General features: G+C 35.5%; 1 protein-coding gene across 1 annotated transcript; it reads left to right on the plus strand.

Annotated features, from left to right (window-relative positions):
* The first annotated feature begins 27,632 nt into the window (after nucleotides 1-27,632).
* Nucleotides 27,633-59,497, plus strand: LOC111043274. Its single transcript, XM_039434878.1, has 5 exons — nucleotides 27,633-27,774; nucleotides 33,403-33,549; nucleotides 35,387-35,504; nucleotides 53,714-53,909; nucleotides 57,454-59,497. Exons 2-5 carry the CDS (start codon nucleotides 33,406-33,408, stop codon nucleotides 57,563-57,565), a joined length of 570 nt encoding a protein of 189 aa, XP_039290812.1. The 5' UTR covers nucleotides 27,633-27,774; nucleotides 33,403-33,405; the 3' UTR covers nucleotides 57,566-59,497.
* Nucleotides 59,498-60,948: the final 1,451 nt, after the last annotated feature.

Below are 60,948 nucleotides of genomic sequence, written 5' to 3' on the forward strand. Positions count from 1 at the left end.
ATGTATCCTATAGGTACATTGACTCCATCAACTCAAAGAAATGAAACCGAATTAGGTATTAGGAAAGCTCACTGTCATTAATCTAGCCTACACTAGAAAACCAACGCTCCAAAAAGCGTTGAAGGTATTTTATCAAGAGTTATACGAGGCAGCTGATTTATTGTGAGCGCTTTGAACCTAATTAGTGAGCTATTTTCTCAAATCCCTTTAGCAGGGTGAGCTCACGTTATTCAAATCGTTAATTCCAAGGGATTTGTGTCATTGTTGCTCTCAAAATTCCTAGCAAAGTGGTATGAGCTGTTGTGAATTTCAAATCAATGGGGAATGTTGTTTATCCAACGAGAATGTCAATGCAGATGTATGGCCTTATTAATGTCGGATACTCGTGATCAATCACAGTGGTAAATAGCAAATTCGCTGATTGGAATTCTGAATTGAAACAGTTTTCAAGGGAAAACTTTGGCAGGAGATACGGTTTTCCAGCAGATATATTTTTTCATCGGAAAGAAAGTATTCTTCAAAGTTTTTTCCATCTTAGTAAAGTGAATAAAGAAGAAAAATCCGCATAAGTGCCATTCTCTGATTCAAACCAACTCTCCTCATTGAGGAAACTTATTTAATTAAACCAGAACATAAGATTTTTTTCTAAAATAGGAGATTTGTGTCGGTAGTAATGATTGTTCAGATTTTCCGAGTATCAGGTATTATCCCAACTGGAACCTTCTCCAAAGTCGATTTGATTGAAATCTATTTCCAAGAAACAATTCGAATGATGGATATGCAGTTCTTTAACAATAAATTCATGCATGAATTCATTTTTACTGAGTGAATGCAGATTAGAATTTATCCAATCCTCTTATCCCCTCGATGTTCCACAGAATAAATTCGGTTCAGAAGGATTCATGAACACGGATTTTTCAATAAAATAGTTGTTGTTCACAAATTAATTGGATACTTCTTGATGAAGAAATGGATTTTGCAATATTAAAAATGTAATTAAATGTCAATTTGTAAAGGTTCCACTTCAGCTCTATTGTTAATTTGATCACTTTCAGATTTAAAATTCAATATGATATGGGCATTGTTAGGCTGCAGGTTATTTCACATCAATTATTAAAACATGTAAAATAAGAAACTAAAGGCTTCCACGAATTTTGATTCTACACATTACCATTCACGAAGGTGATTCAATAATAATTATTGGCTCATGCTGGAAGGTGTTATTGAATGATATATATTTATTTTTTATTGAATTACAAGAGTTATAGGAGAAGCCCATACCTAGGCCTATCAAGATTTTTTAAGACTGAATACTATTAGAAAACCACGACCTAATTATATAATTATATCAAATCTCATGCTTTACCGACTGATGCCAAGCAGGAGGCTAATCGTTATTTAAATATAAAGAATAACGTGACAATGTTCACACAAACTAATATCTATAATAACTACATCAGAGGTAGCCATCACATTACAGGCTCATTCTAAGAAATGAATTCATATTAAAAACATCCTTTCCATTGATAGAATATCAGGAGAAGAGAAATCCAGGATTTAGTATATGCTAATTTTTTTCCACTGAGAATGATGCTCACATGAGGCTCATGTGTGGATGATGATGTTAGACTTTTTTGGTAAAGTGATTCAGCTGTATGGTTTTGAATTAATTATTGTTCAATCATTGAGCTCCAATAAAAAGACTCCATCTAATTTACCTAGAATACAATGTATCCTATAGGTACATTGACTCCATCAACTCAAAGAAATGAAACCGAATTAGGTATTAGGAAAGCTCACTGTCATTAATCTAGCCTACACTAGAAAACCAACGCTCCAAAAAGCGTTGAAGGTATTTTATCAAGAGTTATACGAGGCAGCTGATTTATTGTGAGCACTTTGAACCTAATTAGTGAGCTATTTTCTCAAATCCGTTTAGCAGGGTGAGCTCACGTTATTCAAATCGTTGTTTCCAAGGGATTTGTGTCATTGTTGCTCTCAAAATTCCTAGCAAAGTTGTATGAGCTGTTGTGAATTTCAAATCAATGGGGAATGTTGTTTATCCAACGAGAATGTCAATGCAGATGTATGGCCTTATTAATGTCGGATACTCGTGATCAATCACAGTGGTAAATAGCAAATTCGCTGATTGGAATTCTGAATTGAAACCGTTTTAAGGAAAACATTGGCAGGAGATACGGTTTTCCAGCAGATATATTTTTTCATCGGAAAGAAAGTATTCTTCAGATTTTTTCCATCTTAGTAAAGTGAATAAAGAAGAAGAAAAATCCGCATAAGTGCCATTCTCTGATTCAACCAACTCTCCTCATTGAGGAAACTTATTTAATTAAACCAGAACATAAGATTTAAATCTCTCAGATTTAAGATTTAAAATTAAGATTTTATTTAATCTCCTAAAATAGGAGATTTGTGTCTGTTAGATTTCGTCTCATACTTTAGCCAGTCTTATGGTCGTCCATCTTGTTTTTGTAGCATTTGAATCTACCGCTGCTACAGTCCGCAGACATTTTTCTCACGTGTCATGCGATCTCTGACGTCACGGTTTCATTGATCGCTTGATCGATAGTAGCGCTAGTTGTCGTCTGCTTCTTTCAATGTTTTCTAGTTTAATATTCGTCTATAAGTATTTTGAATTGTATTTTCATTGTTTTTGAACCTCCTTTGGTATACTTCAACAGTCACTTCAACCTCAACACCTTCAGTTCGCTTAATATCGATTTTATATTTTCACTTCATTCGTTGAGTTTGTGCTCATGACTGCCGTGGACGTCATGTTTCCGCTATTGGGCAGTTCCTGTCTCTTCAACCAGTTTTTGGCAAGAAGACTCACTCTCTTTGTACAGTCATACGATGTAACATCTCAGTTTTTAACGCGTCCATCTTTGGAAAACTTTATCCATTTTCATCATTCATTATGTCCTAGTTTGTGTGCTTATTCAAGAACCATTCAACGCATTTTTCATCAGTGAACGTTTTTCAACCATATTTTCTATGAATTTAACTTACCTTTCGGGACTTTTCTACTAAGCGTCCTTTTTGCAAATCACGCCATGCTTTCTGCGTACAACGTTTTTCAATTATTCATCATATTATTATTATGAACTGTAAGTAATTTCAACATGAATTCCACATGAGCTTTCAACAATCCTCAATATGAACTTTTGATTTATTATTTATCACTTCAATTTTACTGAGCATCAGTACACATTTTTTAGCGGTCACATTCATTCTTCATGTATGCTCATAGGAGATACATTTTTCAACTTGGGAAGTCTTGTGCAAGTGCAGCTTACCTTATTCAACATTTCAACTCAGGAAATTTGCGCAAGTGCAGTTTGCCTTTCATTGTCAACCGCTACTCATTTTTAGCTACTCAGTCTTAGCTACTCATCAGTTATTTAGTCGAACTTTGTCAATCTCAATTCTTACTGATGCCAGTGATTTCAGTCGTCAAGAACATTTTATCTCTTTTTTCAAATATTTATTCACTGCAATTACATCAACGTTAGGACATAACCTCAAACATTTATTCTACTTAACTCATGGTGGAACCTTTTCCAATTAACATTCAACCAGTGAAACTCATTCAATTGTGAAGTGCCCATTCGTCGTTATACTCATTATCAATTTAATATTGGAACAGTCTCAACTTTCAATATCTCAACGTATTCAAGTCAAGTTCTCTTCCGCATCGGTCACCGTTTATCAGGATATAATCAAGATATCTTCATCGTTCAACTTCTATTAGCCCAGCAGCTGTCTGCAACTACAATGTACTTGACAGGAGTCAAGTTTCATCCTCGGAATTTGAGTCACCGTAGGCCTATCACTTTGGCAACACATCATTAATTATTCAGGGAAGTCTTATTCTATTATTCACATTTTTGTACTTACCCTCTCAGAGGCACTGTGTTTACTGGTAGTCTTCATCCCATTCAATTTTGTTCCTGATTAACTTTTTATTCCTAAATAATAACTATTTAAATACTATCAATCATTCAATTTCTTTATCTTCTATTATTATTACTTATGTGTTCTACATATAGTAATATTCCCCATGTAACTTGACATGCGTTAAGCTGTCATTTCCCAGCCCGCTTATGTAATACAATATGCTGAGCTTCGTCTCCTTTCAATATTGTATTTGGTATTTTTCAACCTTTTCTATTTTTAATTATTAATCGAACCTTCAGTTCTGGACAGACTTTCTGCTCCTTCTGCTTACATTATAGCCAAGTTGCTATATTTGTCCTCTTTCAGTGTTACATAGTCAACAGCTTGAAAGCTTCAGGTACGATTGGATTCTACCTAAACTGAATTCCTAGTTTTCATTTTTTGTGAAATTAGGTTATTGTTCATATTCATATAATTTCTGTATTTTCATACCTTTAAGATTACTAAGAATTTTGCAGGACTTTTATCTAGGATTTTTGTCTCTCGATTGATTTATTATTCAGGTTAAGATTCTCATATTTACTATCATTTTTCAAGTATTCTAAATTTTATTCATTTTAAACATTGCTAAATTTTGTACGTTCAATTCAATCTTTACTCATTGTCATTATTATTCTATTATTAGTTTCAGCATCAATATACTCTGTGTATTTCAACATTAACATTGTTATCCCAACTTTATCTTTGTATTACTCAATCTTTTGCGCTCACAGAGGTAACATCATTTTGAAACATTGTATCAGTATTCTTAAACGTACTAGCAAAAGTCTAGGTACAATAAACAACTTGAGTGCATTCCTAATTCTTTTTATTTTAATTACAACTACATTAATTTTAAGCATTCCAATAGTTACATTCAAATATCAGCCTTACATTCGGATAATAAGAAACTTATTATCTATCATTCTTCAATTATTAGTCATCATTATTGCACTACCTTTGTGCATTCTACTTGTGCTCAGACGCACAGTAAACCAGAGGTATTTTTTCGGATCTACACATTCAAGGTTTGTAAATCCGCTCATAGCAAATAATGAAAAGCTGTCAGTGCCTAGATCAGATATAGATCTCATCTACACACTTCCACACAGTCCACTACTTTGCAGATCGGCCTTACAACCCGATCTACTGACAGTCAACATTATTTCTTGGTAACTCCGGGCCGAATTATTTCTTGGTCCTCGTACGGGCACGGATCGTCTGGCATCCTGTGGTGATTCGTAACTATTTATTGGATTGCTATTTTCAAGTTTCTCTTTGGGTACCTTAATTTTTTTCAAGTCCTCTGTAGTTAGTTGAATATACCCAATACAGGTAGAGCAGTCAGCGTCCATGTTTATCAACTGCATTCTAGCATACATTAGTCTTACATCATTCTAATAATACTCGTATATATTTCAGTTATCGAAGGGTGAACCAGCACTGCGACCAGAAAGGTACACTACGTTGTATCGGCGCAGTGAACCAGCCAACCTGTAAACTGTTCGTGGACCCAGACCTGAGCGAGAGCCGATTCCAAGCACAGAAGCATTCAGAACACTGCTGCACCTCGCATCTTGCCAAGTCTAAAGGCAACTCATCTGGGGACCGAATCAGTCGCTGGCTATTCAATTTGTAAGACCGAACCATTTATCAATTCTGTAAATTCATTTTACCGACATACCTTTTGTAATATCTTTTCTCTGTGAGCGTCATAAATTTTTTAGGATTACTAATCAATTCTTGCTATTTCAAGAGACTTATCTATTCATCAATTTACTTAATATTTTTAAATGCATTGAATTCATGCAAATATTAATACTTACCACGCATTTGGTGCTATCTTGACATTGTGCAATTATCATTAATTTTTACGCAATTAGTCAACAAACCATTGACGACATTCATATATGTCAAACAATCAACCGATTAGTTCATTGACAATTTCTATAATCAACCATTGTGTACTTATTGCGCTCATTATTGTGTTACATTGTTTTATTACGTCCATTCAACATTATATTCATATATCTATCTTATATTACTCAAATATTAATTAATTTTTTTTCAAGTCTATATATTTTGTACAATTCAGTATGGAGAATCCAAACGACTCGCTCGTCACCCTTGAAGGTGAAGTTTCTCAAGGTGAGGTCAGACAATGTCCGTCTCCCACCATTCCTAACAACCTTGACACTATCAATCAGCATTGATTCGATTAATTCAAGATGGTGTTATCAAAGAAATTCAAAATCGTAATGACTATTTTTTTGCTGAAGATCTCAAACAAGAGATGTTAATGCTTAAGAAAAATTTTCATAGTACTACTGAAAATTTTTCCAACAAAGGTTTGCCTGTTGACATTGAATTGTGTCACCAAATTCGCCAGAATTTTGGTACTGTTAATTCTGTACTCTCCAATGCCATATATGAATATGAATTGAAAACTAAAAGAGTAAGTGAAGTCAGCTCCCCATCTCACTCAAGTCACGTTGATTCTCCTCACATGGTGAGCGCTCGTCTACCGGACATTCCATTGCCAAAATTTGACGGTAGTCTCAGCGCTTGGCTCAATTTCAAATCGACCTTTACAAGTCTTGTTATCAATAACCGTAACCTTGATAATACATTGAAATTTCATTACCTGCGTCAAGTCCTTTCTGGAGAAGCACTTAATAGAATTTCTAATTCTCCTTCTGGAGATTTTGAGTTAGCTTGGGAACTCTTGACTCAACGTTACGATAATTCATTATTGATTGCCGAAACTCATATTTCAGCCATACTCAACCCTCCTAAACTTGACTGTAGATCATCCCAATCGTGGAGATTATTTATTGACAATCAAAAGACAAATATCTCTGCTCTTGAAGCCCTTGCGCTCAATATCAGTGTGAAAGATCTCATTTTTATTTTTCTCACTGTGTCACGATTTGACAATGCTACTATTAGAGATTGGGAGAGATTTTGTTCTACCAAATCTCAACTTACCATTGATTGCCTTTGGGACTTTTTAGAGTCGCAACATAAAATCGCACAAGCAATGTCGAGCTCATTCAACAACACATCAGTGCAACGCAATACGCGGCTAATAACCAGCCTAGCACCAGTCGACAACCATCACAGCCCAAAGCCAATATCATGAATTTCAACACTTCAAATTCACCAAATGTTTTCAACAGAGCATCAACTTCTGAGTGTTATTTTTGTCGCAATGGCTCTCACAACATTTTCAATTGTAGTCAACTTCTCAAAATTCCAACTTCAGAACGAACCTCTGCTGTATTGAAAAAATCCTTGTGTGTCAACTGTATTCGGCCATGGGATCGAGCTCACCAATGTCAAGGTTCCTGCAAGACGTGCAATTTACGACATCACACGCTACTTCATGGGTCAAGTCCTGTCCCTAAGAGGTCCAACTATGTCACAACATCGAACCATGCGCGCAATCCAGTGAAAAATCTGTCGCAGAGCATGCCGTACTGTGAGTATAACATACCTCATCAGTCACAACAACAATTAAGGTATGATAATCAATACAACCAGCCATCGCAAATGTCATCAGTGCATCCAGCATCAATGAACTCCAATTCAGCAGTGCCAATGACACACATGGTTTCACCTGCGCCGCAAATATCAACTAGCCTTGTCCAGCAGTTGCCGACTTCTAGTGTTGTTGTCAATTCAATTCCCTCTAGACCTCAGTCATCAAATTCTGAGGGAAGTCGTCAATTTGATTCATCTCAATCCAGTTTGCAGCCTGCCACAAATGTTGTTGAATCTCACAATCAGACAGTCAGCTATGCCCACAGCACACCACAAATCAAATCCATTGATAGCAGACGCACTTGCATCATGCCTACAGCCCAGTTGATTGTCTTTGACAAGAGTGGTCAAGCTGTTATTTGCCGCGCACTCCTCGACAGTGGCTCTGATAGCTGTTTTATTTCACGTCAATTAGCTACTCAACTTCAATTACCCACTATTTGTACTGGCAGCACAGTTCATACTGTGTCTGGCAGTAATGCTACCTTATTGAATTTGTCATCTTTGAGTATTCACTCACCTGACCGAACTTGGTCAACTCACATTGATTGCATTGTTACAGAGAAAATTGTTCCTAGTGTTCCACCATCTGGACTCAATTTTTCAGATTTCAATATTCCCCCCAATGTTGTTTTAGCCGATCCTACCTTCTTCAGAATTTCAGGAGTGGATATACTCTTAAACGTTGATGTCTACGCCATGCTTCATTTACCTGGTCAAATTCGCCTGTCCGAAAGCTGTATTCTTCAGAATACCAAGCTAGGTTGGATAGTCTGGGGCTCCATTCCTGCTTATAAACCATCTGTCACCCATCAACACATTTCCAATTTCGTTTCTAGCATTGAACATGTGTCCAACGCAGACATCTCTAAGCAATTGGAAAAATTTTGGCGAATTGAAGAAATTGATACTGAATCCAGCACGCCAGCAGAACATGCACAAATTGAGCAGCACTACATTGAGAATGTTCAACGTCAAGATGATGGCAGATTTTCTGTAGCCTTGCCGAAAAAGGATTCATTTCATTCGTTAGGTCAATCCTTCAGACAAGCATTGACTCGCTTTCACTCGCTGGAGAAACGTCTTGATACTCATCCTGAACTCAAGAAACAATATATACAATTCATGGATGAATATATTGATTTAGGTCACATGTCTCTTGCACCACCTTCATCTCCATATGATCCATATTATCACATTCCTCATCATCCAGTTTTCAAGCCAGATTCCACGACTACCAAACTTCGAGTTGTGTTTGATGCTTCAGCGAAGTCCACTTCAGGATTATCACTCAATGATGTTCTTCACATTGGTCCAACAGTGCAGCCTGAGTTGTTTGACACAGTGCTCAGATTTCGTATGCATCGTATCGCATTCATTGCTGATATAGCGAAAATGTACCGCCAGATTCTTGTTCATCCAAATGACAGAAATTTTCAACGCATCTTTTGGAGATCTGATCAGAATCAACCTATTCAAGAGTATCACTTGAATACTGTCACTTACGGCACATCCTCAGCTCCATACCTTGCTACACGCACGCTCAATCACTTAGCAGATGTTGAATGTTCACTGCAATCAGCAGTTCATCAAGCCATTAAGGAAGATTTTTACGTGGATGATCTTATCAGTGGTTCATCTTCACTCTCATCAGCCATAGAGTTGGCTCATCAATTGCTTACTACACTTAATAAAGGAAATTTTGAACTCAGGAAGTGGTTGTCTAATTCGTCAGAATTACTTTCAACGATCCCAGCTCATCTCATCGAGACAGCTACATCACGACCATTATCTGATTCAAACGACAGTGTTGTTAAGGCACTTGGTCTCATTTGGAATTCTACGGCTGATCAACTCACTATTTCATCCAACATTTCAAAAGTTGTTCATCAAACATCTTTCACTAAATGTCAATTATTGTCATGCATTTCTAGCATATTTGATCCGCTTGGACTCATCTCACCCATTGTCATTCGTCCCAAATTGTTATTTCAAAAGCTTTGGCTCCATAAACTTGATTGGGACCAAAAGCTACCATCTGAGCTTCTCACAGAATGGTTATCCATACTTCATGATTACCAAACATTGCGAATGTTTCTATTCCACGTTGTGTTTTGCCACCCTCTTCAGAGGTCGATTTGGAACTGCATGCATTTTCTGATGCCAGCGCAACAGCATTGGTGCTTGTCTTTATGTTCGCAGCTCATCATCGGACGGGGTTCAAGTTAGATTGCTTACGTCAAAGTCCAAGGTAGCGTCCATGAAACCATTGCTCACAATTCCTCGTTTGGAACTCCAAGCAGCATATTTGTCATCGAAATTAGTTGTGAAAACAATTCGTGCTTCCAAGCTCAAATTTTCCAGGGTAATCTTGTGGACTGATTCCAAGGTTGTGTGCGATTGGCTCAAGGCTTTGCCAAACAGAGCAGATATCTTTGTTTCGGTTCGCGTCTCTACGATTCAGAATCTTACAGCAGATTTTACATGGAAACATGTCACTACGAAACATAATCCTGCTGACCTAATTTCGAGAGGCTGCACTCCAACAACACTCATCAACAGTTCACTTGGTGGAACGGCCCGTCTTGGTTGTCCAAGCAAGAAGCTACATGGAATGACATCTCCTGTAATGTTGCAATCATCCGTCCTATCTCATCACATGCCACTAGAGTCACAACTTCAGTGTTGAACAATATCATTCATAAATTGTCTGATTATCATCGCATCACCCGTTCAACAGCATACGTTCGTCGTTTCATCCATAACATCACTCGACGTCATCATCCTGATCAGCGCAGATGTGGTCTACTCACAGTAGAAGAAATTCAAGAGAGCCATCTCTAGTCTCGCTCCGCTTCCAGCATTTGAAGATGATTAATTTGGTAGTCTTTCACTACTTGTCCTTTTTGTATTAGCATTTATTCATCATGTTATCCACCTATTATTCGTATTGCTCGTATATTTCTATTCGACTCATCTAACATATATGTATTTTTTCGTACTCATCATTTTTTTTGCACTCGCTACGTCTTGTTGACAAGACTTGTTCCTGCATCGAGGGGGGAGCTTTATGTTAGATTTCGTCTCATACTTTAGCCAGTCTTATGGTCGTCCATCTTGTTTTTGTAGCATTTGAATCTACCGCTGCTACAGTCCGCAGACATTTTTCTCACGTGTCATGCGATCTCTGACGTCACGGTTTCATTGATCGCTTGATCGATAGTAGCGCTAGTTGTCGTCTGCTTCTTTCAATGTTTTCTAGTTTAATATTCGTCTATAAGTATTTTGAATTGTATTTTCATTGTTTTTGAACCTCCTTTGGTATACTTCAACAGTCACTTCAACCTCAACACCTTCAGTTCGCTTAATATCGATTTTATATTTTCACTTCATTCGTTGAGTTTGTGCTCATGACTGCCGTGGACGTCATGTTTCCGCTTTTGGGCAGTTCCTGTCTCTTCAACCAGTTTTTTGGCAAGAAGACTCACTCTCTTTGTACAGTCATACGATGTAACATCTCAGTTTTTAACGCGTCCATCTTTGGAAAACTTTATCCATTTTCATCATTCATTATGTCCTAGTTTGTGTGCTTATTCAAGAACCATTCAACGCATTTTTCATCAGTGAACGTTTTTCAACCATATTTTCTATGAATTTAACTTACCTTTCGGGACTTTTCTACTAAGCGTCCTTTTTTGCAAATCACGCCATGCTTTCTGCGTACAACGTTTTTCAATTATTCATCATATTATTATTATGAACTGTAAGTAATTTCAACATGAATTCCACATGAGCTTTCAACAATCCTCAATATGAACTTTTGATTTATTATTTATCACTTCAATTTTACTGAGCATCAGTACACATTTTTTAGCGGTCACATTCATTCTTCATGTATGCTCATAGGAGATACATTTTTCAACTTGGGAAGTCTTGTGCAAGTGCAGCTTACCTTATTCAACATTTCAACTCAGGAAATTTGCGCAAGTGCAGTTTGCCTTTCATTGTCAACCGCTACTCATTTTTAGCTACTCAGTCTTAGCTACTGTGATGAATCTTTCAAATAGATCTCATGAAAAGAGAGAAAAATTGTGATTACCTTTTAAAATGAAAGAATTTGCTAAAGGAATAGTTAGCGACCGAGCGATAAAGCTTACTTATCAATAACTGTATATTTGATAAGAGTACCGTTCTGTACTGAATATTTTTCTAGGAAAATTATTCAATAAAATTATAATTATTTTGCAAATAAAGCACAAATTATTTACGAATTGCTCATTGATTTTGAGGTTACACTTTGTTTACTATCGATCAGATGTTTTTAAAACAGTTCGAACGCAGCTGACTGATTCAAAGTATTGTCAAATGTCACGCTGGCTTCACGTAAGATATAATACCATCTCTAAAAATTATAAAACTATCAATAAAGGATCAAGAATTTCAAATAAAAAAATAAAATGTATGTGTTATCGTTGAAATTATTTATTATTTAAGAAATTATATTATATGTCAGGTCTTATTGTAACTAAATAGGTCATAGCATGAAATTATATTATTGATAAAATGGCAGAAATTAATTATAACAGTCTCAAACCTAATAAAAATTGTATAAGAATATTAATTTATTAATGATTTAATTCAACTGAACCACATGGTAATTAAATCTCTTTGGCAGGTCTAAGCCAATCACAGTGCATAGAAATAGCACCAAGAAGGTGATCGTTTGAAAGCAACACATGGTAATCTATTATCAGACACAACCCTGCCTTATCATTTACGCTAGCACATGTACATTGTATGAGAGGAACTATGTCTATAAGATTAAGCAGTTTTAAGAATTACACAAATTGAATTATTATTGTAATTAAAGAATTATATTCTACTGCCTGCCATTGACGTCACGTCTACGTCACAAGCGTTCTACCAATGGCAAATTTTTATGCAAATTATTACATCGAGATTCTGAGAAGAAGGTCTAGCCAAGAAGCTGAGAGAAAAGACAGCACTTCCCTTTTGAAATCCTCACCGTGCAGATCTCTTTTATAGTTACCAAGACCTATTGTGAAAATTTCTTGTTCGATTTTAAATGTTCTATTTGTGAGCCGATATTTTAGGCCAATTTATTTGTTATTCGTAAATTTCTGTTTTCATCAATCGATAAATTAAAAGTTTAAAGTAAATTATCCCTTAATTAATTCGGTGAAGGAGATATTTAAATTAAAATTCCCCACGTGCTGAAACCGAAGCCTGGATTGCCGCCGGTCAAACGATTTTTGATCTAAAGAAGAAAACCACGACCGCCAAGGAAATTCACGTGAGTTATAAGTTTTAAAAGGGGCCCCGATCTACACTTCGAAAAATATTTCAGTGCAGAAACATAAATTTTTTCTTCGTTAATTATTGGCCACGCCGACAAGCGCTTTAGCATTTAAGAGTCTAGAATTTATTCATATTAAATTTATAAGAATTTGTAGTTGATTAACTATCCTCCGCTGCCTGAACCACGACCCCGAGCAATTTTAAAATATTTTTTATAATTCATTTTTTTCACTATTTTTTCAAAACTGTTCAACTTTGTCAATTGTAAAATTCTGTCGAATCACGCATGGTATCATGCAAGTACAAGAACATTTTTAACTCCTTTTGTTAATGCTAAATTATTATCAACCTGTAAATCAAATTCTGAACCTGCACTGTATGATTACATATTTTATTGTAATATATTTCAGTTTTGTTAATTCGCTTTCTGAGTTCGATTATTTCTTAAGCCTGTCAATTATTGTGTCTGATACGTTCTATATCATCAAGAACCGATCGAATATGATCATTGGAATAATTGAATTAAGCTGGATATTGGAACAGGTCTAAGTGGATGTAGCGAGTGGGGTCAGATCGAGATATTTATTCTTTGTCCTTACCTGCTCATATATCGGCTTTTATCTGTTACCTACCTCGACTTGGGAGCGAACGCATCAATTGTACAGCAGTGGCAGCCATAGATCATATAAATTCCTACATTAGAGCTTAAAACCCACAAGACTCTGTTCTCGAAGTATATTCTGAACGATATTTGGTTCAAATACCGTATTTTAATCCTTCAGAACTTATTAGAGACACAGTCCCGTAAATTATCTACATCGGATTTTTGCTCGACCTGTATGATTTTGTATGCTCATTCTTCACAGGTAATAATTTTAAGGTATCCGTATTCAGTGTTTAGCGATCGCTACACTGCTTATAAAAATTTCATCATTATACAATTTGTCATTAGAGAATCAAGGGTGAGCGAGCGTTTAGGCCTCCCGCGATTCCGACAATTGTATTGAGTCTTGTAGTGAGTCAATCAGTCTGGTGTTCACTCAGCGTCCACACACGCAATTACAAAATTTATAGCCGCTACACCATTGACTCAGTACAAGATTCACTCTACATGTGTGAAGCCGTTAAAAAACGCACCACATGATTTGCCGGCCCAACATGAGGCATTTAGATTCAGCACTACATGATTTGGCAAATCTCTCTACATATGTGAGGCGAGTAAAATACCGCTTACATGATTTGGCGCCCAACAGTGATAGGCATTGAAGAGGTGGATAATCGACTACGAGGATTATTTAGTTGCTCAGTATACTATAGCGCTGACAATGGGAAAATTTTTTGAAAAATTTATGGTTGTGAATTTTTTCGAATTTAATATTGACTGTTCACTGTTATATAAAATAACAAGAAGTGCCATACCCAATTTTTGAACAGAAAAGAAATTTATCGATTGATGAATTTTTAGAGAAAAAATCGAACTCAGAATTTTATTATCGTGTTATTCGAAAATTGGTCATACTATAAGTCATAGGTATAAGAGATATCATAAGAAAAGTCATACTATTTAAGAGTATTAGGTCTATATTGAAACAATTTATAAAAAATTTACAGAAAAGAGGATTGAAGTTATTTATATTTTTAAATTTTTAAAACATAAAGAGGGAAGTAAAATTAAATCACGGATATATTGCGGAATAATTCAAACAGAACACTGCTGCTTTTATATAAAATTTTGCAAAGAATACTAGCCCTATATATAGAATTGTGGCAAGAAATTATAAAAGTAAAATATTTATAATAATAGTAATAATAAATTATAAGAGGCATACCTGTATTACCGCATAAGTGTTCACTGTGTATCCTGTATGTTCTTGTCATTTTTATGTTAACGATATTGCTGATTTGATTCACTTCATCACTGAGCACATTATCAAACCACTTTTTCTGTATTTCACTCACTACGAAGCTATAGCAATTTCTATTGGATTTCTTATTAATTATTTTGTATATCACAACACTTTCACGTTTTTTATTCACCGCACACGTTCGTCGCGTTATTCTCTCACAAACCATGGCAGGAAACGACCAGGTCAATCCAAGTCTGTCGGACAACGAGGACATCTCACCCGATTGTTCGCCGCCATCCGCATCCATCACCGCAGCCGCCGATTTCTATCCCAATGTACTGGATGATTTATCTTCGACACAGGTGGAGGAGAGCTGCATCCTAGTGGAAGATCCGTCGGCAGCCCAAGAGCCGGAGGACGAAACATTGGGAGAGCATACGGACGACGAAGCCCCCGAGACAGGAACTCCCATTTCTCGTACCGTTGCTCGGATGAAGAACCACCAGATGACCGTTAGATGTACACCCGATCCCGCCATGGATATGGACACCCTCCTGAAAGCAATAACCAAGATGAATGAGAAAACAAATGAAGCAATAAACAACTTAAAAGAAGACAACAAACGAACAAAGGAAGAATTAAAGGAAGACAACAAACAAATAAAAGAAGCATCGAAGAAAACAAATGAAGCTATAAACAATCTAAATGAAAAAAGCGACCAAACAAAGGAAGAATTAAAAAAGGAAGTTCAAGAAGCAAAGAAGGTAAATGAACAGGGTTTAGAGAAGTTGAGTCAACGGATGGATGAAGCATTCCATGATACCGATAATACCATCAAAAAATTAGCTGAGTGTCTGGATAAATCAATTTTAGAAACAAATAACCGATTGGATAGGATATCCGAAGATATGCATATGGGAAAAATCAACGTCGAAGTCAGCATTAAGAAACATATACATGTGGAGAAGGATACAATAAAGGTGGTTAAAGTCAAACAAGCAAGCGAACATGACACATGTATGAAAAACCAACCCACCGAGAATGTCAAGACTGGAGTCGCACCACCCGCAGAATGCCGAGAGGGACCGGACGACATCGCCCGCCAAGCTGAGGATGACATCCGTCAGGTAGAGGGACAGCCCGTACCATCGCGCGCAGACTACCAGGAGTCCAAGGACGTTGCCGACCACGTTGAAGAGCAGCCCGGACCGCCGACTGCCCACATCACCGTCCATCCACCGAGAACAGCACCTGCAACATATAAACCCAGCACTCCTGAGAATAATTCGCTAAACAATAGAAGACAAATAGAAACCCACAACAAATCGAAGTCACAACTGAAAGTAAAAACCTACAAATCAAAACAACATCCAAGTGAAATAGCAGCTCCACGGAAAAGAAAAATAATGTCAAGAAGAACCTATCTACACCGCCGTCATGTTAGGCTGAAATCCTACATCAAATCTTTTACAAGCATGCAAGATAGGAGAAAAATATTATTAAGAAAGACCTACAACCACCGCAGTCATGTCCGGTTAAAATCAAACAGACTGTACACCGGCATGCAAAAAAGAAAAAGATCATTTGAAAAAACCCACAGACACCACCGGCATGTAAGGTTTAAGAATAGCAAACTACATGTCACCGGCCGACCAAGAGGAAATGAATTTGTAGGAAATGATCTACACCACAGGCACATTCGTTTTAAGCCAAGTTTGATAAAACGGATAGTTGCAAATGGGAATGGAAACTTGAAACAAATACCGAAATCAAATTTAGATGGGGGCTCAAGGAATAATTTTGAATCAAATGAAAGCTATGTTGTGAATTACACAAATTATCAAACACTTCATAATCACAGCCTACACATCAAATCATATCTTTGCAGACTAGCATCTTTCTACTGCAGCCTAATCAATCAACATAACCTAAACTTCGCCGCATCTCAGATAATAAGGAAATATTATTAATTCACTTCAAATGAAGAAACCGAAATCAACTTTAATAACAGAAGAAAATAAAACTACAAAACAACTCTAAAAATTTACCAACCTGATCAAGCCATCCACCTCGTGTCAGAGTCATCACCGAAACAATCGCCTGGTATCATCTGCACAACTGAAAAATAGAAACAAGAATTATAGTATCTACGGAAAATAATTATAAATTAGAAATAACATGAAATTAGCAGTGAATAGGAGGAAAGAAAATAAACAAAGTTTATTTGAAAAAATGTGTAAATCTAACCTCGAAATACAGAATCAATAGAAAAATCTATTCAGAACCAAAGCCTGTTCGATAATTTTCTTCGTCCCACCAACCAATGTGTGCGAAGTCATAGAGTCAATGTATAGAATCAAAGCAATATCGTTAGTTAATTATTGTAACCTATTATTTAATGTGGAATTATAAGTAAAAAACGCAACCAAAAATATATATTTATGTTAATTTGCACGAAATGCGCATGTTCTGTGTTATATGAATGTATCTCTAAAAAAAACTCCAAAGAAAATGAAATTCTTACCTTCAAATGTGAAATTTATTACTGCTGCATTAAAAGATCATGAATTGAAATTCAAATTGATAAATGTAAGACTTAATATTTGTAACCAACATTGATAAAAATCAAGAAAGCCATTTCAAGTGTAACCCTGTTTGTACGCAACGTACTAAGCGCAGATAAGAAATTGCTCGAGTCAAACGGTAGACGATTGTCAAGTCACCGAAGTAAAGTCACACTCTCACCCAATTTATGTAAAAGCCAGAATAAAGAGTCGAAACCTGTAATAACCATGAAAAAATGATGAAAATCTATATTTGTTGCAAATACTGTTCAAATCTTAAGAAGTAATATGTGAAATCTTGTATATTTGTTATAGTTATGGGTCTGCTCATAAGCCACCCGTGAATGGAAGTTGTGGAGTTGTTTTAATGAAGGATCCAAAGAGACCTCATTAATTATTGTATTTCGATTGTATCCAATGGAAGGAACAATCAATTATTTATTTTCTCGTAGCCAAAAGTGCACGATATATTGTTTTTAGTGTTAAGTGTTGAGTTTTCGTAGAAGTAAGGAGATGAAATAGTGTATTCATCACAATATCGGATTTTTCAAATAGTCATTGTTTCGACTCGTCTCCCAATTACCTATTTAAAATATCCTGGGGGCTTTTGTGTGATGAATCTTTCAAATAGATCTCATGAAAAGAGAGAAAAATTGTGATTACCTTTTAAAATGAAAGAATTTGCTAAAGGAATAGTTAGCGACCGAGCGATAAAGCTTACTTATCAATAACTGTATATTTGATAAGAGTACCGTTCTGTACTGAATATTTTCTAGGAAAATTATTCAATAAAATTATAATTATTTTGCAAATAAAGCACAAATTATTTACGAATTGCTCATTGATTTTGAGGTTACACTTTGTTTACTATCGATCAGATGTTTTTAAAACAGTTCGAACGCAGCTGACTGATTCAAAGTATTGTCAAATGTCACGCTGGCTTCACGTAAGATATAATACCATCTCTAAAAATTATAAAACTATCAATAAAGGATCAAGAATTTCAAATAAAAAAATAAAATGTATGTGTTATCGTTGAAATTATTTATTATTTAAGAAATTATATTATATGTCAGGTCTTATTGTAACTAAATAGGTCATAGCATGAAATTATATTATTGATAAAATGGCAGAAATTAATTATAACAGTCTCAAACCTAATAAAAATTGTATAAGAATATTAATTTATTAATGATTTAATTCAACTGAACCACATGGAAATTAAATCTCTTTGGCAGGTCTAAGCCAATCACAGTGCATCGAAATAGCACCAAGAAGGTGATCGTTTGAAAGCAACACATGTTAATCTATTATCAGACACCAACCCTGCCTTATCATTTACGCTAGCACATGTACATTGTATGAGAGGAACTATGTCTATAAGATTAAGCAGTTTTAAGAATTACACAAATTGAATTATTATTGTAATTAAAGAATTATATTCTACTGCTTGCCACTGACGTCATGTCTACGTCACAAGCGTTCTACCAATGGCAAATTTTTATGCAAATTATTACATCGAGATTCTGAGAAGAAAGGTCTAGCCAAGAAGCTGAGAGAAAAGACAGCACTTCCCTTTTGAAATCCTCACCGTGCAGATCTCTTTTATAGTTACCAAGACCTATTTGTGAAAATTTCTTGTTCGATTTTAAATGTTCTATTTGTGAGCCGATATTTTAGGCCAATTTATTTGTTATTTGTAAATTTCTGTTTTCATCAATCGATAAATTAAAAGTTTAAAGTAAATTATCCCTTAATTAATTCGGTGAAGGAGATATTTAAATTAAAATTCCCCACGTGCTGAAACCGAAGCCTGGATTGCCGCCGATCAAACGATTTTTGATCTAAAGAAGAAAACCACGACCGCCAAGGAAATTCACGTGAGTTATAAGTTTTAAAAGGGGCCCCAATCTACGCTTCGAAAAATATTTCAGTGCAGAAACATAAATTTTTTCTTCGTTAAATTATTGGCCACGCCGACAAGCGCTTTAGCATTTAAGAGTCTAGAATTTATTCATATTAAATTTATAAGAATTTGTAGTTGATTAACTATCCTCCGCTGCCTGAACCACGACCCCGAGCAATTTTAAAATATTTTTTATAATTCATTTTTTCACTATTTTTTCAAAACTGTTCAACTTTATCAATTGTAAAATTCTGTCGAATCACGCATGGTATCATGCAAGCACAAGAACATTTTTAACTCCTTTTGTTAATGCTAAATTATTATCAACCTGTAAATCAAATTCTGAACCTGCACTGTATGATTACATATTTTATTGTAATATATTTCAGTTTTGTTAATTCGCTTTCTGAGTTCGATTATTTCTTAAGCCTGTCAATTATTGTGTCTGATACGTTCTATATCATCAAGAACCGATCGAATACGATCATTGGAATAATTGAATTAAGCTGGATATTGGAACAGGTCTAAGTGGATGTAGCGAGTGGGGTCAGATCGAGATATTTATTCTTTGTCCTTACCTGCTCATATATCAGCTTTTATCTGTTACCTACCTCGACTTGGGAGCGAACGCATCAATTGTACAGCAGTGGCAACCGTAGATCATATAAATTCCTACATTAGAGCTTAAAACCCGACAAGACTCTGTTCTCGAAGTATATTCTGAACGATATTTGGTTCAAATACCGTATTTTAATCCTTCAGAACTTATTAGAGACACAGTCCCGTAAATTATCTACATCGGGATTTTTGCTCGACCTGTATGATTTTGTATGCTCATTCTTCACAGGTAATAATTTTAAGGTATCCGTATTCAGTGTTTAGCGATCGCTACACTGCTTATAAAAAATTTCATCATTATACAATTTGTCATTAGAGGAATCAAGGGTGAGCGAGCGTTTAGGCCTCCCGCGATTCCGACAATTGTATTGAGTCTTGTAGTGAGTCAATCAGTCTGGTGTTCACTCAGCGTCCACGCACGCAATTACAAAATTTATAGCCGCTACACCATTGACTCACTACAAGATTCACTCTACATGTGTGAAGCCGTTAAAAAACGCACCACATGATTTGCCGGCCCAACGTGAGGCATTTAGATTCAGCACTACATGATTTGGCAAATCTCTCTACATATGTGAGGCGAGTAAAATACCGCACCACACTACTCATCAGTTATTTAGTCGAACTTTGTCAATCTCAATTCTTACTGATGCCAGTGATTTCAGTCGTCAAGAACATTTTATCTCTTTTTCAAATATTTATTCACTGCAATTACATCAACGTTAGGACATAACCTCAAACATTTATTCTACTTAAACTCATGGTGGAACTTTTTTCCAATTAACATTCAACCAGTGAAACTCATTCAATTTGTGAAGTGCCCATTCGTCGTTATACTCATTATCAATTTAATATTGGAACAGTCTCAACTTTCAATATCTCAACGTATTCAAGTCAAGTTCTCTTCCGCATCGGTCACCGTTTATCAGGATATAATCAAGATATCTTCATCGTTCAACTTCTATTAGCCCAGCAGCTGTCTGCAACTACAATGTACTTGACAGGAGTCAAGTTTCATCCTCGGAATTTGAGTCACCGTAGGCCTATCACTTTGGCAACACATCATTAATTATTCAGGGAAGTCTTATTCTATTATTCACATTTTTGTACTTACCCTCTCAGAGGCACTGTGTTTACTGGTAGTCTTCATCCCATTCAATTTTGTTCCTGATTAACTTTTTATTCCTAAATAATAACTATTTAATACTATCAATCATTCAATTTCTTTTATCTTCTATTATTATTACTTATGTGTTCTACATATAGTAATATTCCCCAAGTAACTTGACATGCGTTAAGCTGTCATTTCCCAGCCCGCTTATGTAATACAATATGCTGAGCTTCGTCTCCTTTCAATATTGTATTTGGTATTTTTCAACCTTTTCTATTTTTAATTATTAATCGAACCTTCAGTTCTGGACAGACTTTCTGCTCCTTCTGCTTACATTATAGCCAAGTTGCTATATTTGTCCTCTTTCAGTGTTACATAGTCAACAGCTTGAAAGCTTCAGGTACGATTGGATTCTACCTAAACTGAATTCCTAGTTTTCATTTTTGTGAAATTAGGTTATTGTTCATATTCATATAATTTCTGTATTTTCATACCTTTAAGATTACTAAGAATTTTGCAGGACTTTTTATCTAGGATTTTGTCTCTCGATTGATTTTATTATTCAGGTTAAGATTCTCATATTTACTATCATTTTTCAAGTATTCTAAATTTTTATTCATTTTAAACATTGCTAAATTTTGTACGTTCAATTCAATCTTTATTCATTGTCATTATTATTCTATTATTAGTTCAGCATCAATATACTCTGTGTATTTCAACATTAACATTGATATCCCAACTTTATCTTTGTATTACTCAATCTTTTGCGCTCACAGAGGTAACATCATTTTTGAAACATTGTATCAGTATTCTTAAACGTACTAGCAAAAGTCTAGGTACAATAAACAACTTGAGTGCATTCCTAATTCTTTTTATTTTAATTACAACTACATTAATTTTAAGCATTCCAATAGTTACATTCAAATATCAGCCTTACATTCGGATAATAAGAAACTTATTATCTATCATTCTTCAATTATTAGTCATCATTATTGCACTACCTTTGTGCATTCTACTTGTGCTCAGACGCACAGTAAACCAGAGGTATTTTTTCGGATCTACACATTCAAGGTTTGTAAATCCGCTCATAGCAAATAATGAAAAGCTGTCAGTGCCTAGATCAGATATAGATCTCATCTACACACTTCCACACAGTCCACTACTTTGCAGATCGGCCAGGAACGTGTCTGTGAGGAGGAATTTCAAATCGAGCGCGGAAGACACGTCGCTTTGCAACAACAAGTGATCGACCATTATAGAAGAAGCTCTCTACTGCGAAGGCCTGCTGCGCTCCAGACCAGAGCATGATGGCTACTTACTTGAAGGAGGATAAATTCGAGAAATTCTTCCTCCAGATACGACCCCTCCTGCCCCTCTTAACGACCAATTCACCGCGTGGGAATTTTCTCAAATAAGTAAGTTTCACTGGCGCACTTTGTATAACTATAATTTGATAATAAATAGTATAATAATATAACTCATTGAAGAGTATCTCAAAGAGCGAAATTAAGAGTTATTGATCGGAATGAAGATTGAATCTAACTTTAATTATTAGTGTATTCTAATGTAACTACTTACATTAGCGGCGTTTGAATATAATATAGCGGTTCTGTAGTGAAGACAAGTTTGAGCCTTATCGAGCCAATATAAATCTATTTAACAAAGGTTCACACAAACTAATATCTATAATAACTACATCAGAGGTAGCCATCACATTACAGGCTCATTCTAAGAAATTCATATTAAAAACATCCTTTCCATTGATAGAATATCAGGAGAAGAGAAATTCAGGATTTATTATATGCTAATTTTTTCCACTGAGAATGATGCTCACATGAGGCTCATGTGTGGATGATGATGTTAGACTTTTTTGGTAAAGTGATTCAGCTGTATGGTTTTGAATTAATTATTGTTCAATCATTGAGCTCCAATAAAAAGACTCCATCCAATGTACCTAGAATACAATGTATCCTATAGGTACATTGACTCCATCAACTCAAAGAAATGAAACCGAATTAGGTATTAGGAAAGCTCACTGTCATTAATCTAGCCTACACTAGAAAACCAACGCTCCAAAAAGCGTTGAAGGTATTTTATCAAGAGTTATACGAGGCAGCTGATTTATTGTGAGCGCTTTGAACCTAATTAGTGAGCTATTTTCTCAAATCCCTTTAGCAGGGTGAGCTCACGTTATTCAAATCGTTAATTCCAAGGGATTTGTGTCATTGTTGCTCTCAAAATTCCTAGCAAAGTGGTATGAGCTGTTGTGAATTTCAAATCAATGGGGAATGTTGTTTATCCAACGAGAATGTCAATGCAGATGTATGGCCTTATTAATGTCGGATACTCGTGATCAATCACAGTGGTAAATAGCAAATTCGCTGATTGGAATTCTGAATTGACACAGTTTTTTCATCGGAAAGAAAGTATTCTTCAAAGTTTTTTCCATCTTAGTAAAGTGAATAAAGAAGAAAAATCCTCATAAGTGCCATTCTATGATTCAAACCAACTCTCCTCATTGAGGAAACTTATTTAATTAAACCAGAACATAAGATTTTTTTCTAAAATAGGAGATTTGTGTCGGTAGTAATGATTGTTCAGATTTTCCGAGTATCAGGTATTATCCCAACTGGAACCTTCTCCAAAGTCGATTTGATTGAAATCTATTTCCAAGAAACAATTCGAATGATGGATATGCAGTTCTTTAACAATAAATTCATGCATGAATTCATTTTTACTGAGTGAATGCAGATTAGAATTTATCCAATCCTCTTATCCCCTCGATGTTCCACAAAATAAATTCGGTTCAGAAGGATTCATGAACACGGATTTTTCAATAAAATAGTTGTTTTTCACAAATTAATTGGATACTTCTTGATGAAGAAATGGATTTTGCAATATTAAAAATGTAATTAAATGTCAATTTGTAAAGGTTCCACTTCAGCTCTATTGTTAATTTGATCACTTTCAGATTTAAAATTCAATATGATATGGGCATTGTTAGGCTGCAGGTTATTTCAAATCAATTATTAAAACATGTAAAATAAGAAACTAAAGGCTTCCACGAATTTTGATTCTACACATTACCATTCACGAAGGTGATTCAATAATAATTATTGGCTCATGCTGGAAGGTGTTATTGAATGCTTTTCTAGAAAAGATTTCATTTTCCATATGAAAATGTACCTTATTCGAGTTTTAATTAATGTGAATCAACACCCACTTATACTCCAGCGTCACTTATTACAGATAACTACTGTAGTCTGTACTGACTACTGCAATACTGTACTCTATACTATAGTACTACAAATATTTTATTAGTATTGAATTCATTCATATTCTCTGCAATAACACCTTGATTTTTCGGATTAATATAAATTACTGAGTTATTGCATTTATTCAAATGCTATTAATTGTATAATGTATTAATTATTATTATTATTATTAAACAAAAATCCAAATTAAATGCTGTAAACCACCCCAAAGACTTCTGCTACTGCAAAAATTGCCAACAGGCAAGATGGAAATTCGATGAGCCCTTCTATTAAAAAAATATTTGTCAGCCCGGGAATCGAACACGGAACCTCCTAATTGGCAGTCAGGAATGCTTACCCTTACACCGAATGATAATATTATAATATTGTATATTGTTATCAATAAGATGATTGAAAAAGATAAGAGGTTTATTTTTATTGACAATTTTATTGTTGAAATATCACTCTAATAGTCTAGTTTAATTGATATATACAATATGGAGATATCGATGGGATATCGATATGCAATATATAGATAGAGGAATATCAATCACGCTAGAGTTAACACAGGAATTATCCTATTGTTGTTACCATATGATCGTCATTGTGTTACTCAAGGGTGTTCACAGAAGGGGGGCGGACTATGTTCTTGGAATTCTTATCAAATGTTGGGGAATTCTTATCAAAATATCAAAAAAACTAATTGACTACTGGCTTGAGGGGATGTGGGCCCTGTTCTGATAATACAGATCAACACTAACTATAATGTAATTGAGTAAATTCCATTCCAGTCTGATACAAATACATATACAAACATACATATGTTGTACTGAATCAATATGCAGAGTAGATCCCATATGTATATTCTATGTTATGAAGCAGCCATGCAATTATACCTGCCACTACTGAGCCTACTGTTGGCTTATCTCACAGTAGATTATCCGCCAGACCTGGCGCACCGGATATCCTGTATTCGAAAGAGAGGGAGGATATTAAATTGTTCTACTGTTAACAGACCAATAATCGATAATGAAATTCTCTAGCAGTAAAGGGCGATGAAAGGTTCACCTGTTTGCATGTGGATGGTTTCAATCCTACAAAGCTATTTCACGGTACTGTGGTAGCGAGGAATGAATGGGTGGAAATAGTTTCTAGAAAATCAAGTGGAATTTGTTGCTTATCAACAAAATTCATTTACTATGAGAATGACTGAAAAGTATAGTGAATAATTTCAAACCTACAGTAATTTACTAGATCGGACATTACAATGATGAGAAGAAATTCACAAAGAGTTTTCCTACTTCAGAAAATTTTTGAAAGAAATTTCATGAATATCCCACTATATTCTACCTAGGATAAAACCTAATAGGTAGATGTAGGTAGGTATGATGTTTAATACTAATAGCATAGAATAAACAATCTAGTATAGAAGTTTTCTATGCTAATACCTCATATTCGTAGTATACCTATCGCAGTATTCGGATGGAAGAATTAGATATCAGACTGAGATGCAAAGTGAATCCATCTCATCTTTCCAGAGTCTTTCTCATCGTAAGGGTTGAATATTATTATTTCAATACTGATTGTTTCCATCAATAAAGAGAGATAACCATAAAAATATTCATTAATGACTATATATCATTGGAAAACAACTGGAGCTGATGCTTGAAATTCAAGAATGTTTGTTGATTCGTGTTAACCATATTGAACGAAAAAATTGATCTATGGCTGTTTAATTAATATTCAAAGTAATATTGCCAATGATGCTAAGGAATAATACTATTTCCTTTCTTCCTCGAAAACAACACATTATTAAAAAGTAACAACACATCAAACTCATAACCAGTTGATAGAAATCGATTTTCTCAATGGTAGAAAGTGGAAATGTAACCATGAAGTTTTTAGATTTTATAGAGTTTTTGCCTCAAAAGGTTGTCCCTCTTTCCATTGGTTTCCATTCTTATTATAAAAAATATAAAAGCTGTTGGTGTTACAATGTAATCCAAACCCATATGTACCTAGAATACCAATGTATTCTAGGTTCCTTGCATATAACTGATGAAACAAAATTTTCCCCTCCCTACCATTATTTTTGACATAGACATCAGCAAATTGATTGAGAGAGGATGTACAACAACTACTGGGCTATGAGCCAACTCACACTGCAGCCGTGGAATAAGGGTAAGCAGAGCACGCCGGCTCGTAAAATAGAAATTAAACTGTTTATGGTGCGGTTTTCGGTTAACCTGACTTGTATACGCACGGACAGTTGCAACCATCCATCAGACCTGCGTAATCAGAACAACTCATAAATTTCGGCTCCAACTCCTGTGCTTCATCTCTCTCTTAAACGCTCTCAACTCTTGTCTCTCGATTTTTCTCAATTATTATCTCTCAGTTGTTTCCTCTTTGCTTCTCTTTCTCACTCTTTCTCACATAACCTATCGCTTCATATCTCGCCTAATCTAGAGCTCTTTCTCTCAAACACCCTTTCATATCCTCTCTCAGAGCTGACCGGGCTTTGGTTTTTCAATTTGGACATGCCACCTACGGTACTGATATTTTATCCAATCCTCCCTATATAAGCCTGATATTGTGTAATGTATATAAATTCAAATCAAATATCTGTTGATATTATGAATGATAGTATTTCATTTTTATTGTTTATTTTATAATTATTTTCAATTGCTACCTTTTTTGCAATGAGTCTTTTACGAGCTTGAAAAGCGAATGGTTGAAAAAATTACCAATCACACTTCCTCACCTCTCTCTACTCTCCTCCTCCCATTCATTGCAAATATTGTTGTTATTCTATTAATTATTCTGTGTAATTGTTTTGGCGAAGTTGAATGGAAAAGGGAACAAACAGTTTTAACCTTAGCAAGAGAAAAACAAATGAATCAATTTTGATCTCCCCTAAAACCCATTTCTCTCACTCCAGCATTCCCACTATTTCCATATAATATCCTGCCTAATGTTTATAATGTTTATATTTTCTCCTCATATCTCCGTTATTCACCTATTCTTACTCACTCTCTCTCGCTCTTTTTTTTTCTCTCTCTCTCAATATTCTTTCAAAAGAATATTTTTTCCGAAGAATGGACATTGATATGTCCAAAGCTCCGCCAATTTATGTAGATGCATAACAATATAATTATCTATAGTCATTATATTACATTGCTTTTTCATATCATATACAGTTCAATAATTATTTTCTTAGTCTATATTATGTAAATTCATCTATAATTTTGCTGTATTGTAAGCTATTGTGTATAAGTGTATAAGCCAGTATATATTGTAATCTACATAAATAAAGTACTCAATCAATCAATCAATCTCATTCACTCCCCATCTTTTCACTTTTTCTCTCTTACCATCTCTCTCTTAACTTTTCACTCTCATATAGAGTACTCGCTTTCTTTTTCTCTCCGGCTCTCTCATTTATCAATCTAGTATTCAAAGTGGTTGGTGTTCACTGTTTTTCAGACTATAGATGACAGAATGCTGACTCGGCGGGTTGCCTACCTGCGCCCAAAATTATTGTGGAGGACGATTTTTTACGAGAATTTGTCAGCTACCGTGTACTACACCTAGCTCGATACACCATAAATCGGCTACAAAAATATATTTTTTACCTCCAGACTGGTCAGCGTTTAAAGTGAGTGATGCCGACAATTTATCTCGGCTGTCCAATTCGTACAGATCCATCTTCAAATTGTCGTTTGAAAAATGAGCGCTTGGTGACTGAGATAGCACAGTTTTGCCAATCTCAGTAAGGGTGATCGTAAATCTATCAGAGTGATTGTTTATCTCGGCTTAGAATTCACATTTCTATCTCATATTCACATGTAAATAAAAGATTAGCTCTAGGATGGAAGCTCGCATGAGCTCTAGGATCTAAATGACGAAGTGAAAATGTATGATGGAATTCCAGTGATGAGTAAAGATTATTTTCTAATTACCTCCACCGTAATTTTTATTATTTACAGGGATTTCTTATAATGATTTTTAGCAATCTTATTTCATGCTACATCTTAATTCGGGGACGTCATCACGCTTGGAAAGTAACCATGTTTCACTTCCAAACAATAGTGTTGGTGCCGCAAACGTTCTGTAGAATTTAAAACTGGTTTCCCAATTGAGTACGATAACATGGGTTCAGACATTTCTCCAAGCTCCGCCTACTCTTTCCTGATTGGTCAGCAACACGGAACATATTCTGGGATTTTACCAGTAGATAGCAGAAAGTACTGAGTGGTACACATGTTAGACATACCGTATTACCCTTCTGGAAAATTAAAATGGCTGCTGTAGCTGGGCAATAAATCGATTAAAATAATCAATCTTGCTCTATATATGAGAATAGTGAAGATATATTTTCTTGTACTAATATCATTTCATAATGAGATCTCAATTTTTGTCGGAGGTGTAAATTTGAAACGTGTAATTTGTTTGAAAAGCAAACTAAAACATCTATTCTTTTTATCACGCGAAATAACTTGTTCAAGTTCACTTTATGTCTTTGAAGATTGTGATTCCTGAGATTCCAAGAGTTTCTTAAGTTTACTTTCAGACCTGATGTTTTGTCAACAGGACTTGACTTACTCATAAACAAAGATAAATACACCGGGACCGGCATATTAATCTGACGATTCTGTATTAATTGTTATGTTGGCACCACTGTCATTGCAAAGGCGGGAATACATCGACAGGTCTATTCATGCCATTTCAGTAGCCATGTCGTGGTCAAGTGAACATCGAGCGTTTGTGATTGAAGCTTATTTTAAAAATAATGACTCTGTTATTTTAACACAGCGTTTATTTCGCAGACATTTCATTTTAAATCGACACGTGCCTGTTCCCAGTGGGAATACGATCTTGTTGTGGGTTAAGAATTTTGGGAACACGTCGTCTGCTTTATAAACAGAACCAACAGGCCGAAAACGGACTGTGAGAGCGCCTGAAAACAACGCGGTAAGAGTAGCTGTTACACGGTCTCCACGACGTTCAGCAGCGAAACATTCTGTTGCGCTAGCCATTTCTGATCGAAGTGTAAGATGAAATCATCATTCCGATCTGAAATTCCATTCGTATAAGATAATATTAGTGAAATAACTTAATTAATGCAAATGAGTGGCACATCGCAAAGCCACTTGCGAGATCATTATCGAAAATGACCACCAGGATGCCGTTATTCTTTCAAGTAACGAGGCACATTTTCATTTGTCGGGATTTGTGAATGAACAAAATTACCGTTATTGGGCAGCCAATAATCGAAGAACTGCAACACAGAACTAAAGGAAGTCATTCAACGAGAAATTGAAGTAATTCCACAAGTGATGATTGAGTGAGCAATGGCAAATTTTAGAATTAGACGTGAATGTCTGAAAAGTAATGGAAAACATTTGGATGACATAATCTTCAACTAAAAAACTTTGTGAGTGATCTATGTAATTCACTGTAAATTCAAGAAGTTGATCTTTAATTTGATATATGACATGTTTTAATTGTACAAAACATACTTTGATTATTAACCCTCAAAAATCGTCAGGTTTTTATGCCGGTCCCTGTAGATGAAATAATTAAAATCAATTTCACACGTGACTAGAGCAAGCCTCCATGCTTATTTACTTACTTCTCCACGAGTTTCTTCATAAGCTATAATTTTATAATTGCTCCATACAACATAATACCACTGTAGTTGGTTTGAGGGTAATAAATGGCCTTTGTTGGCCAACGACAATGATAAAACTCAACTTTGTTGTCCTATTACTGTCTTTGATCTTCAAGTATTCTGTATTCGTTGCTCAATAATACTAATACTATTATATGTTGGTTTGGTCTTTACAAAGTCGGTTTCTGCCCAATAGAGGCAATATAATTCCTTCATGAATTATTCTTCCTGCCGTCTGCTGCTCACAAGCAACATATTCAAAAATGCATACTAAACCCCGTTGCAAAGGTGTTCTAGCGCACTGTATGAAGAGAACCGTCTTTTCATGTATGTATGACAACGATCATTAAACGGTTGTTTTATTATGCTTGTTCGTTGCAAGTCGTTTTTCCTGGTCTACTTTAAGTTCACTAAAACCAGAAAAGAGAATAAGATATAGTATTTGAGTGCTTTCGTGCACCACAAGAGTTCTCTTGTTGGGTTAGATAGGGAAGTTGAGACATCGTATCAGTTACATACTATTGAATTCAAGGACTTCATTTGGGGAAGATTATTCTGTATAGTGCTACTGGATTATTGAGAAAATATCCAAATAGCATGAAATACGATTTTTCATTTTTCATAACAAAGAAAAATAGTTAACTGCTCGAAATTGAAAATGAGTAGTTGCTCTTGAACATTGAATCTAACTGAACAATTTTTTTGAATTGGATCATCGTAATGAGATATAACAGATAATAATAACAAAAAATTAATGTTATCAAAAAGTATGAAAGCAACTCTATGGTGATTAGTGATGCGCTTGATGCAACTCTATGGAATCATCGTTTTGCAAAATACTAAAACTTTTCATCCATTGAAAACTTTGAAGTTTGTATATTATAGAACAAGACAATGAATTACTGATATACTGTATAAGCGAGTCACTGTAATTAGATATTTGAACATGATGCTGGACCATTGGAACTATCTTCAAGCAATATTATAATATACATTTTTCAATTATATAGTGAAGAAGTAGTGCTCTATTGCGCGCAATAGATTCGTCCCAGCTCTGAAACAGTGCCATATCATAGAGTAACTAGATAATCTAGTCATACAGTTTTAGTAGTAATAACTAGTTCGTATATGCACCATTATAGGAGCAAGTCGCTCAGAATTCAAATTCAAGAGGAAGTACCTTTTTGGGGTAAACCTGGGTATCAATGACAAAGAGATAAAGCATTTTTAGGTTGAACACCCTGGTAGAAATGACTTACTCACTTTTGCACCCTTCCATTTACAGGGAACAAGCTGCTGCATTCTGTTTTGATGGCAATAATTTCTTCGATATCCTCGAAAGGAAATCCCCTATTTCCCAGGCAAATTCGAGGGTTTGGTGTGGGAGGGTGACACAATATTTTCTCGCTAGCCACAAAAATATGAAAGCGACTTTCTGGATGCTTGAGCGATTTTGGGGGCGCAATACCCTTCCCCCTTTTCCTCATCTGACCCCCCTTAGACTACACGCCTCAGATTGCACGCGATAAATTTCGCTTTTGCAACGCGGAGGAAAACAGCTCCGGCGGACGGGTGATCGAGTTACGACGCGGGAAAAGTGGGAAAGCGGAAAAGCGAGTCATCGAATTTTCCAGCGCTGGGAAAGTCTCTTTGCTTTCCCAACTCCTTGAACTGTACGTCTCGTAGTAATTGTCGCCGGCGTTCAAATGAATTCGCCTTATGTTGACTGATTTTACAGCTCTCAAATCCTCATCTTGTCTTTCAGCCTTTGTCGCATTCTCTTTACAAATTACTCTCTGGCTCAATCTTTATTGATTTTTCGCTCTCCCCTTTTGTTCTTATTCTTATCCTTTTCCTCATAATTCGTATCCACTTTATTCCTTCTATTTCCCTTTTTTTGCTCTTTTCATGTTTTCTTCTTGTTCTATCTCTTGTTTTGTTCTTCTTCGTCCTCTTCTTGTTCTTGCTATTGTTGTCCTTTTTGTTTTTTACACTTCTTCCTGTTATCTTGCTACTTCTTTTACGACTTCTACCTCAACTTCCATCTTCCTCTGTTTCATATTTAACATTTCCATGTCATCATCTGAGTTTTCAAAAGAGTTTTCTCTATTCTAACCCACTTCCTAACCTATATATATCTGCTATCTGTCTTTTCAGTTTTTCCCCTTTACACGATTCTTACTCCTCCTCTTCCTCCTCCTTCTCCTCCTCCTCCTCCTCCTCTTCCACCACCTCCTCTACCTCCTCCGTCTTTTCCACTTGTTTTCCTCCACTTGCTTTCTTTACCTCACAATTTTTTCATCTTGTTCTTTTTCTTCTTTGTTTTTCTTCTTCTTCCTCTTTTTCCTCTTCTCCCCCCCTTTCTGTCATCATCATCATTGCCTCAATCAAGTGTTGCTTCTACTCTCTTTTCGCCAGCCAAATACTGAGCTGAACTTGTCAGACCAGCAGCTGTGTTCTGCTCACTAATAATATAACGCTGTAGCAACGCACAATATACGTTAATTTGGAAACTTTTGTTCCGTGCATTACGAGAGCTGTCTGGTTTCATATTCTTGTCGTTCTGTTGCAACTTATTGAATTCGTTGTTGTACACTTTCGGAGAATGGCTTCTTAATTGCCATCATGTAGAAATATACGGTGTATGTCTTATTGGAACGGGAACATTATTGGAATTCCAGGGAGTCGCATTGATCAATCTAACTCGATTGAAAGTGACTGTTCGAAAGTAATAAAACTTGATACAAAGAGTGGCAGCAGTCTTTGTATGAGATCTCGAGTAGTGAATGATTCAAAAAAGAGCCTCTATTCTGTAATATATAATCTCAATATAGTTTTTTCCTTTTTTTAAAGTGACTGTAACTGCTATTATTATCATTATACTAATAGACACTACTTGATAAATGTGCAGCAATTGCAGTTCGTCTTTGGATATTATGTGGAGTCAATGGAAAAAGAGCAGATGATGAAGGACTAACAACCCTGCAATATTTGGCCTCAAATCAGTTATCCTAGGAATTTAGGAAAGATCACTTTTCAGGCCAATTTGAGACTATATCCTTATTTGAACAAAAATGTTAGTTATCAAGTTATCATCCTCACATATCATTATCAGTGAACGTGTCCGGTACAGTGAAAATGTTATTCCCATAAGTTTTAGCAGGACTATTTCATACTTGCTTGACAGTGCTGAGTAAGAATAGTCCCATTTAAACTCGTGGAAATTATATTCCTACTGTACCGGTCTCCACCTTAATATTCATCGATATCAATATTGGATAAGAAAAAATCGTTCATCAGCTATTTTTTATTAAGTCAATGTTTGAATTTGCAATATTTCATAGTCTAATACTAAAAAGGAAAGGTTTTTTTACATTCGATTGGTTATCCTGAAAAAATGAAGCACGAGATTGATTTAGTTATTCGTGGACTAATTTGGAATACAACAGGGTATGTAACAAACAACTTAGTTATTTCTTATGTTTATGTTCCACAAACACAGGAGAAGCATGTGTAGTGCGTGAACAAGAAGATGCAATATTCACAACAACTGCAGAGAGGAGAAGTTGAAATATGATTATTTAAAAATTTTTATGTATGATTATTTTGCAGAGAATGTCAAGCGGACGTAAAGCTTCGGTGACGAGTGATGTGGTAGCCAAAGCAGTCGATGTGGATCTGCCTTCAGTTCTGGCCAAGCTTACCACAACTGACACTCTTTACCCCTTCTCACAAGTACTACGACTTCGAGTTCTACAGGTAAGTTGGAGAAAGGTTCTGAGATAAGGAACTCGACAACCTCTCATTCACTTCTGTAATTGTCACTTCTAACTATTTCTTGGAAATGTCATTTTTCCTGAGCTTCACTAGAATGTGCACTAATCAACCTGCCATTTCCATTGAAATTCTGTTCTGTGATCCACTCTTAGATATTTCTCGAGAAAACCATTCTTGTCTATACTCCACTTGAATGGACACTAACTTAGAACCTGACATTTCCATTGAAATTTCGTTCTGTGATCCACTCCTAACTAATTATTTCTTGAGAAGGCCATTTTGTCTAAACTCCACTTAAATGAACATTTAAAACCTGAAATTCCAAGTCTAATTTGAAACCCAACATTTCCATAAAATTAAAAACCCTCCTTACTTGAATCTCTAGAATGAATTGTGAAACAAATTTAAGGTGGAGGAATAATAATTATGGCACTTACTTAAATCTAGCGCTATGCCTCTTACTTCCAATTATTCCTTGATTCAAATCAATTGTTCTTGCCTGAAATCAATACTATCACTCCAATAGAAAATAACCTATAATCAAATTTGAAAGCTATTGGAATAAGTAGAGAAAGAAATGTATTGTTGACTGTACTTGAGGCCTCCATTTTCCAGTCATGGAAAATCGTGGGTGTAAGGAAATATTAGTGCAAAACTCCAATTTTATGAAAGTATGTATTTTTCGAAAACTGAAACTTTACCTGAGAAAAGTTTCAAAAAACTTCTAGGCCGGACTGGAGACCTTTATTTTCCAATCATAAATGCATTGTGGGAGTAAGGGAATACGAATGCTGAACTTCATGAATAATAAAAGAACCGCTGATGAAAGAACAAGTTTGTTGTTTTAGTCACAGGCATACCTAACTACGTCATTCTCAATTCTCACCCACCTTGCTCTCATTCTCTATTCTCTTTCCTCCCTGTTCGTCAGCACTCATTCCATCTCTTTTTTCTACATGCATGCGTTTAGAAGAGTGTTTTTGACAAATATGAGGTGGACTAAAAATGAAAATTTCCAAATGAAAAACGTCATTCCAATACGAGTGCTGGCCTCTGTCTGTCCTATGTCTGTCCTATGAAGAAAATTATTCAGAGCTTTTGAATAAATCCTGAATAATTTTTGTGTGTTTGACAGCTTCATTTAAAATTTGATAATGCAATTACTATAATTATTATTACAGCACAATTCTGAACTTGACGTTCAATTAAAAGCCACTAATTAGGTTCATGTATTGAAATGTTTTCTTCTTGATTAGTTCTATTCAAACACAAAACAGGCTAGCTACCTCCAATTCAACATAACCTTTCACATTGCAAAGCATTTCTGATTGTATAACTAGACACAAATTGAGTGAACAATGAATCAACGAATATTGCAAATTGATTCTCCAAGCTATGTAACTATCCAATTAATATTTGCGGTACAAGGAAGCTGGGATTACGTGAAATTACACTAAATGCATTTCAGCATTCCTATCGCACTAAATAAATATCACATTGAACATAGAGCAATGTTATAACATGAAAAGTCAGCTAATTGAAGAAATGATTCCTGAATAGAAGGGTTAATTCTATAGAGAAATTGTCTCTAGAGAAGGGTGAAGTGATATACGGAAGTCGATGCAGAATGTATCTACTTAGGGGGGCTCCAAAAGGTGATTGAAAATTTAATCTGAAATTTAATAAACTGAATCTTGAGTAATGAATCAAAGTGTCTATTTCCAATCCATGAATTGGAATTACCATTGTACTATGAATGTTTAAATTGCTGTAAGATCTCGATTATGAGATTCCACAAGCTTTTTTGATAATGTTTTAGGTTGTATGCGGTATATCAGTTTTGATAATGGGAGCAGTAGCGTGTATTGCTGATAAGACTGCAGTTATGAAGCTGGGCCTGGGAGTTCCTGCTGGTATTTTCACTGTTTTAGCTGCAGGTGAGATGAAATAGCATATCATTGATAATTAATCGCATAATTTATATTCAAAAATTAATCTATCTGCGAATATGTTACAAAACGTATAGGCTTAGGCGACCTTATAATTTTCGGACAATGTATAATACCAATCATTTGAAACCGTGTCCACACTGAACAAATGTTCGACAAACATGTTTGTTGAGGAGCTCAGGGACAAACATTTTAAAAAGGTTGAACAATCATTGTTTGTCAAACAAAAAAATTACATAAAACCTATTCTTCCCACTTACAATTAATATTTTGTTTGGTGACGCGTGCACACTGGCCACGGGCAAACATTGTTTGTCAAACATAATAAAATTTGCCCAAACTGTTTCAACAAACATGTTTGTCGAACATTTGTTCAGTGTGGACATGGCTTAAGATATTCCACCACTTGTAACTTGTTTAGCAAAAATTGAGTCGAATGAATTTGACTCAGGATCAAACTGTAGCACCAATCGAAATAAAATTTAATCTTACTATAATATGAATCTCACGTTTGATTAATCTTACGTTAATCTTACTTATAGTCTTCATTTGGCAGATCATCATAATAGATATCGCGAGATGCAACCCCGAAGTGTACTGATATTTTCTTCAAACCTATAAAAATGAAATCTGTTCAAGCTAGAGCAGACCTTACTGCAAGAGGATAAAAAAATCACCCGAAAATAGAAAAATTAATTCAACGGCACGCTGCATTTTCCCATCGACGCAGTATCAAAATCGGCTCAGTCTGCCGTGAATTGAAACTTCTCAAGCTGAGGCATTTTCGCTTTTCAAATTGCACATGCTGCATGATGGATGATTATTGATATTGTCTCATGTCACTCTGGTTACGGTTCACAGCTCTCAGAGCAGGTTGCTGGTTGACACTTTGAGAGATTAGTCCAAAATGGACGTATATATTGCAAACTGTTGTATGCTATTTTATTGCCAAAACATAAATAGGATTTGCATGACTTTTATGTTAGATCAATACTACGGATTTGTACAAGAAGATAGTTGCAGTTTGGAAACTATAATTATGAATCTCACTCATTATTTCAAGCATCTAAATACCTTCAATCATGATCCAATTCTGTTTTAGACTCATTACTATAAAATTTCATTAATTTCGAAGAACATTATCCAATTTTTGATAAGTCAAATGTGTGAATATTAATTGAATGGATAAATCCAGTTTTAATGTATTGAGAAACTGGTTATCAACACGTTATGAAAAGTGAGAGCTTGTTTTATGGTTTTTTAATATAGGAGTCAAGAATATCCAGGAATCTTGACTGAATTCAGGTTCAACTCACCTTATTTTTTGTTAGAAATTTTGATTCTATTCCTTATTAGCAAGTACAAGTAGTGTTTACTCAAGAAACTATAATGGACAGAACAGGAAACTCTCCGATTTGCTGATTGAGTTGGCGTATCGAGAGGAAGCTCTCTCAATTCAGCCAATCGGAGAGCTTCCTGTCCTTTCGTGCCATGTCCTTCTGAAAAACGCCTCATGTGGCTTGGCCCTGATGGTGCAATTGATCCTGTATTCACACTTCTATAACTATAAAAATAGAATGTCCTAGTAGCAGTCGAAGGGTATCAAACTGAACAGAATCCAACATAGAATATTCCTTGAACCGTGAAGGAGTGATAATGGTGACTTGAGAAGCATTTACTGATACATTGAGAAAAATACCTGGGAATTCTCTTAATTTCCAGAGATTTTAGATTCAGTGTGATCGAACAGTTTTGCAGAGGAAATACGAATATTACATTCATTTTTATTCTCCAATATTGTACTCTCATCCTATTCTTATCCTTTTCGGTTGAAGTATCACGTCTTCAATAAACTTGTTGTGGTGGAAACTAAAAACATTTGAGTCCTGCCTTTCACTCGCCTTCCGCAAACCTGTCTTCCACTACGGATGGAGTCGTAGCTGTTTGACATAATTGACTCCCTAACATTATAAGCCAGCTGAGCAGACTGAATGAAATGCAAGTCTTCTGTGTACGCTGAAAGAGGAGTTTTCAATGTTCAACACTTGTTTTTTGGAATCCTCTTTCCCATTAGGTCAAAAATCTTTCACCATGTTCCGTTCAGCTATTTCGCTCTTCGCAGTCTTCATACAGTTTAGCTGCATCATTCATTGAAAACTTCATCATTCATTCAATGAAACGCAAACCTTGAATGATTTTGAATGATGCCCAGAATATACACAAGTGCAATATGACTTGAATAGTTTACGCCTTATAACATGAGTCTACTAAACTAGTTCAATGGGCTTCAGATTTGGGCTTTCTACTTTATAAAAATAATTGAGCACTGAAAATTTTGTGAATTGATGACTACAAGACAACTTATTTCGGACTATGTGTAACCTTATCTAAATTTGGGAGAGGAATGGCACAAGGTTACCTCATTTTTCCTCTCCCTATCATTTTGATAATGTAGTTATTGCATAAATGAATAAAGAATAAAAGTCAAACTTATTGAAATGGCATTTTCAAAGGTTCAAACCTGTCGTATTGAACAAATAGTTTGAGTTAAAGTGATACTGTTCTTGAATAATGTGGAGAATAGAAATAGAAGAAGTTGCTTATCAAGTGATGATTCACTTGGTATAAACAGAGATGCACGTAAACTCTGTCTTATTCACCACAGATCTAACCAGGTCCAAAGTATCTATATGGTTATATAGTTTTTGTACTTGGGTCTAGGCTTTAGTTTGGCACTATCTATCTTAAGGTGCGTACAGATTTACGCGCCGCAAACATGAGCAATTCACTTTTAATCAGCTGATGCCAAGCTTTTTATATCTGAATCTTACCGTTTCTGTAAATAATTAGCTGATTAAAAGTGAATTGCTCATGTTCGCGGCGCGTATATCTGTACACACCTTTACTGTAACAAACTGCGAGCTTTGTGAAGCAACGAGACGTCACACTATCATCAGAATCACTTTTCGGATTGAACAGAGATGCACGTGAACCCTGCATGCGCCCTGTTCACCTCAGATTTACGCAACTTTTGATCTACTGTTTGGCACTTTCTATCTTTCAACAATGAACTGGTCCACTGGGCATCGTTATAGGGGAGAGTGGGTAGGGGTGGTGGCAATAATAATTCTGGCCATTCTCCAGGATATTATATTTGCGAGGAGCAGAGCAACCACCACCTTGCTTGCTGCCCCTGCAGCTTGCAGTGCAAGAGGGCAGAGTGAGAGCATGTCAGAGAGGGGGCACCACAATAAATATCTCAAGTTTGCCAGCAGCCTCTGTGCGCCTAGATTCACTCCAATCTGTCAGCATTGTTTAATGTGACCCATTGATGCTTTCTATAGGGAAAGCTGACAGTATGCATTGATTCTCGCTGTAGTAAGATTCACTCAATGCTGTCAGCATTATTTGAATGGGGAGCGTTGGTGTTTTCCGTGAGGGATGCTGCCACCAAGTAAATCTATAGTGGTGTATGGGAGAGTAGTAGCATTTGCGCCGTTAGGTTGGCAACGGGAACACGTGTAGCTGGCAGCAATGGTTTGGCGCGAAAAATGTGCGCGCCAAATTCACTGCCTTCGCCATTATTATAACTATATTTCATGCGGGTGGGTGATAGTTTGTCTATCTATGAATTATCATGAGAAGCGAGCTGGGCAAGCAGGCCAGGCTGTGTATTATTCATGTCTGCGGCGGCGTATTGTTGGCTGATAAAAATGTCTTGGATTAGAATAATCGAGAAGTGGACTGGAAGTGAAGATGATGATCTATTCATTCGGGTCATATCCAATCCATTGTCTTCTTTCTGTTCTTGGCCTTAATCATTTTCTTCTTTGCCTTCTTCTCCTTTCACTGCCTTTCTCCTTCTTATTCTTTTCCTTATGCTATTCTTTTTTCATCATCATATTTTTCTAACTCTACGTCTGAAATTTATTTCTCTATTGAGATTTTCTCAATCTCAAAGAAGATCTACTTTCTCTCCTTCTCCATTTTTTCTTCGTTTTCTTTTTCTATTCTTCCCCTCCTCTTCTTCTTCTATTTCTCTTCCCCTCTTCTTCTTTTTCTATTTATTGTTCTTATTATTATTCTTCAGCCTTTTCATTATGATATATATTGCCTGCCTTCTTTCTCTTCCTTCTATCGATTTGATTCTGTTAATTCCTCCTGAGTTGTGTCAACTATAAATTGTATTCAATAAAGCTAACTATAACCTTCATTTCAGTTCATCAAACCCTACTTCACGTGGTAATTTTTGTGTATGGTATTTGGAGGAAATTATTTTCGGTATAATAGATTATCAATAATACAAATAGTTCGTTGCTTTGAACTAGATTCAACTGCTTCCCTGAAGAAATAGACATCAACGACAGTGCCTAATCTTCAATCACAGACTACTCTGGTGTCGTGTAATAACTATAACTTCTCTTATAGAGTTCATGCAAAAAATATTCTTCGAATAGGCTAGTTTGTACTAGCTAGTTTGTGTAATACATTTTACATTTCGATGTCTACAAAAAATATTTGTAAATTTACATTTTTATAGAATTTTCCCACATTGAAATACAAATTGAGAATAACTAGAACTATGAATCTATTTGTTTCATATCGGAGGGAGTGCTCCGTCCATGGTCCATACCTACATCCCTAAACCAGGATATAAGTCAGCATTATCTTTAGCAAAAATAAATCATTGGACGTCTTTCATCAAAGTTCTTTACTCTTTCATACCTGTGAATCATTATTATCGACGTCTGTCATAATGCTTTAACAATAGGCTACATTGAATAGCATTGTATACGATTATCTCCAAATTCAATCAATAACGAACCTTCATTCAGATTTCAATTTCATCTCTGGTCAAGACGTATTTCCACGCTTCAGAATCCTTGGATAGAATAGTCCTTATTCCTTATTCCGATATCCTTCATTCCTTATTCCGAACGGTGGATGAAATGGGATTGAAGAAGACAACAGACGCTGGTTTCCCAGGAGAATTTCTCACTGTCCTAAGTAATCATTCAGTACTATTTACATAATATCCTTGCTCGATGGGGCCAATACATTTCGGTCCATACATCTCTGTCAACAATGACAAAATCAGGTCCAGAAATACGTTGAGCTGACGACGAGAGACGGTTTCAGGGTGGACTGCAACAAGACTGTTATTTTTCACGGCTGAATCCATGATTCACATGCATAAAAACATGTGTAGAGCAACAAAAAGCAACTGAAACTTTTCCGTCTGAGTGCTCCGTCGGGCGTTTTTTATAGAACTCTGAACAACTTCTTCCATTCTTATGTCAAAGACATAATTTAGCTTCACTACTACATGGATGTTCATCTCTTCACAGATTTTACTTTTTACACCGCAGGGTATTTTTGCAGGAAAGAATGCATCATTTTACAGTTCAAAAATAATCTCTCACATTCTTAAAATGTTCAATTTATCTATAACATATTTTCTTCATTTAGTAGCAAATGATCCATACTCTTAGGGGCGTCTATATTAAGAAAACCCCTTGCTAAGCATGCTTCAAGAACAGTACAGAATCATCAAACTACATTCTAGAAAGGTGCTGATTTAATCATGTCATTGGTTTCTTGGCAACCAAAGAGTGTGTCTTCATTTTTTTTTTATTATTATTATTTTTTTTTTGATTTGAAACTTCTTTATTATCAATACAATTTTACAAAACAAAATTTGTTTAATGGTACCTCCAAATGACATAATATTACAACAATTTTTGATTGGAATTACCTACAACCGGCAGTATAGCCTTTATTATTCGAATAGAGTTTCAACATGCTTTTGTGGTAATTTGGCTCATTCTTGATGATGAAAGTAACGCCTATCATACGAAAATATTAATTTGTCATTTTATGAAGTTTATAAAGAGTTGCTCCACTGGTTCTGGTTCTTAAAAAAATTAATCTACAGTTTTAACCATCCGTCAAATCATTGTTCGCCTTCCTCACCCTCATAATGATGAACATTATTTTTGCAATAATTTGCGATAATTTGTTGTAGCTCTAATTCACTAGATGAATTGCTCTACTTATTCCATCAGGTGCCAAATCTTGCACCCTGAGATAAAATATATATTCAATACAAAGAAATCTACTAGATACTAGAGAATTTAATATATATATTTGGATTATTAGTTGCCAATTTATCAAGTCGATCTTAAGGAACCTATTTTTATTGAATTGTCCAAGTCGACAAGTATTAGCAAGCTCATATCGCAGCTACATGCAAAAGGATGCATATGATTTAAAATAAAGGCACATGGTAATGTTTGTGCTATAAATCTAGAGTATAATGTTTAGCCTGTGATATTTTACTGATTTCAATTATTGTTCTATTTTTATATTATATATTTTTTATCGCTCTTTATATTTTTTGCCTTGATCTATTTTTTGCATTATTTGTTAATATATGTATCAAATTGTTTATGGTGTGCAATTTATTTTAATTCCTCAACACTATAGTATAAGTATCATATTTATATATATTTATTTTTTAATGAATTACAAGAGTTATAGGGGAAGCTCATATCTGGGCCTATAAAGATTTTTATGAGACTATGTCCTATTAAAAAACCACGACCTAATTTATATAATATATCAAATATTCATGCTCTACCGACTGATGCCAAGCAGGAGGCTAATCGTTATTTAAATATAAAGAATAACGTGACATAAAACATGGCGCCAACGTGGGACTGATGATGAGAGCTGAGCTCATTAAATAATTATTTGAAATTAAGTCAAGACCCATATTGAGGATAATATAAAGACAAGTCTAGTCATATTAAAATTTGTCGTGGATGGATAATGAAATTATAGATAACTATATGAGTATTGAGGAAAACAGGCGAAGTAACTTTGTATTACTTTTTGGGGAATCATAGCTTAAATAAAGAGAAATTATATGTTTTAAAGAAAATTTTATATTATTGTTATTGTAAAAAATATATGTTTTATAGAGAGAGATCATATTTTATAAGCCTAAACTGCTATTACTTTCTAGTCAAGAATATATATGTATTTAAGCCGGTTGGAAAATAAGTCACAGTCTGTAAACTAGTCAGGAATCAATATTCAATATGGGGGCGCTAGAGCATTATAAAAAACTTAAGTATAAATACCTTGTCTTTTGAATATCCAAACACTTTGCACATAACTGTTTCACTGTAAGTCCCGGTTTGTGTCTCTTTTTTAAGCATTTTTGCATAGTATTCATCACTTTTTAATTAGCATTTATCATATTTGACACAATGAATCACACTCCCGCAAACTCTGAAGTTTCATATATGTACGGCGGTTGCACAGATCCCACTTTGTCGACTCCCAGCACATCAAACCCCACCATGGTAGATGCCAATACGCCACGAGAAAGGGAACCAGGAAGTGTCGGGTCGATAGTCTTCGATCCACAAGGTCTGCAACCTCTATCATCCACTCGAATCGACGCCGCTGACACACCATTGAATCAACGGATAGCAGAGATCAACTTTGAAGGGGGCGAGGAGCAGCCTGCAGAACCCGCATCTCCAGAGGCCGAGTCACATCTGAGCAAACAAAGTCTATTTTCAGTCACAGAGCTAGATCCATTTAAAAAGGTAATAATGGAACAAACTAGCAGTATGTTCAATATTATGTTACAAAACACAATGGATAATATGATGCAGGAGATTAAAAAAGAGAATGCGGCAATAAAAGAGGCAAATAAGCAAACAGTGGAACAGGGCATGAAAGAGACAGCAGGCGCTATAAAATCAGTAGAACGACGGTTGGATACTATTGAGACTAAAGTAGAGAATCATAGGGAAGAATTAAAAGCAATGATAAATCTACAGAAAGAAAGTCAGGATAAAGTTACGGCAGGATTATCGGAAAGGTTGGATACGGTTACCTGTGAACTAAACGAAAGGATAGATAACCTAACCACACAAATCACTACACCCATTCAGGATTTAACAAATAACATTAAGGCCGATTGCCATCAAGAAATCAACAAACAAATTACCGTTGCCAATCAAAATTTAACGACTACAGTTGATAAAAATATTAACAGTATTAAAGAAATACAAAATAAACAGATTAATATGTCCACAAAATGAACCAACTGCAAGGTAGCATCAATCAAAACACAGAACCTGTAAAGCTTTAAACGGAACTCTACTAATTCAAAAATCCACTCTGACTCAATTAGATCAAGAAATAAATGCTAATAAAATTACACATATAGTCAATGGCAGATGGCACAGGAAAAAATAACAGCATTAGAAAATTATATCCAACAACGACCTCAAGGAATTCAAGCAGATAACATCAACTCACATAGTATATTGCAAGGACTGGGTAAATTTGATAATACTGATCGCCATTTGCAACCTCAACCATTCATTGATCAGATAAAATTAGTACAAACTCTTGCACCTACCTCTTGGAGCATGTGGCGTCTTCGTTTGACTAGTTTATTGATTGGCGAACCCCTGATGTTCTTTCGGAGTAGAGCCCATGAATTTACATCATTGGATGAGTTTTAGCTGTCTTCCTGGAACAGTATTGGAGCAGAAGTAAACAGTTGGACGTGCTAGCGGACATCATATCATGCGATTTCAACCCTAACTTAGACGGTGCATGTACCACTTTCGTCACTGCCCTACAGTTCAAAAATTCTCAATTGAGCGAGCCCATTAACGAATCGGCATTAGCAAGTATTATTCTGAAGAAACTACCGTATCAAGTTAGAATGGCACTCGCCACACAACCCATTACTGATTGCAAACAGCTGATAAATCATTTATATGGCATACAGTCTGTGATGGCAATGTCAAACCACCGTTCAGACCAAAGATACACACGGAATCAACATAACTCAAAAAGTAATCAGTATAACAGCCAAAATTATGAACCGGTATCATATGATCACTACCGATCTGCCCCTCAATTCGAACGCCGCTATGAGCACAAGCAAAATGGTAACTGGAATAATGAAAATTTTCAAAATCGCACAACCAACCATTACGCCCAGCAGAGCAACCGCAGGAATCACTATGATGGCCGTGATCGATTAAACTCAAATAACAGTCACACTCAGAATAATTACAACAGAAATTACAAACCGCCACCTCAACAAGTAAGCACAAATTATACATTAGCGCATGCAACAGGATTAAATCAACAAAAACACAGAAACCAACACAGATAAAACACCCAAAAAAACCGCCGCCCACCATGCACTTAAAACGCCCTGTAAGCATCAACCCTCTTGAGCCTTATATTCCCCGCCGACGATCCATCACCGCAGGAAGAGCAGCGCACATCAAGAGACCGCCACCATGTATCTGCACACCCCCCCGCGCATCATTCGACCCCACAGCAGACCAAGATAGAGGACCAAGAGGACGACACCAGGGAGGACGGACTACCGGACAAAAGGAGCGCCCACCGCAAGGCCCGGAGACAGAGGCGCCCGAGGACACCCGACCGGCATCAAGAACGAGAGGACGGCATTCGGGAGAAGAAGAAGATGCATCACAAGGCCCGGAGGCGGAGAAGCGACGAAGGAGCAACCGCGCGCGCGCATACAGGCTGCATGCACGTTTTAAACGCCCAAGAAGGATACCGGACCGACACCGAGGAGGACAAGAGCGGACCGACGTCATGCATCCACGGCACATACATTTTAAAGGCTATGATCAGCGATGTGACCGGAATAATGGGCCAAAGAAATGGGATAGAAACGGAGCTACTGATAGGACAAATATGGATTCATGCCTGGATAATAATGGAATGGACTACTCGTGGATATTGATGGACTGAAAGTGGTTAATAAAATCAAAAGAAATAAGGAATATTGTCAATAAAATGGAAGTACCTGGCTACTATTGATGAGAAGTATATACTATTGAAAAGATGATAAATGTTTGGATATGGTGTTTAATGTTTGTTATGATGGCTGTGATATTAAAAACGACTGTGTTGTGGATAGGATGGAAAATATTGTGTTGTTATTGAAAGAATCTATTATTGATAATTGGAAATTTAATATTATAAAAATGTTTATTGTTGTGAACCTAATGAGTTATAATGAGCCCAAATCAAGAATATTAATGAAATAAAGGAAAGATGAATTAAGACTACAGGATGAATCGGAAAAGAACAGATTAAAGAAAACTACCATTAATGAAACAAGGAATTGTTTAAAGGAGTACACCAGATACAAGGGCTTTAAATTTATGATGAAAAAAAATTATCAATTAGGACAGCCTCAACAATCAACAACCGGACAGCAGATAACCGAACGGCCTACAGTAAAGCTACAAGCAGGAAGCCAAAAGATACGGGAAAACCACAACAATTTTACATGCAATATCACAGAATTTGAAATAAATACGATAAGTAATCAAGGAAAACACCACTATCAAACGAATTACTGACCTATCATGATAAATTTAATATTGAGTTGGACCGCATGGCAGTAATCCAAGTTTTTATTTCTCCAACTGTCCAAAGCCTGCAACAAGCAAAAGAATAATTTTTAATTATGTAATTAAATTAGTACATCAAATAAAAAAGGACACAAGCGGGGATAGAATATTTAAAATTTGTAAATTACCTTTAAAGAGAAAAAATGTAGCAGTTAGGTTAATTGCGAGTTTCGACAACCAGTTATGACGTAAGCAGTATAAATGTAGAACAAGCAGTCAGCTGGCCAAAGCCACCTGAATCGAATGTAGCGCTCAACATATGATTATAAAAAGAAGTATTGTAACCCAAAAATGTTATGTATTACTGTTATTTATTATATTTATCAATGTTAGTATATTATTTTATGTTTTATATTATTACCGTTAGTTATGCCATGTTTGTTACCAAAAAAAAAAAAAACCTAAAGTGAATGCTAGTTACCCAAACCAAAGAGCCATTAGCAAAAGAAAAAGAAAAGTATTGTACCTGATGTATAGAAAAATATTTATATTAAGACCTAGGAATTACTATAAAATATAAGCCCAGAAGTTTTGTACATCGAAATTATTGTCTGAAAAGAATCAATTATGAGAATCAAGAAATGTGTGTAGTTAGGTTGGCGGCCCTGCAAGCGGCGAATTTAAAAATACTATTTTCTAAGCGTTATAAGGAGGAATGTGTCTAGGGGATTATATTTATGATTTATTTTTGTGTGTGAGGAGGAGAATTTGTTATTGTATGTGATAGAGGTCTAAAGGAGGTGCAGCAGATAGATCTGCGAACTGTGATAAAAGTCTGAGAGTATAATTTATAAATAAAGTATGGAATATATTGATCTATTCATTCGGGTCATATCCAATCCATTGTCTTCTTTCTGTTCTTGGCCTTAATCATTTTCTTCTTTGCCTTCTTCTCCTTTCACTGCCTTTCTCCTTCTTATTCTTTTCCTTATGCTATTCTTTTTCATCATCATATTTTTCTAACTCTACGTCTGAAATTTATTTCTCTATTGAGATTTTCTCAATCTCAAAGAAGATCTACTTTCTCTCCTTCTCCATTTTTTCTTCGTTTTCTTTTTCTATTCTTCCCCTCCTCTTCTTCTTCTATTTCTCTTCCCCTCTTCTTCTTTTTCTATTTATTGTTCTTATTATTATTCTACAGCCTTTTCATTATGAATTATATTGCCTGCCTTCTTTCTCTTCCTTCTATCGATTTGATTCTGTTAATTCCTCCTGAGTTGTGTCAACTATAAATTGTATTCAATAAAGCTAACTATAACCTTCATTTCAGTTCATCAAACCCTACTTCACGTGGTAAGTTTTGTGTATGGTATTTGGAGGAAATTATTTTCGGTATAATAGATTATCAATAATACAAATAGTTCGTTGCTTTGAACTAGATTCAACTGCTTCCCTGAAGAAATAGACATCAACGACAGTGCCTAATCTTCAATCACAGACTACTCTGGTGTCGTGTAATAACTATAACTTCTCTTATAGAGTTCATGCAAAAAATATTCTTCGAATAGGCTAGTTTGTACTAGCTAGTTTGTGTAATACATTTTACATTTCGATGTCTACAAAAATATTTGTAAATTTACATTTTTATAGAATTTTCCCACATTGAAATACAAATTGAGAATAACTAGAACTATGAATCTATTTGTTTCATATCGGAGGGAGTGCTCCGTCCATGGTCCATACCTACATCCTAAACCAGGATATAAGTCAGCATTATCTTTAGCAAAAATAAATCATTGGACGTCTTTCATCAAAGTTCTTTACTCTTTCATACCTGTGAATCATTATTATCGACGTCTGTCATAATGCTTTAACAATAGGCTACATTGAATAGCATTGTATACGATTATCTCCAAATTCAATCAATAACGAACCTTCATTCAGATTTCAATTTCATCTCTGGTCAAGACGTATTTCCACGCTTCAGAATCCTTGGATAGAATAGTCCTTATTCCTTATTCCGATATCCTTCATTCCTTATTCCGAACGGTGGATGAAATGGGATTGAAGAAGACAACAGACGCTGGTTTCCCAGGAGAATTTCTCACTGTCCTAAGTAATCATTCAGTACTATTTACATAATATCCTTGCTCGATGGGGCCAATACATTTCGGTCCATACATCTCTGTCAACAATGACAAAATCAGGTCCAGAAATACGTTGAGCTGACGACGAGAGACGGTTTCAGGGTGGACTGCAACAAGACTGTTATTTTTCACGGCTGAATCCATGATTCACATGCATAAAAACATGTGTAGAGCAACAAAAAGCAGCTGAAACTTTTCCGTCTGAGTGCTCCGTCGGGCGTTTTTTATAGAACTCTGAACAACTTCTTCCATTCTTATGTCAAAGACATAATTTAGCTTCACTACTACATGGATGTTCATCTCTTCACAGCTTTTACTTTTTACACCGCAGGGTATTTTTGCAGGAAAGAATGCATCATTTTATAGTTCAAAAATAATCTCTCACATTCTTAAAATGTTCAATTTATCTTTTATTTATAACATATTTTCTTCATTTAGTAGCAAATGAATTATCCATACTCTTAGGGGCGTCTATATTAAGAAAACCCCTTGCTAAGCATGCTTCAAGAACAGTACAGAATCATCAAACTACATTCTAGAAAGGTGCTGATTTAATCATGTCATTGGTTTCTTGGCAACCAAAGAGTGTGTCTTCATTTTTTTTTATCTTATTTGAAACTTCTTTATTGTCAATACAATTTTACAAAACAAAATTTGTTTAATGGTACCTCCAAATGACATAATATTACAACAATTTTTGATTGGAGTTACCTACAACCGGCAGTATAGCCTTTATTATTCGAATAGAGTTTCAACATGCTTTTGTGGTAATTTGGCTCATTCTTGATGATGAAAGTAACGCCTATCATACGAAAATATTAATTTGTCATTTTATGAAGTTTATAAAGAGTTGCTCCACTGGTTCTGGTTCTTAAAAAAAATTAATCTACAGTTTTAACCATCCGTCAAATCATTGTTCGCCTTCCTCACCCTCATAATGATGAACATTATTATTGATCTATGCACTCAACCGACTTAGAAACGACGTTTTACATCTCCAATTAATCTGACAATAATTGATTCAACGCAAGACAAGAACCAATTTTCTCAGCTCGATAGCAACGTACAGATGATGCTTAATTTAATCTGAAGCCTGTGAAATTTGGCCGACTTACGATATAACTCGCTAAGTTATGGCCAATATAGTGACGTCACTAGCTTTACAGCTAGTTGTTGGCGAAATTGTTTCCGCTTGATTAAATTTTGAAAGCTCAATTTGAAATCACGTCGTTCCTTATTGATGAGGAGCTGGGCTACATGCTATAACGCATCAACATCAACATGGGTGTTGGGATGGCTTTCGAGTTTCGGGATGGATATTGACATTACATTGTTCAAGCGCTCTGAAATTCGTCATTGGCTCTAAATAAACTACTATCGGACACTCAATGTGTCACTTTATGGAGGCTAAAATTATTGATCGATATGATTTCAGGTCATTAAAGTATCGGAGATGAGAGATGGAAGAATTTGGCTCCGAAGAGATTATTCAAGAAGCATAAAATTTTTTATTGAATGTTTTATGATATGATGATTATGGATTTTCTATTATAAAACTATCCTCTTTTGAGATATTGATAAGGCTATTCTTTACAATGTGCTCACAGTCTTGTAATCACAATGTTGAAGAACTCTCAATCTGTGCTTTGTCTTATTATAGTAGATAGTTTTGATAGACTGGATGAGGTTCATTCAGACCTAAATCTTCAAGACATTATAAGCTTCTCAACTTGTGGGTAGAATATAATAAATTGTTTGTAATGATTGATTGATTGAAAGTTAAATTCCCATGGAGAGCAGGCATAAATGAGATAAGACTTCATTAACCTTGGATTTCATTATCTGATCTATACTAAGTCGTAACAAAATTATTGTTCTAAGACTTCAACCCTAATCATGAAGTACCGCATTTGATCTGTTTGACCCATCAACTATCTACTTCCATTGATTTATTTGGTCATGAACTATAAAAGGATATACTAACATTCTATCCATGTAATTTAATTTCATAGAAGCATGATTTTAACATGCTTCAGAATGATTTTATGGTGGAATCCATCAGAATTTCTGTTAGAAGCTGAGAACGTTATCGTTATAGTCTCTTAGAAAAGTGTAATATAATTTGTGAAAGATCGGTTCAAAGAAGCAGGCAGACTCCTCACATACAAAGACTCATACCCGTTTTTGCGAGATTATCCTTTGGAAGTATTGCATTTCATCATCAAATGTAAAATCCATCAGGAAAGTTTATTTATTATTTGAAAGGAAATTCGAGACTTTGATGTTCTTCCTCAGCAGGCACCGCATAAGTAATATAATTATATTCCTATGCACTCATGAATTTATGAAGATAAACATTTTGGATATGAAGATTATACGATCATACGCCTTTCCAGTATTAAAAACCCTAAATGGATGTATTGAAATTATATATATGATTTAATATACTCAACTCTCCAATTTCGTTGTCATTTGAAATTAATAATAAATCATGTAATACATGAATAGATCATAGATAATTTGTTCATTCATTCATTTTTTGTGATATTAAACACACCTTATTCAGGAATTATATTTTTATATTTATGCTCCTTTCATATGCTCTTTTAAGAAGCTATTCGTATTTTTTCAGACATAATATGAATTGGTTGTGCTTATGTGCTACTGATAGACGCTTACGTTGATTTATCTGGAAACTACTCCTTTAATTATTATGCTTCATAAGCTAACCCCCAACTGAATTTGCTAGTCTGTCCTCGAATGTATACCCTTGAAATTCTCCAGGAATTAGAATTTCTAGTCCTTTGATATTCTTTATGTAATTGTTTGTATGGTAGTACTATCATACACAAATTTTTACGGTATCTTTACTCTATGTTACTAGGCTATACTCTCTGGCATTAAAGAATTCCTTGAGCTATCCAAAAATAGAGAACTATCAACTTCTCTAGAAAAAATTAGGATCTTCACTTCTTAAATAGCTATTTTTAGAGTAGCTGTTAATATCTATTATACCCTCTGGCGTATGAAGGATGGTGGCTTGAAGATCTAGGCTTGCTACAAATCTGGACCCGTCTTTGTTGTGAAATCCCGTCAATGATAAGAAGCACATTGTAAACAAGGTGGTGAGTGAAGAACGTTCTCGGTTAATACCGGCAACCTCTCAGGCTTACTGCGAACAATCCAAGCCGGGTCTGTTTAGAACCCAAACAGTGCTGAGCTGTTCTTCTTTGTTCAGAGGTGGTATCAAATTATTTCAATGTTTGTACAATGAAGAACTTGAAATGCAAATCCTCGTTTCAGAGGATTAGGATGCACTCACGTTAGTGGGCATTGTATGTAAAGATTAGAGCTCACTCACATTTAACACAGTATCAGTTGAATAGAAAAAATATATATTTAGAGTTGAGTTGAAAGAGAGTAATAATTTTTCGACTATTGCTTCCTCCAACTCTAGTGAATAACAGGATTATTGTAAATCTCGGATCACTAGTTCTACTCCCCCGATATGTGCTTCTTTGTAAAAAAAAGGAATTAATTGAGGAGGGAGAAGAAGGTGAATTAGAACTTTTCAGGCTTGAACTATTTCATTGAGAACGCTCATTCGAATCCATTTATTTGTTATTACTCAAGCTCATGAACGCAATATTCTCTGATATTCCTTTCTACTCTATGCACTTTGCTAAATTCAACTCTTACAACAATCTTACTTCAACAACAACATAAATCCACAATTGATAATGAACCAACTAATAAAATATATATAATTCAATTTGCCAAAGACTTAAACTAAAATCATAGATGAACAATGTACCAAAGCTGTTAAACAATGTTCATTTCATCTTTACTTGAATACTGTAGCTATCAAAGCAAATACAAATTGAGTTTAATTTCTGCAGCTTAAATGAGAAAGTCTGAGTTATTCAAGCAAGCAAATTAAGCTTAGAAAAAAACTATTCTCTGTGTATTGATATATTACAAATTTATAAATACATACCAATACATACAAGATAATCTTGTTCTAAGCTAAATTTGTTCGCTTGAATAACTCAGACTTTTCCATTCAAGGTGCGAAAACTAAACTCAATTTTTATTCGCTTTCATAGCTACAGTATTCAAAATTATTTTCCATGTATTGAAATACATGGAATGTATTGTAACTGCGATCTACCGGTTATTGATGGTAATGTGTCAAACCACTTTACAATTTCAAAATCACAAGCAACCATCTCCATTCCCACTCCCCTTCACTCTCATTGATCAATCACAAACTATCGTAGCCGACATTTTATGGGACAAACCAATTTATTATTCCAACCAATAGTGACTGTCATTATTATGGAGGTACAGGAATATTGTAATACAGGAGATTAATCCTGTCATTTTTATCACAGGACGGATAAAAGTATTCTCACAGGTAGTAAAAGTATGAGAATATGCTTTATCAGGCGGAGATCATTTCATATTTCATGGAAATGCTTTTAGAATTTCAGCATCCAATAAAAATAAGGAATCTGTTTGATTCTGTTTTAGGGGACTGAGATTGATATCGTTAACTCTATTTCATATCGAATCGAGATTTGTTATTGGATCTGATAGATAATGTAGACAGACATTCAACAATTAAAACAACCTCTTCAATGTTCACATCCTGTTAATTCAGATAACAAGTCAGACGTTAGCTTTTTGAGCCAAGCATCCACATTAGCCACGTTTGCTGAAAAGGATATCGAACGTTTCTAACATTTTGTTTCACACTGCTTTAGAAACAAGCATTCAGAATAGCTGTGGTCCGTAAAGAACATCTCGAAAGTTTCCAGAATTTTGTTGTACATGTTTTCAGTTCACACCTGCATTCACACCACGGTATACTTGCATTCACACCACTCATGATACAGAACATTAGAAAGGCTTTCAGAATATTGTGATAATAATATTGGTATACTATGTATACTATTCTACGTGTTTTCAGGTACAAGCATTTCTAACTATTATCAATCGGTGAATATCATGTTGAGCGTTTCTAGTGTTTTGTTTGAAATTGTATCAGATACAAGCATTCACACCAACCACTGTCAAGAAGTAACTTTTTGCAGCATTTTGTTCATCATTGTTTCAGTTGGAACCAAATTTTTCTTCTTCTTCTTATCATACACACCAACCGCTGCTGACAAGTAATTCGTCTAGCACTTCCAACATTTTGTGTAACATTGCTCCAAGTACAAGCATTCACACTAGCTGCTAACACTAACCCTATAGTGAGGTCCATGTTATAATGGCAGTATTTAATTAACATTGGTGCTGCTATCCTTGTCTATCATTTGACAAAACATTCTTCTATAGCTCTGCAACGTTGCCAAATCCATTTTAACAAAGTAGAAATATAATTAATAAAGGCAGACAATCGGCAACGCTTTTCTCCTATCTTTATTCACTGCCATTATAACGTGAACCTCACTATACCACTAACCGCTAAGATCGAGTAACATTTTCGGTATTTCCAGCATTTTGTTCAACATTGTACCGGTACAATCAGAAACAAGCATTCTCACTAGACTGCGGTCGGAGTAGAGCACTTTCGACGTTTCTAGCATTTTGTTCACCATGGTTTCAGGTGCGAGCATTCACACGAGCCGTGGTTTCAGCGGCTACCGGTCGTCCACGTGTTCGCCAGGCTCGGCTCTGAGGGTGCTCGGTCCCAACGCTCAAATCGCGGCTATCCTCACGCTCTTCTGGAGTGTCGCCTTCTCACTGCAGATTGCGCTGCTGGTCCAGTGTCTCATCACAATCCAGCATTCGGGGAAAGCCAGGTCAGCTATGTTACCCTCACACTTTGAAAATTCATTATTCAAACATTGAAAAATATATTTTCTAGAAGAATAAAATTTGACTGATTATTTTAAACAAGAATGAACAATATTACAAAAAATATACCGGTATTAGCTATCATCTAATATAGAAGGCAGTGGCAAGGCAGAAAATCAGGAACTCTGTTCTCCTATCTTTCTCCACTGCCATTATAATGTGGACCTCATTATATTTAATTATAGATTTGCTAAAATCACATTTTTAGACACAGATACAGTTAGATGGATCAGTGGTGCACCATTTATGTGTGTTTTGAGAGTAGAGCCTGCATTCAGATCCCTTATTGGACAAACATAGAAAACTCAGACAATAATTGAAGCAATTTCTTTCGAGGTATTCTAACTAGTTCACATTATCGCTTTTATCTCATGAATATTTCTTAAAATCATAGGAGAAGAATCTTTGACTCAGCCCGTAGCAAAGTGTAATTAATTAAGATAGATGAATGCATGAATCACCCTCATTTTTGTTTTTTGAAAAATGTTACAAGAACAGTATAACTAGATTCTACAAACATATATCCAAAATCATCATTTATAGGAGCAATATAATTCACGTCATCTCCACTATATTAATGAACGCTTCAGGAATACTCCCAGAGAACTTGCACTATTTTGTGTTGCGAGCAAATTCACTGGGAAAAGTAATCATTTCACTTTCAGGTTATTATGCACTAGTATATAAATGTTTCTTTCTAGAGGAAATAAATTTCTCTCATTCAAATTGATCCATTTAAGAACCTCTCCTTCGTTGCTGGTCATTGTAATAAGATGATTGAGTGCATCTAGGGTGGACGTTATCCCTCCAATAGGAGCTCATCTTTGCTCTTGAGTAGCATAATTCAAATATAATATATTGTGCTTCAATACAATCTTTCAATCCATGATTCATGTTAGTTCATTTCCGCAAATGTTGTGAACTCGATGTAATGATTGAATGATTGATAATGTTGATTGGTTGAACAGAGGCAAGGATACCAACTTCACAGTGGCGGTTATCCAGCTGGTGCTGTCGGCTTGCGTGTTGGTGGCGGCTGTGCTGATTGTCCGCATCGACTGCCTGCACGACCCGGACTGACCGGACGCCATGGGTGGCCGCGGGGCGGGGGGCGACCAGGGCGGATCCGCCACCGGCGTGTCCATGGTTCCCGTCGCGTCCAGCTCCGAGGAGAAAACGGCGGTCGCTTCCAACAATGACCAGCTGCTAGCCGTCGACAGTGACAATGGCAGTTCTCGTGCCTGAAACACAGAGACAGACGTTCCTTTACAACATTGAGTGCCGTTTGCATAGTTACAGTTTAAACTAAATTTCATCTTGAAACTGAAACTAACGTTTGTTATAATGTGGTTCATTTTGAGTTTAATCCACCAGCTGATTAAATACAGGTTAAGCTTTGACTGTGCAAACGGCCATATTGTATTATTTGAGATGAAAGGATAGCACACACACCTTCCTCAGCTTCGTCTAAAAACATTTACTGTATTAGAACTATTTGAAATGAAAAAAAGACTTAGAAGTGATTTAGAAAAATGACACCACACCAACAGAAGGATACGGTAATATTTGTTCGCTTGAAAATTTGTCAAGTTCTATACTCTAATGGTATACGTGTTTGAAGAAGAAGCAGCATAAAGACTTGTGCGCCACTTAATAAGCATCAGCTTATGGAAAGTGTGATGCGCGTGTTCGTGGCGTTCAAGTCTGTACGCATCTTGAGATGTAATAGCGTTTCGTTTACATTAACGCTTGTAAAACGTTCGTTTACAACGATGTAATGCTTTGTTTACAAAAACTTAAAAAGTTTGTCAACTTCTACTTTATTGCACTTTTATACTGTCTTAGTTTTTATTTTATCAAAAATTGATTTCCAATAAATTGAACATTGTAAATATTCAAAGCGGTTCTCTATACTCATTTGCAGATGATACAGTTGCTTTGTTTCATAGCTCAAGCTGGTCTGATGCTTGTACGTTGGCCAATAATGGTTTATCTGTGATAAAAGAATGATTGGATGATAATCTGGTGTCTATAAATGTTGCCAAGACTGTTGTTATCCCCTTTTCGCTAACTTCTGCAGGTTCACCAACTGTTTTTGAAGATTGCAATATTGTTATCCACAACACTGGTTGCAACCAGCATAATCAGTGTACTTGTGTTCGACTGGAGTTTCAGGAGAAAGCTAGATATTTAGGTATCATGATAGATAAGCACCTGCGCTGGGAAAGTCATATATCTTATCTGTGTTCAAAAATGAGAAGGTTAATTTATAAATTTGTACAGCTAAGAAATATCTTACCTCTTCATCAAATAAGAATGGTATTTTTAGCATTGATAGAGTCCATTGTGAGTTATGGAATCATAGGTTGGGGTAACTGTGGTGCCTCCATTATGCAACCGTTAATCATACTTCACAAGAAGATTATAAAAATTTGTTTGAGGAAAGCAACAAGATACCCTACTGAAGGCCTGTACCGGGAATTTTCAGTCTTTACAATACCCAAGCTATATGAATTCAACCTATTAAAGTTTGTTTATTTGAAACCTCATGCTTTTCCTGTGGCTGTACCACACAACTATGCAACCCGAAGGCAAGTGAGGTTGCCCCTGGAGGAGCATCGTTTCAGGACTTCTGCAGCTGCATGTCATGCTTCTGCCAGGGGACCTCGTTTATTCAATGAGCTTCCTCTTTCAATTTCAGGCATTCCAAATTTCAATAAGTTTAAAAATTGTTTAAAAACTTTTATCAATCTGAGACAAGATTGATTCATTCCCTGTCAGTATTTCGATTCATTTCCTATTAGCTGTTTGTTTTATATTTACTATCATTTTCATCTTATCATGTTTGTTTTTGGTTAATTTTGTTTTCAAAGTAATTAATGCAAGTTATTGTGAGTTCTATGATGTACTGGGTACTATTTTGAATATTAATCTCATTGGAGCATATTTGTGTACATATTTTTCCATTATATTTCCCGTTTGTCTGTATTTGAATTAATGTATATATACATTTGCAAAGTATAAATAAGGACTCCTAGAGGAATAATTTTATTCTGTTTTGTAACTGAAAGATCTTTGTGTTTATATGATTTTTGTTTTCTTATCAATTTGGATTTCTTATTTTGTATGATTAAAACTTTATTTATTTAGTAACTGCATCAATAAATTACGTAATCTAGTTAATTATAGTTTGAAAATTGTATTTATTTCTTTATCTTTCACACTTTGATGATGATGATTTCTATTATTTCTATGTGATAAGGTAGTTGCTCTTACGACTCATCCCTCAGCACAAGCTTATGCTTAAAGAGGGATGGACCTTTTTTCATTGATTTGTATAAGTTTATTAGTACAAGATTTTGCAGTATTGTATATTATTATTTTGTTTGATATGATTGGTTAATTCATGATTCATGTTAGTTCATTTCAGCAAATGTTGTGAACTCGATGTAATGATTGAATGATTGATAATGTTGATTGGTTGAACAGAGGCAAGGAGACAAACTTCACAGTGGCGGTTATCCAGCTGGTGCTGTCGGCTTGCGTGTTGGTGGCGGCTGTGATGATTGTCCGCATCGACTGCCTGCACGACCCGGACTGACCGGACGCCATGGGTGGCCGCGGGGCGGGGGGTGACCAGGGCGGATCCGCCACCGGCGTGTCCATGGTTCCCGTCGCGTCCAGCTCCGAGGAGAAAACGGCGGTCGCTTCCAACAATGACCAGCTGCTAGCCGTCGACAGTGACAATGGCAGTTCTCGTGCCTGAAACACAGAGACAGACGTTCCTTTACAACATTGAGTGCCGTTTGCATAGTTACAGTTTAAACTAAATTTCATCTTGAAACTGAAACTAACGTTTGTTATAATGTGGTTCATTTTGAGTTTAATCCACCAGCTGATTAAATACAGGTTAAGCTTTGACTGTGCAAACGGCCATATTGTATTATTTGAGATGAAAGGATAGCACACACACCTTCCTCAGCTTCGTCTAAAAACATTTACTGTATTAGAACTATTTGAAATGAAAAAAAGACTTGAAAAAAAGAAGTGATCTAGAAAAATGACACCACACCAACAGAAGGATACGGTAATACTTCTTCGCTTGAAATTTGTCAAGTTCTATACTCTAATGGTATACGTGTTTGAAGAAGAAGCAGCATACAGACTTGTGCGCCACTTAATAAGCATCAGCTTATGGAAAGTGTGATGCGCGTGTTCGTGGCGTTCAAGTCTGTACGCATCTTGAGATGTAATAGCGTTTCGTTTACATTAACGCTTGTAAAACGTTCGTTTACAACGATGTAATGCTTTGTTTACAAAGAATTAAAAAGTTTGTCAACTTCTACTTTATTGCACTTTTATACTGTCTTAGTTTTTATTTTATCAAAAATTGATTTCCAATAAATTGAACATTTTAACTATTGAAAGTAAACACTGTTTTGGAAGAGGAAGATATGTTTGCTTTTCTCTTGCGAGGAATGTATGTGAGATACGATTAGTGATAATATGGAAATAATGTTAATAGATGTGTGTTTTCTTTCTCAAATTTGTTGCCAACGCGAATGAATTCTGAGTTAAACTCACCGATAAAATCTTGCTGAAATTGATGAGGTGCGAACCTGACATCATACCCGAGCTAGCCAGGTCACTAGGCAATTATTTCATTTTTAGCAAGTCATCATATTCATGTGGGAAATATTTATTCATTCTTTACCCTACCTGTAACTCTACCTTCTAAAAACTTGATCCCTTTTCATTTTCATTTTTGAAATGAATACTTTTTTATTAGTTACCACTCTATATCTCGTGATATTCCATTATTCTAAATAAATAATGAGAGACTCTAGTATAAAGTATTATTGTTATTGTGCACTGCGGTATTGTACATGATTTCGTTTTAAAACAACTTTATTAGTATTTACTATCGACTATTCTGAAGATGATCGAATAAACTAACTCAATCTACTGTATTGTAGAAAGATTCATTCAGAATTCTATCTCAATGAGAGTTTATTGCCCCAATGATTTGACAGCACTAAACGCTCAGCCTAAGAAAACTCCATTTAAGTACTGACTTATTCTTTCAATCCTTGATAGGGATGTTACCTGAACCATACTCGTGCTCAATATATTTTACTTATTATCCAAGTTAAGAAAATTAAATATTGTGTACTGGATGAGATCACCTTGCTACATGAGAATTCTCTACCCTATCAAATACTATATCACAGTAATCATTGTAAACAATAACTATAGATAAACTTGAGAAAAATGAATGTCATTTAATATATATTAGGAACATTAACAAATTTCCGTATGATAATGAGATGCTAGTTTTCATTGAGAATAAAATATTATCATAATTCTACTAGATAAAAAATTGAACTTAATGTAATAATAATATGAATCATCAACTATGTGCAGTGAATCGATATTGTGTTACGTATTAAAAACTGTGAATCGATATTGCTAATTTTGAAATGTATGTATTTTTGTATCGCATAAAATCATAACTATTGGTGTATCATGTTAATTCATGTATTTCTCTTACCTTCTTCCCACAAACTATAAGAATGCCATTCTCTTCAGCTACACCAACTCATTCTGCTATACTCTGAATATTCATTCCATATTTTGAACTCAAGCCAGCCATATTCATGGCTTTCACCCATTTTCACTCTTTTTCTGAATATTGACAAGAATTCAATTTCATTGAAGAGAATATTTTTATTCTGTTCAAACAGAATATCAATCAAACTATGGAAATCACCCATGGAAAATTCACTATTCAATTTGACTTTGCCGAGCAAATATTGCCTGTGGTTCGTGAGCCAAGAGCACCATGAATTTGCTAGCTCTCAGCCCCCCCCCCCATCACTGACAGCGAATTATTGAGTTTCAGAACTTGTTTGCAGAACTGGAAGTGAGTTCAAAATGGCCGGTGAATCCAAATTACTCCACGGGAACTTGTTAACATATTTGGACCAAGTGAGTTAAGTGAAAAAACCTTTCAGCAACGGAAAACTTGCCACTCTACTAGGTTGAAATAAGGACTTGTATTCAAAGTTGATTTTATAGAGATTCGAATAACCTATTAAGGTAAATCTCAATCAATTTACAGAATATTTTCATTCTGAGACTGAGTTTTTACCTGAGAGCAGTTATTACTCTATACAGTATCCACTTTTAAGAGAATTACCCGTTGAATTTCCCAGTGTATCCTTTTTTCTCGAATGTCTTGAAATTTCTTAAAATGTATTATATAAATGCTAGAATCTGCCACAATCTATTTTGTTCAGTTATAGTGGCAATGCTGCTTCTTCTAATACAATGAATTCAACTCAATAGAATAATGAATCATTTCCTCAATGTGGGACGGAAAAAAACTGGTTGATATCACTTCCACAGTCTTATAAATGATCGCTCTCTAGAGCTGCATGGGCCTGCATCGGTTCATTCATCTCCAATCGTTCCAACTGGAATACAAGATTAAATAATGGAACATTTCTGGGGTCCAATTTAATATTTTTCGATTACCATTGTAAATTTGATTCTGTTTGTTTGATTACCAATGATATTTCAAAATATTGATAAACATCTAATTTGAGAATAAAGAATTGAATTTTATTCAAACTTGAATGGGAGCAATAAATGTCATATCCAGAGAAGATATTCATTATAATTTTAGCTTAGTACAACGGAAGTTACCAGAATGATTCTAATTACCTGAACTTTTACAGTACCTACCCATTCAATTATATTTCTGAGACAGTTTAAAATGCGAAACATCCCTTATTCAACGCTTTTTTATCGAGATGAGTTTTGAAAAACAATTAAAACGTCATCCACTATCTTGAGAGCTTCTGAGAGCTTCTCTTGTGAGAGCTACGGGGGCGCTAAATGCAGCTCAAGATCAATTATTTCTCTCAGACGAGAGAACAAGAACAGCGAATGATTAATGTGCGTTTCGGCGGCAAGATAGGC

The sequence above is a fragment of the Nilaparvata lugens genome, chromosome 8 (genome assembly GCF_014356525.2).
Source record: "Nilaparvata lugens isolate BPH chromosome 8, ASM1435652v1, whole genome shotgun sequence".
Lineage (NCBI taxonomy): Eukaryota > Metazoa > Arthropoda > Insecta > Hemiptera > Delphacidae > Nilaparvata > Nilaparvata lugens.

Bases quoted from the DNA above. Each gene is read 5' to 3' on its own strand.
- LOC111043274 (XM_039434878.1), top strand. From the start codon at position 33,406: ATGTCAAGCGGACGTAAAGCTTCGGTGACGAGTGATGTGGTAGCCAAA. The intron at 33,550-35,386 runs GTAAGTTGGAGA...ATAATGTTTTAG, and splicing joins TACGACTTCGAGTTCTACAG to GTTGTATGCGGTATATCAGT. The intron at 53,910-57,453 runs GTCAGCTATGTT...TTGGTTGAACAG, and splicing joins CAGCATTCGGGGAAAGCCAG to AGGCAAGGAGACAAACTTCA.